A 72089-nucleotide genomic window follows, 5' to 3' on the forward strand; every position below is an offset into this window, starting at 1 on the left:
ACACCACCATTCTGTTTCATACTGATTGGTTGAGAAGATAAAAACAGGTAATTGCATTTGTCTAATAAAATGATCTCCGAGGAGATTTCAGGAAATCACCTCTCTCTGGAGAAAATCTTGAGATCTCTTTACCTGAAACGATTAAAGACTTTCATATATTCCTTGGTTGTTCCCTTCCTACTCTCATTGATTGTTTTTTTTTCTTTTCTTCCCCATCTGTTTCTCTTTATCTTTTGTTGCTTAGGATCAGTGCTTGGCTTTGTTTCTTTTGTTTCTTTGCACCTTCCCCTACTGCTTCCTCCGTTGCTCCTTCTCTTGTGGCATTCAAACAATATTTGTTTTACTGCAATATTAATTATTAAGTACTGCCAAACCATGAACGGTGTGACACAGAAAACTTGAGTGACTTTGGAATGACATATAGGGAGACCAAAGTAAAGACGATGAAATGATTTTTTATATAGGATCTTACATAGATATAAGTTAAGATTGCACGAAATGGAATTCACACACAAAAGGCACCACAAACAGGAAAATAAAGATAGAATGATGGTTATTGTTTTTGTAAAATCTACAGAGAACCAGACCATTACTTTATGTCCTCTGTGGTCTCCATTTTGTCTCCCCAAGATTTTAAAGTTTACCTTATCCCACCAAAACACATGAGATCTCAATGGAAAGGCCAAGATGTCCAGTTTTAAGACCACCAGGACTTAGTAAAGAATGCTAAATGAGTCAAAGTATGCCATCCAAAAACAAATGTCTTCTACAAAGGGACATGAACTAATGGGTGGGTTCTCAGGAGGATGTTAGTGTGTTATGAGGACTGTAAATCCTCATAATTACGCATGTGTATTGATGTGTCTTTTCCACCTTACTTTGTCACATTCACAGAAAATAATTGAACAATGTCTCTCCCTTAGATTGTGATTTTTTTCACCAAAAAAGCTAAATCTTTGTGTAAAAATCCTCTAGCAATAGAAGCAGCACATTGGTCCCCTTCACTTTTGAAAGTGTGGTATGCTTTGATTTCAAATTCCAGTATTTGCGTGTCTAAGCTGTAGAAATCGACTGTGAGGGACAGCACCTTTGTGATTGGAAAAGAACTCTGGTTTCGCAGATCGCCTCATCCTCTTCCCCGCTCATTCCATCAACCCAGGTTTTTTTATTTTAATTTTTCACGCTTGCGTTTACATTTTTCTAGCTTCACTCTTACCCTCACATACCCTCATCCTCATTCTTCACTTGCTCCCGTCATTGTCAATCCCCTTGTCTTGGCCAATGCAAATCTAGAGCATTTAACAGCATGGGCTTTTACTTCTAAAAACCAAGTAACACACACGTTAATGTTTCAAGCTGCCATGACTGTGGCAGACACACAGTATATGCACAATGTTATCATCCCCTGTCAGACATGAAACCTCTCTTTTGTGGTTCATTAGAAAGCTGTTGAGCATGTCAAGCCACTGTAGAGTGGTTCTATCATGACTCTTATTTTGCAAGCTGGTCACACACGATTGCACACGAATACTAAACATGTTTTGCATTAAAATTCTTAAAATGTAACAAAAATGTCTTCCAGATTGATCTACAAGGATCAGCATGGGCAACTTGTCATTATTCTCTGTGACAGCGTTCTCAAAAGTTAAGAGCTGTCACAGGTAATTGATATAGAGTATGTATGCATTATACATGCATAAACATGGGATGTTGTGCACGTTTTGCCATAGTTCTGATGATCCTATCCTAAACATTCTTAACAAAAGATAAAAAAAAAAAAAAAAAGCTGCTTTGTAAAAAACTGTTTTGACATTTTTTTGTAAAATCTGATTAAACACCCTATGGTGCTTTGGTTGGAAATATAGAGAGAAAGCGTGTCATTCGTGTATACAACCAATTTCTGGCTGTGAGCCCAGTCACCATATCACGCAATCTTCCCTCCATCCTGAGAGACACAGTCTGTCTCACTTTCAAAAGGGTAACATTTCAGCTACACAGTTTAAATGTCTCAACATTTCCCTGCTTTTTAATGGATTCAAATGGCATTTAAAGATAAGTCAGAGTGACTGAGCATGTTCAAATGATACAACATCAGTAAACTCTCTAGAGTGCGTTTTAGCTAAGGTGGCTGGAGCAGAATGTTCTCTTGGCACAATACAAGGGAGTACAAGCCATTTCTTAAAAAAATAGTTTACTCAGAAATTTAGTGTAGTTTCTTTTCACTTTTTACTTTTACTTCAAGATTTTTTCCTTTGAAAACATCAGTTTTCAAATCCTAAGTCAAGTTTTCAAATCACTTCCTGTTTCCATTCTTTTAGACTGGTCTTTTAACCCCCTTCATGTCGTATAGTTCCAATTCCCAACATACTGTTTAATTCAGGACTTCACTTAACTTAGCATCACCTTGGAAAAAAAAGAAAGAATATTATTGGATATAACTTCAAGCATGAATGGGGTTAATAGTTAAATTTTGATTCAATGCAGTGCTATAATGGAAATATTGAAATATTTAACACATTTAATTGCACAACAAAAACATCTGTTATACCAGCTAAAATCGAGCAAGCATCATACATTTCATGACTTAAAGTATAATTATGTACAAAACACTACAACAATCTGTGCTGCAAGCTTATTTTCAGGTTTAATGGTAGCCCAATGCCTTTGTATGTGTGTGTGTGTTTTGGTAAAGATCCAAAGCAGCTCTAGAAAATTAAACTTTGGAAAAGCCCCACAGTCAACATTGGCTTAGCTAGTGCCATTGGCAAATTGGGTCGGATGTGCAAAAGTCACCTTGACAGTTTTCGCAGCAGGTTTGTCACTGCTAGACAGCAGTTGCATCCAAATAAATAGTGGGTGTTGAGAGAGTAAAAGGATGTCACACATGGGGCGGCAAAGAGATAGATTGAATCTGAGATTTATGTAAATATTTAACAGTATTTTTCCAATTGTTGCCAGTATCTGGGCATTGATACACCACTGTAGGTGTTTAGCATGTGCTTGCAAGGTTTGAATTACACTCTAGCCATTTAGTTATCTACCAATTCAACATGCTCCATTTTTTTGTGCAATAAGCTTCAGTGATTTACCTTTATAACAACAATGCACATTTCAGACTGACAGATTTAGTGACTCCTGTTAACAGGATTTTTTATTGTAATATGCACTTTATTCTTGCCTGTGAAAGCTCCATGTCACATTATGCAAAACTGAACAGGCATAACAAACTGTGACAGTGTGCTTGATGAATGGTCTTTAAAGCGTCATCTGAACTTCCATTGTTTATAATTTCCCCAAAGCAATTTCGGGGCATAAATCATAATCTGTGTGTGTGAGCTGTGTCAAAATCAAGGGGCATAAAACTGAGGGACGGTACATGTGTAATTCCTCACTATGCAAATGGTTGGTTGTGATGGACTTGCTGACAATGAAGCTGATGAAAAACATTCAATTTAAGAACAATGTTTTCTTCCACAATCAACTTATGTTACAGTCCACCACATAAACAAATGAAAAAGATAAACTATAAAAAATTTCCATTTCACAAAAAAATATGACATTTTTTGCAATAAAAGAGATCAATCATAGAAAAAATGTTGCCAAGACATAAAAAATTGCAGACTTTATTAAATGAACAATTTTTTATTTATATATATATATATATATATATATATATATATATATATATATATATATATATATATATATATATATATATATATATATATATATATATATGATTTTTTTTTCTTAGCTTGTTTGGTAAAAATCACATTTTTAAGCTTTCAAATCCGTAGGATTTCAAATCTGTAGGATATAACACTCTAACACTGAGTCCTCAAGCAGTCCTGTTGGACTTCAGTTTGGCAGTGGAGAGCTATTGATTTCATTAAGAAGACGTGTGGAGCACATTACAGAATGATGACTGCTTCATGGGAGGTCAACAAGAAATCAATATGAAATTATATTACAGCTTCGACCAGCTTGGTAAGTCTAGATACCATGCTACCGCCAACACTGAACTGGAAAATGAGGGAAAGAGTTTTCCTGTGAGCATTTCATGAGGGAACAAAACATACTGAAGCTTATAGAAAAAGGAAAAAGACTGAGGATTAACTATGGACTTGTCTGTCAACGGCAAGCTAAAGTAGCCGAAGCGAACTTGCAGACCAAAAAGGCCAAGATTTAAAAAACTTTTTTGTTTCTATTTCTTTCTGTTTAATTTGGTCAGTGAAAAACCTAGAAAAAAATATTATTAAAATGAATCAAAGAAAAATGTCCAACTACTAATAAAATTGTCAAATATCTTGCATAAAAGAAGGTCTCATCCAAACCCCTGCAAAAAGACCCAACATCTCTCCTGAGCAAAAAGAAGGTAAATGTTTTGGTTGATCACAGATACCGTTTTTTGTCAAGAAAAAGGCCAGTCTTTTAAAAATGTAAAAACCCAATATTTGAGGAGATAAGAGATTTCTATAGATTCCCTTGCGCAACTGCACAGTGGGATGAGAAAGTTTGGGCACCCCTAATAATTTTCAAGATTTTTCTTCATAAATCATTGGTTGTTCGGATCATCAATTTCAGTTAAATATATCATAGCAGATGAACAGTGATATTTGAGAAGTGAAATGAAGTTTATTGGATTTAAAGAAACTGTGCGATAATTACTTAAACAAAAATAGGCAGGTGTGTAAATTTGAGCGCCCCAACAGAAACATGCAATCAAGATTTAGTAGATCTTCCTTTTGCAGAAATGACAGCCTCCAATCGCTTCCAATAGCTTCCAATAAGGGCCTGGTTTCTGGCCATACAGCCCCAAAGCATGATGGAAACACCACCAAATTTTACTGTGGGTAGTAAGTGTTTGTCTGGAATGCTGTGTTCTTTGTTCGCCAAGCATACCACCCCCTGTTATGTCCAAATGACTCCATTTTAGTTTCATCAGTCCGCAGCACCTTATTTCAAAATGAAGCTGGCTTATCCAAATCTGCTTTAGCATACCTCAAGCGACTCTGTTTGTGGCATGTGAAAGGCTTCTTCCGTATTACTCTTCCATACACCTTCTCCTTGTGCAAAGTGTGCTGAATGGTTGAACGATGCACAGAGACACCATCTTCAGCCTGATCACGTTGTAAGTCTTTGGTGCTGGTCTGTGGGCTGAGTTTGATTGTTCTCACCTTCCTTCGCCTCTGCCCATCTGAGATTTTTCTGGGCTGGCCACTCCGGGCCTATGCTTGAACTGTGCCTGTGTACATCTCTGACATGTTAGTGCCATATGAACCATCTCGTACTCTGAGGACCTCAGGGGCCGGTCTCCTGTTGATTCCCAGAGTCAGAACTAAACAAGGGGAATCAGCGTTTCAATATTCTGCAGCTAAAATCTGGAACAGCCTCCCTGAAGTCGTAAGACAGGCCTCTTCTGTGTTCATGTTCAAATCTAGACTTAAAACATTTCTGTTTAGCCGTGTATATGACTGAAAGGTCCTATCTGCACTTTTCTTTCCTTTCCTTCCTTTATTTTTAAATCAATTTTCAATTTTTTTTTTCTTTTCTTTTAAAGTAAATTTTGCGTTGATTATTTCTATGATGTATTGTGATTTTAATGCATTTTTCTGTTTTGTGAAGCACCTTGAATTACTTTGTGTACGAATTGTTCTATACAAATAAACTTGCCTTGCCTTGCCTTGCCTTGTCTTCCATTTTATCACCATATTCCTCACGGTGGAAATTGACATCTGATATCTCTTAGCAAGCTTTTGTATCTTTCACCTGAACTATGGTGTTGAACAATCTTTGTTTTCAGGTCATCTGACAGCTGTTTAGGTTCCCATGTTGACATTCTTCAGAGAAGATGCAAAGGAGAAAAACTTGCTCTTGGCCCCCTTGAATACATCTTCTCATGATTGGCTTCACATGTGTATGTAGGTCAAGGGTCAATGATCTTGTAAAACAAATGTTGTGTTCCAATAATTTTTGCTAAAGGTAGTCAAATCAATAAAACAACAGGGGGGCCCGCACCTGCCTATTTTGTGTTTAAGTAATTATTGCACATTTTCTTTAAATCCAATAAACTTCATTTCACTTCTCAAATATCACAGTTCATCTGCTAAATGATATATTTAACTGAAATTAATGATCCGAACAACCAATGATTTATGAAGAAAAATCTTGGAAATTGCCCCAACTTTCTCATACCATTGTAAATCAATGTCAAATTCTTTGGCTTTACAGGTCAAACACAGATGCCTCACGTACCAAAAAGAAAAGCATAGTAGCAATAGATAAAGCCCTCATACTTGCTTGCAGTCACGACGCTACATTGGATGTTTTGCCCAAAGCACATCTTTGCTTTGATGAGGTATAACCATTTAGCCACTTGCTAAGCATGCAAAGACCATCTTTTCTTACTGTCAAAACAACAAGTTATCATGGAACTACTAAATTTAATACATGCTGCAGAGATTTCCAATGTATTGAGCACTGTTGAAATTTTAGCAACCCAAACTATAAGGTGGGATTTTTTTGACCTGATAGTGCTTTGAGAAGTGAAATGGCTTTAAGTATGAAACAATCCAGCAGTAGGACACACCTACATATTTTAGGGATTAGTTTTGCCTTTGTTCAATGGCATGCACATGCAAATGATGATTTCAAAGAAGAGCCTTCCTTTAGTGCAGTATCACAAAAAAAGCACATCCACCTCTTGAACACAGCACAATATTACACCACAATTTCCGACTGTAAATACATACAAATCCTCTGCTTCTCTCACATCAATCATAGTACTTTGTCCTAATGTAGAATAACAGAAATGCTTAAACACATATTTTTTTGGGGAAAAATTATAGACATTTTCTAAATATTATATTCTGTGAGGTATAACTCACTTATGAATGCATGTTTACTAAGCTGAGGCAGCAGAAACTAAACTCAGGTTGTTGTTGTAAATGAGAAATTGTTCTCAGTCGGCCTATCTGGATAAATAAAGGTTTAACAATAACACAATGTCCTCTATCACCATCTTAGCAGTCTTATGCATCCTGCTGAAATGAATTGAAGTGGATGAAGGAGAAAAACACGGATGAAGAAAATAGATGATAAATTACTCAGTTTGTTGTTCTTACAGGTTAAAAAAACTGTAACATATAGGTCTATTTGAGTGTTAGATTTACACTTTATTGGAGTGAAGCCAAGTAGAAACTGTAGTAACAGAGATTCAGTGATTGTGGTATTTCATTGGTGGACAAGTCAACAACACAGGTGTTCTTTTTTACATCTGAGAGCCACTCAGATGAAAATAGTATTGTTGGCGTTTTTGACATGTTCTTATGGCATTTTTCTAATGATGGAGAACAAATACACTGGACCCTTTGCTGTGTTTGCAATGGGGGGGGGGGATTTACTACTGCTGCTTTATCTCAAATCAAACTTTATTTGTAAAACACTTTTCTTCCTGAAGCAGCACAAAGTGCTTACATAAAAATATTTTCCAATTAAAAACAAAAAGACGAAAAATAGAAATTGTAAAACACATGCCCCCCCCCACACACACACACACACAACACACAACACAATAAAGCCTACAATCAGACATTGATAAGATGTTAAATAGATATCTGGCTAGATACTTAAGTGGGGAACCAAGATTTTGGGGACCTGTGACCCCACCCCCTCACTCACAGAGGTCACTACCTCAGGATCCCCTAGATCAAAGCAAGGAACCACTGAGATCCCACCGCAGTGACCCTGTTCCCTGAGAAGCCAATCACTGATGTGAAGGATCACTCCGAGGAAAACACTGGAGTTAAAACAAAAACTGTTAAAGGAAAAATATACATAAAAGTAAAAAAACAGAAATACATAAATATTGGTAAACAGATATAAATCACTAAAAATGAATAAAAAGAAAATAAGTAAAAACAGAATTGAGAAAAATCATTTAAGTTCCTAAATTTCAGCTTAAAGCTTGATAAAAAAGGTAGGTCTTGAACCTTATTTTTTTTAAAAAGGTTTTGGACTCCCTAAAAGGCCTGTACCAAAGAACCTCAAGGTCTGTGAGGGCTCATACTCTAAAATCCCATCAGATAGATATGACAGCCCAAGACCATAGAAACATTAATAAATTGATAAAAGAACTACAAAATCAATCCTGAAGTGCACAGAAACTATGTCCTAGAAAACAACACAGGTTATTTATATATTTATTTATTGCAAAAATGGCATCATCCCCATTAAAAGGTACAATAGATCGAAAGATGATTGCAGTGGGACTTTAAGCCACATTTATTACATTGACAAAAACAAAGCTATTGTGTCTATGCTGATGTTGCAACTATAAAATAATTTAGTTTGTGAGAAAACATTTTTGTTCAAACCCCAAAATCCAGATTGGTTGTTAAATATTAATAAATAACTACAGTAGTGAGCAGTTACTTAAAGACTTGTAGCTGTGAAAGTGTCAATTTTAAAATTAACCTCAAATCCAAGTGGTTGAATGTAACCCATAACTACACTTTAAATCGCTCCCTGACCCTGTGGTTGTGGGAGCAAGCATCAGCCAAAACCCAATGGCAGAACATTTTATAACGATGTATGTTTACATTCGCATGTTTACATTCCACACTCTGAGTAGCTGTGGTAATTGATAGGGGCAAAGGAGGAAGCCAGGTGAAGTAATTATATTGCACCAAAATCTGTGCAGGGCAGAGGTCATTGTGGATGGATAGGCTGACAAAACACTGGACTCAGCACATAAGGCTGCTGTTCGTTTCCCGTTTCAGACGGATGGGTAAAGCTGTTTCTCTAAACCAGGGGTCGGGAACCTAGGGCTCGCGAGCCATATATGGCTCTTTTGATGGTCACATGTGGCTCGCAGACACATTTTTAATTTTTTCTTTTTCATTAGACCAGTCCTTCTCGGGCGCGATGCGATTCCAGAGGCGCGCAGTAGTAGCGGTGCTTGGAGAGAAAAATCTGCGCCAGCGCTATAAGTTTACAATTATCTATAATTTCACAGAGTTTGTACCAGCTGGAAACCTGTGAATTGACGTGCCTAAAACTGCGCGCTCCCGTCTCTGAGAAAGAGCGCGCAGTTGCGGGGACGGGATGTGTGAGGAAGAAAGCAGAGGGTGGGGTTGTGGGGACCGGCAGCAGGTGAATCGCGCAGGGATTGTAAAAACGTAAAACCCGCTTCCCGTCACTCACTGCAGCGTGTGAGAGTGTGTTTGTCTCCATGTCTGTCTCACATCTACAGAACATTCAAACTACGATCACGTTAAAGTCTCAACGCCTGCATGAAGCAGAAACTCACCACGTATCAACCAGACTAGACCATCAGCAAAACTACCACGAGAAATACTCATCATTTATTAGCAACAGCATAACAATGTTATTAAAAAGAATCCACAGACTTATTGTACTTTAAAAATGTTGAAATTACATCAAATGCACACATTCACTTGTACATTTAGTTTTAAACATATTGTCGCGGACTGAGTTGGGTGGCTGTTGGGCCGCGTTAAAAGTTCTGGAGTTCATTGAACGCGTCAAGCAGAGATCTGATTGGCTCTCAGTTCTGTCGCTCAGCCTGTTGTTAGGTAGTTTGGACCAATGGGGTTCAGCTATGGGCCGAATAAGGGAAATGGGAGGGCTGGAGCGGGAGGGGGGAATATAAAGTTGGGAGAAGCGCTCTCTCTCGTCTCTGCGGGAGAGATTCAGGAGTTGCTGAATTAATTGTACGGTGTTTGTTGTAGTCTACAGTAACCAGAATAAAGAACCCTAAAAGAGGTTAAGTCTCCGTGCCTCAGTGTGGGAAAGAGACACTACATTATTGTATGGCTCTTTCGAAATTACATTTAAAAATATGTGGCGTTTATGGCTCTCTTGGCCAAAAAGGTTCCCGACCCCTGCTCTAAACCGTGACCATACTCTCCATTAACCTTAACCATGTGTAAATTTTTCTAACCTTTCGACAAGGGTCTCTCAGTCTTAAACTAATTTTTATCGTCATTTTTTGGAAAATAAACAATCACTTCAACTTTCCAAAAAATTGTTTTTGGTGTGTCCACCCCCCCACCCGCAGGTCAAATCAGAAACAAGAAGGATTTTGAGCTTTTTTCTTTTCAGTAATCAATAACCTCTTGCACTGATCAGGAAAAGAAAAAAAAAAATCCCTTTTTTTCAATCCATACTCCTTTCTTTTATATCCTCTCGTAGCTTTTGAAATGTGAGTGCAGGGACATACCTGTGTTGGTGGGAAAACGCTGGGTACTTAAGCCATTTCACCAATAAAGCCACAAAGTCTCAGCAAGAGAGAGGGAAAAAAAGCTGAGTGACTGACAAGTTAATTGGTCAGATCTGTGGACCTCAGGGTCTGGTCCTGATGTGGAAGCCAGACGAATGGGATGGTATGCCAGTTAATCCGCCTTTGTCCTCCCCCCACAGTGGGAATGACTTTGGAGAGCAAGGACCTGTTTGAGGGAGTGGTAGTTCTTCAATGATTTGATTGTTCCAGGTCCAGTTCCTCCAAAGCGTATGTTGATTTTTGCGTGTAAACATCTTTCTGCACTCACTATGAGGTTGATCAACAAAAAGAAATCAAAGAAAACGAAGTCTTAAGTCTTAGATGTTTTTTTCCTCCTCTGATCTTCAGAGAAAAGTACATGAAATGGCAAACCGGTTCTTTTGTAGCTAAATTGCTCTTGTGTAAATTGTAAAGTTACAACATTTTGTACACCAACAGCTTTGTTTTCTAAAACAAAATAACCACATTTTAAGAATCAAAACTGAAATTACTGTCTGGTATTTCCACGAGAACAAAGGTAGATGTTCCTTTTTAATTGTTCATTATACAGTTTTAAAGAAAACAAAGAAATATACCATAATCAGTCAAACCATATGGTAGCGCTTTGTGATGCTATTTCTGCCGGAGATTTCTTTAGCTTTGTTTTGTTAGATGAAGTGTTTTTTCTCTGTAGGACTCGCATGCATGTTGACTAAAACAAAATACTCTTAAGCTATGTTCACATCAGTCATTCTTGAACACGTTTTCAGCATATGCCGTTCACACCGGACAAGCAGGGAGGGGCTTATTCTTCTTTTTCTTTTTTCAACCGTTTAGTAGTTGATAAAGCGCGCCCACCATCTACAGTTGGAAGATGCTTGGTGCAAAATGCCAAAGCGGTGCAAATCTCGCAAATCTTTCTCCAGGCTTTTTTTTTTTCTGCAGCTTTATTCTGTTAAAGATTGCAGTGGATTGTACAAAAGGCAATCATCAATTTTTCCTGGTAATATTTTAAATGGTTGGCACTTCCATGAATGAAAGGGATGTACTTCATTCGATACTACCAAAGCCGAGTCCTAGATTGGTTAAAGTTCAACCTGGTCTATCTTCGAACGGATGGCCATGTGCTTTATATGTATAGGGATCGAAAAAGGTTGTAGAAACCTGCGTAGTGACATGTGAACACAAGTGTTTTGAATGCAGAAGCACAAGTCTACATTGGACTTTTGAGTGAAAGTGGTCAATTTAACGTGTGTTCCCTAGGGCGATGCGAATGTGAATGCTTTAAATGAAATCTGTTGATCTTAAACAAATATACATATCATATTCAAACCATTATTTTCCAATGATTTGGACAAAAAATGGTCTAAAAGTAGATGTTTACTTATAGCTACACTTTTTATATTTCTCTTTACAGCATTTTGATGCAGTTTAAAGTTTCAATCTGAACTTCACAAAAAAATGAAAATTTTGAGCCTTTTTGTTCAATTTGCAGACTACAAAACATAATGTGGCCCAAGATTAGAATGCAATGTTATGCAATTAGAAATTAAAATTAAAAGCACAACAAACATGTTGTGGTATCAATCAAGTAGGACCTGATGCCATACATGCCATTTTTCATTCCATCCTGCATATAAGACATTTGATACTACAACCTTAAGAGAAGTAAAGAGAAGCAAGATTACCAAATCCTTACTGTAAACCAAAGTTGTAATGGACCAATTGATTTCAGCTTGATATACCCAAAGTTCACAGAGGCTGGGAAATTGACAAGAACATTTTCCAAAATCCTTCAGGGGTAGGAAAGATGTTTGAACCTGACCTTGGGTCATGATGGACAGACACGATTCTCTAAATCTGCCAGAAATAATTTAGTTACTTTACAATAAATGGTTACAGAGTAAATAATATAAAACATTGTATAATCTGATTACTCTCCTGTTGTAATCCTATTTTTCGACATAACGATTGTTGGTATGGAGTTACTTGGAGCATTGTTGTAGTTGTTAAGATCTGACTTTCTCTTGACCTTTCTTAAAAGTTTTTTCTACTTTGTACATGCTCTTCTACCTTTCTGGAAATTCCTTTGAACTGATGGATGATACCCAGTAGTTGATACTTTGACAAGGTTAAATCCCATGAAAAAATACATTCCAAAGGTTACTGTGTCTTCTAGCTGAGAATAATGAAGTTATAAACTTCTGTCAAACTGAAACATGGTACTTTTCTCAACTGAGTATTAGCTTTTGTAGAGAATAATAATACATACATACATTCATTTTTGCCTTCATGGAATTTAATTTAATCAGAATGCCCTGCTCCTCTTCAATAAATGAAAAAAAAATTAATTTCTCACTTGACTTGAAACAATATGCCAGGATTGGGTTAGTTAAGCATTATAGACAAGTAGGCAAGGATCTTCTGTAAGCCATATTTTTGTATTAAAGGAAAGAACATGGAACAGAAACTACTACTCTGTTAAAGAGGGACCGTTGCAGAAACCTGTGAACCATTAATCACAATTTAGCTACTTACTCCTATATTCTACACTTGGGTGCCTACCTTGCTGTAACCATCAGGTGCTCACCAATAAAAGTCAATGAAATACTCAAGAATATACTCTGACACTTGCTCCTTGCTATGGAGTTCATATTAAATTAAAAGGTGTGATATTTACCACTCTGAGACATTATGCCCATAGTTTCTCGCTGTATTCAGGAGCTAATTTGAGGAGATTTGTGGATTAATGATCAAGATAAACAGAAGTTATAGAGCTATGGCAAAAAAAAAATTCTAAAAAATAAAAAAGAGATTTGAATCATTCCTTTTTTAGATACACTTTTTGTCAGTGCAAAAATGGGTAAAGGTTAAAATATCACATTTGTGTTTCACTGAGAAGTCAGAACTACTGAAGGTTATTAAATTAGGAATACTCAGATGAGGTAGGCCTACCTTGAAATGAACAAAAAATATATGAAAGACAAACGTAAGTGAATAGATTTTAGCATTTTTTATGGATACATATTCTATCTTCCTAGTTATTTCAAAGATTTCACATTATGGTTAAATAAAAAGTTTAGGCAGTTATAAAAAATAATGTATATGTGTCAAAAATTCACTTGAAGCTGTGAGCCATATTCAGCTCACATGCTTGAAAAATGTTTGACAATGACCTGTCAATTTGTGTTTGGTTGAAGAACTGTCAGCCAAACAGGTGCAAGAGGAAATGTAAAGCAGAACTTACAGCAACTCATATTAAGCACATTAGGCAATACATTGTATTTAAACTTCTCTGAAATAAAGCTAAAACTAGTCGTCTTATCTATTAAAAACAGAAAACAAAGATCTTTTTAGTGTGCCCTGCACCCATCATCTTTCGGTTTTATGCCTTTCACCCATCATCCTTCGATAAGCCCAAAGAAAAAAAATATCTTAAACAGTTTGAGCCATGCATACAAATGTAAACACTGAATAATAATCTTAAACTGAATCGTCTTATGTTTGAAAACTGCCACTGTATCACATGATATCTCATTTATATTCACATCCCTGCCTGGATGCAAAATTCAAATGCGGTTGCACTGTAGGAGGGGGTACAGTAGGGGTGGGATATGTGTCTAAATCAAAGTGTTATGGCATTTCAAAGAGCAAGTGTTGAAAGCAAGCATGCACAGGCAGGAGTAATGGTTGCTCACAGAAATGGAACTACTGTAAATAAACAGGCTAGAAAGTTTGATGCTGATCAAGTAAATGCATATAAAAGATGAATGTAGCTACAAGGTCTCCAAAGGGAATCTAACGTAGAAAACTATCAAAGATTATTCCTTAAGCCCTGCTCAAAATGCTCCTTTAGGTCTGGAACATTATAACATTTTAGAAAAGTTGATAGATTTCTTTTAAAATCTCATCAGCTTTGCCTGCTTACTTTGTTTTTCTCCAATTATCCTGTTATTCTTGCTCCAACACACACACACACACACGTCCACACACACATGCACACTTAGATTCTGATGTGAAGCCAGTTCAGAGAAGCAGAATGCTTTGGATACATGCGGCTGAGCAGAGATGAAATGTGCTCTGTGGCCTTTGTTCAGTCATTGAGCAAAAAATAAACAAGTCTCACCGCATCCACTCACACTGGATTTCAAGGATAAATCTTAATTGAAAAGCTTGACACAGAAATTACTTTTTTTTGTGGAAAGCAAGAAAGAAAGATTTGAGCTTACATACTCTGTTCAAAGTTGTGACTTGGTTGCTTTGACTGATGGCATTCATTTGGCAGTAAATCTCAAAGCAGCATTGTAAAATAAATATAACATTTTGGCGTATTTGTAGTATCATTATCATTATTACAATTATTATTATTTGTATTATAATTGCTATAATTATTAGCTGCTGCTGAAATGCAAGGAAAACCAAAAATTTGAGGAAAAAAATGTAACCATTTTATTTTGATACCTACAATATTCTACCTACCAACTTATCACAGGACATACTCAGTAAAAAGGCAGCCGTGCCCTAATACACTCAATCTGATTCAAAAATAAAGAATCAAATTCGCTTCTGGACTCTTGTCCAAAAACATTTTCATAAACCTGACACCCCTGATGCAAATCTAGCGAGGGAGGAGCTACAGCTGACCTTTGTTTTACATGCTCATTTCTACAGTATGGAAGACATGCAAGATGTTGAGAGAGTGGCTTGACTCTATTTAGAGAAGTCTGCAAAGGCCCCAGAAAGCATATCACCTTGTCTGTGTCCATGAGATCGTTCATATTAACTCACAGTACGGTGGGAGTCACCATCTACCACAGGAGCTGCATCTGGGCAACAGCTGCTTTCAGTGGTACTTCTGTCTGTCTGTGGCCCATAGAACTTGCTGTTTGTCGGCAGAAGGGGAAAAAATAAAATAAAAGTAGGAGACCCTTTGATTTCGTGTCTCAAAACAAACATGAAAAGTTTGGGACTTTGGGGTAGGCATCCACTCACTAGTCACTTTATTGACAAAATTACTTGTGGCAAAGATGAGTTCTTAATTGCTTTACGCAAATTTTCAGCAAAGTTCAGATATCACTAATCCTGGTTGAATTCAATATTATAAAAAAATTTAAAAAATGCAAAGGCTTGGTCACACAAACAACCTCTGTCAGTGTTTATCTAAACTCTTCTTGTTGGGGAGGTGACAGTGTAAGTCCTGACCCTCATACCATTGTGCAGCCACTCAAACTATCCATTCACCATACTTTTTAAGTTTTAATTGTTGCGTTTTAAGGGTTTTGTATTAATTAGATCAGGACATTTCCTGTACAGACTAAACTTAGTCTGAGCAACGGGAGAAGCAACTGCATGATTTCTTGCTGTTGGTCGAGTGTTGACGTGACACAGAGCTGAGAGGGCTCAAGGGAAAAAGCAGCACTTTGCTATTTCCATCCACTTGATAAGATGACGATAAGTCTCTTCAACATTCCTCTACCATAGATCGTTTGGAGCCCTCTCGGACACAGTTTTCTTTCATGTAGAAGTGTTATTTAAGTGTTACCTACATTTAAAAAAGTGGTAGACACCTCCATATTGTAATTGCCAATTCTGAGCACCAAGCACCCTGTACACAATGTTCCCTGTTAACCTTTGAGACTAACAGTGTCTCAGGGATGGCTCCTAAAATGGATTAAACCGCAATCAGTGAGACAAAGAGCTCAACAGACTGCCAAGCTCCCTAAGGCTGGGGGCATGCAGAGTAGCACATCTTATCCAAAGCATTTTCAAGCTTAGATCTTTATCCCCCCCTAAACCATGTCATCGGCTACACACACAAAGTTACTTTCTCACATTGTTTTTTTGCTGTTAGAATTGCCTAAGCAAAATGTAGAGTTTTCTTTAAAAAAAAAAAAAAAAGTTTTATATGGGCCTACAGTATGTATCTCAAATTAGTGTTGTGGTTGAACACACTACACTCTTAATGTTGTTTATGATTTAGGTCAAATTGGAATATCACAGTTGAAATGCATTGCATGGGTGCAGGTGACATAGCATGTGGTGTTCGCTATCATAAAACTGAAGTGATGCAGTCTGTTGCGCAGTTTGTGCATTGCAGCCCATTGAAATGCATTTAAAAGATTAACTGCTGTTTGACATAAAAAAACCCGGCATAATTTCACACCAGAGTTTTCTGGATCCCTAAGAGAACAATTGGAAGCAGTTGTGTCTGATGCATCTTGGATCAGCTGCAGGGTCACCAGCTGGAAGCAACCCATCACAGATGTTTCATTTGTTTAATCCTGGTACATCTAAGGGTGGTGGAGCAGCAGTAGGGATGTCTCCCTATAGCTCCCATAGTCAGCTCAAGGGTCCCCCCTTTCCCCCCCACATTTTACTTGTTCTAATTCAAGAAACTCCTCTTTTCTGCTTCCCCAGGCACATTTCTGGCAGCACTGCTCTGCCTTGAGCATCTTTTGAGAAGAGCTAGATGGAAGCTCACATTGGACAGTCAACTTGGCCATAAAAACACTCTTGTTGAAAAAAAGGCATCACCAAGGTGAAGTAAGACTGTTAAGACCTCTTCAGGTAACCTGGTCTAGTACAAATCAGCTGTGAGGAGCCAATCACCTTTAGGCAACATCAGGAACCAAATCTTTGCAGTCATGGTCGTACCTGTTCCTTCCTTCCTTCAGTCAGTGCTGCCTTATGCAAGTTGTGTTGGTGTCTGGAAGCTTCTGGAATCTGGCAGCCTTCTTTGCAGCATACTGAAGCCGCAGGTTTCTGGGATTTGGCAAGCTGAAAAAGTAGTCCTGATCAAGAGGCTAAGCAGTCCTTGCATAATCTTCCACCATGTAAACCCAGGTAATCTTCCTGTTCACCACAGTGTCCCAGGTTGTCTATGGTGTTTCCAGAGATACACTTTGATCTAAAATTTTCCGTCCTCATTTCAACAGTCACAATTATTTTTCAGCAGTTGCTTTTAAAAAATTAAAGGAGCCAATGTTTGTGTTGTTCTAATTTTCACTGATCACCTTTTCACTTTCCTGCCACAAATGCCAAACATTCAAGTACTTTTATTTTTTAATTTTTATTTGGAAAGAAACTTTTATGACAATAAATCCTCTAGTCTTAAAATCTGGCTTCAAGTTTTCAGAAATATAACCTAATTTATTTACTGCCATCAAAACGGCTATGAACTACATACAAGTCTTTGACTGTATTGAAATTTATTGCTAGCGACGTACTCAATTATTTTCCACCGACTACATCCAAGGAGCAGTTTGTCCAGGTGGTTTCTAAGGAATGTTTTTTTCCAGAGAGCAGATTTACAGGTTTCTTCAGAGCATAAGGAAAATGTGGAAATGATGTCAGGCTTTTAGCTCTTTATTGCATTACCTAAGCACAGCACATGATAACAGCATAAACTATATGCACTAATGAATAAAGTGCATTTTTACATTGGATCTCCTTTATTGTCCCTCAATTGAGCTCAGCGATAAAATTATAGTTTTATGGATTTGTTTTTTTTTTTCTTTTGTTCACAGAATTGTTTGATACACTAAAAAAATGTTTTGTGTTTAGATCATCTTTAGCTTTCTAAGCCATGGTTGGTCTATATCTATACTTCAGGCTCCAACAAAGGATTGGGATGATATAGAAGAATCCTGAACGATTTGCCCCCCCCTAAAAAAAAAGAAAAAAGGAAATATTAGCCTGTATGTATTTTGCTATAATATAAATTTTACACATTTGGCTGTTAACAGTGCTCATTCGGTTCATCCTCACCATTGATTGCAGGCATTCCATGTAGATCAATTTAATCTTTGAAGCTCCAAGTCAGAACAAAGGGTGGAGTAAGTTTTATGTATTTTTTAATCATAATAATGTGAGCATTTTAACATAACATAACATTTTAAAGAAGAAAAAAATGAGATCATGGTAATCATTTCTGAAGTTGCTGCACAGGCATATAGTTGATCAAAGATTACACCTACACAAAAGAAAATGAAAAAAAAAAAAGTTTTGAGATAGCACCTAACCTTTTGTTGTTGAGAAATGAACTTTGAGACAATTTAACCTGTTTTCCTCCGCTTAAGCTGCACTGCTCCCTGTTCCTATAGAAACCAAAGTCACAGAGGGAACTGTTTTTTGGATATTGTCGCTCCAAATGAAGCACATAATCAATCAAAGTAGAGTAATAATGTCCAGGTCTGCAAACAATGTCTCACTGTGACTGAAGGTATAGCGTGCCTGCATATTTGGGTTTTCGAAGGCTGTGAGACTAAAGGTAACACAATCCCTAGAAAAGCAGAGAGCAAGTAGGAGGTTATGGAGGTCTAAACAGACAAAAGGACCAAGATGGAATTAAAAAGAGAATATGAAGGAAATGGTAGGTTGAGAGCACATGCCATCCAAAGACACTTCAGCAGCGGTATCAGCCAGTTGTCTCTGAAGAGGTGAGATACGAGTACTTTCCTGTCTTAGGGATAAGAGTGGATTAACATTCCTAGGATGCTACAGTATTTAAAGTTATTACAATAGAATTATTTGCAAATATTATAAAGTACACTTTGATGTATTGTGAATGCATAAAATACAGTGCAGTCTCATAGTAGCCACACAGATTGCAGCATCTCTAAATTAATATCTGCCAATCTGCTGAATACAAGGGGATGGCTTGTTTGAAACTGTTTCACCAAGTTAAAATGTTAAAGTGGATGAGCAATGTAAAAAAAAGAAAACCATTAACAATACAATAATTGACTTTTTAGTGTATCATAAAACAGAAAAAAGACAAAAGAAAAGAAAAAGAGGACATTCAATTCCAAATGGCTTCACATTTATTGTAAGGACTGTCATATTAACCCAAAAATAAACAAACGAACAAGTAACTCAGACTATAGTTACAAAAAATGACAAAATATGAAATCACAGAGTTATTTCCTATGTTACAAAAAAAAATAGTTTGCTTTAGGAATCTACCATTTAGATCAATTTACAATCTAGATCATACAATCTACATTGACAGTCAAGTCTAAACTAAGATTAAAGTTTTTCTTTTGCATTTCCAAACAGTCTTAAAAAAACTAAGCTTACAGATACAGGATGGTCTGTGCTGTCGGTTTGCCATTGAGAGTTTTATTGAACTGGCCTGTTCCTACACAACATAACCTCCTTTGGCTGTCAATCAACAACAGTGCTTTCTCCACACAGTTTGTGTGGGAACTGGGGGCGGGTGTAAAATTTATGACTTGATCATTTTAGGGATTGTAAACATCCATCATATAGGGTATTAGGTTTGTTTTCAAATTTTTTATTGTACAGTTCTTTTTTTTCCTAGACTTTTAGTTTAGACTTGTTGTGCAAAATATTTAGGAATTTTTCTTTTTCCAGATCTTCAAAATCACATAGGGCACGTGCTGTTTTATGAACTATGCATCCTTTTATAAACAGAACTTATGTTCAGCCAAAGAAGTTTTAAAAAAACTGCAGATTCACTATATTACCAACAGTATTCGCTCACCTGCCCTGACTCACAAATGAACTAAAGTCAGTCGGTCGTGGTGCAGCGGTAGGGCGGTCGACCCACGATCGTAAGGTTGCAGGTTCGATTCCCGCCTTGAATGCCCATGAGTCAAAGTGTCCTTGGGCAAGACACTGAACCCTACCTTGCCTGTGGTGGTAGGCGGGCACCTGTGTTTGGCAGCGGAGCGGCCACCAGTGTCTGAATGTGTGTGCGACTAGGTGAATGGGTCTGTGACTGTAAAGCTCTTTGTCCTTGTAGATAGAAAAGCGCTATACAAGTATACGCCATTTACCATTCCTAACCAATATGTCCGTCCACCTTTTGTGGCTATCACAGCTTCAACTCTTCTGGGAAGACTCCCCACAAGGTTGAGGAGTGTTCATAGGAATTTTTGACCATTATTTCAAAAGCGCACTGGTGGGGTCACACAGGTTGGTTAAGAAGGCCTCCTCTCGAATTCATCCAAAAGGTGTTCTATCAGGTTGAGGTCAGGACTCTGTGCAGGCCAGTCAAATTCATCCACACCAGAGTCTGTCATCCATGTCTTTATGTCTTTGTGCACTGGTAGCAGTCATGTTGGAAGAGGAAGGGTCTGCTCCAAACTGTTCCCACAAGGTTAGGAGCATGAAATTGTCTACAATGTTTTGGTATCCTAAAGCATTCAAAGTTCCTTTTACTGGAACTGAGGGTCCAAGCCCAAGTCCTAAAAAACAACAACCCCAGACCATCATTCCTCCACCAAATTTCCCACTCTGCACAATGCAGTCCAAAATGTATATTTATCCTGGCAACCTCTACACCCAGACTCGTCCATCAGATTGCCAGATGGAAAAATGTGATTCATCACTCTAGAGAACACGTTTCCACTGCTCTTAGAGTCCAGTTGTGGCGTGCTTTACACCACTGCATCCAACTCTCCAACACGGTGATGTGTGCCTTGGATGTAGCTGCTCAACCATGGAAACCCATTCCGTGAAGCTCTCTGCATACTGTTCTTGGTCAATCTAAAGGTCACATGAAGTCTGGAGCTCTGTAGCAATTGAATCGGTTAGTTCAAAAGGGTCCCAAGTCCACAATCTTTCAAAATAGAGACATTATTCTATGGTCTTCAAGGGAAAAGCTAGCTTATTATGTGCAAAAAAGTCCCAAGTCCGTTGTAATGTATTGACTTTGCTTGACATTTAAAATCCATTAATGCAAATTCCTGGACTTGGGCCTCTCTTGTATGGGTTTTGCTTTATCCCATATATGGCAGCACTAGTTATGCAATATGGCAGCGACCCTGTTTAATTCAAGAAGGGCCCAAATCCAGAGACTTTAGTTTGCTTGTCCTCTGAAATAATAAAAGGGAGGTGCTTCATTTTATAGCATTTGTAAGCTATGAATAGGGATGGGTATCGTTAAGGTTTTAACGGTACTACTAGTCTTATCGATACTGCTTATCGATCCGGTATTTTAACGGTACTCTTATCTATACTTTTTGAGGACGAATAATAAATAAATAAATAACAAATGAAGAACATAAAGTATTTTATTTCCTCATTATGCAACAAAACTGTTTTTTATTTAACAAAAAATTTTACTTTATACATGAGAATGTTCCAGACAGGATATTCATTTAATTGTTTAATCTAATTATTTTTATTCTTTATGAGCGTGATGTTTCCTTTGATCTTTTGTCCATTTTCCACAACCTTGAATAGACTTTTCTGTCTGTCAAACACCAGAGTTAAGATAAGTGAGATGATGGAAACAAATTCACTTTGATGCAGCCTCCTTTCTATTTATTTATTTTTGTTTAAATCCAGTAACCCCAATAAATTATGTTATTTTATGGATGACAACTATCATTAGTCATTAATTATTATTAAGTGTTAGGAAGCAGCTGATAGTGTGTCACGGGTCTGGAATCATAAGCGGTCAATCTAAGCCCCGCCTCTCTAGCTGTTTGTTTTGTGTAGAACACGCCGCTACAGCGTGTTCTACACAAACAGCGCAACATACGGTCAATGTAGCAGCAAGGTGACAGGATAGTAGGGGCTCCTTGACGCAAACTTAATTAATTTTACGCAGAAACAGGTGTTCTTAGTCTAGGGCGCTCACGTGTCCCCTACGAGACTGTGTGTGCGCTGCCTTGTCTTGTGTGTGTGCGCGAGCGGCGCGTGCTGTCTGAACAACAGCCCCGCCCCCTTGCACACAAATAGACAGACAGAGCTCTCCGCTTCAACGAGAATACCGAAATTAATATCATCTTTAATTAACGGAAAATTGACTGACTTGGTGAGTTAAATATGGCAGATAACGCTTGTTGGACTCAAAAAAGAAAACGAAAAAGTAACTTCTCCAGTACCGAAAGCAGAACCGTTCAGGTCAGATCTTAACGATACTGCGGTCTTGAAGAATGTGGCGCCGGGGCTGGTTCAATACCGGGGCACAGTACCCATCCCTAGCTATGAACTGGGGCTAAATCTGGGTAAAGTATTAATCATTTGGTGTAGCCTCCCTTTAAGCTATGCAATAAAAATCATTTCATGGAAAAACAAACGTCTTGGACTTGGGCCCCTTTTGAACTAACCAATTCAATTGTCTGTGCAGAAAGTCGGTTACCTCTCCTTATGCACTTCATTATCCCTCTCTATCAATTTACGTGGCCTACCACTTCATGGCAGAGTTGCTGTTGTTCCCTAACTCTTCCATTTTGTTATGATAGAGCTGAAAGTTGACTTTGGAATATTTAGGAGTGAGGACATTTCCCGACTGGATTTGTTGCACAGGTGGCATCCTTTTGACAGTTCCGAACTGGAATTCACTGAGCCCCTGAGAGCGGCCCATTCTTTCACAAATGTTTGTAGAAACAGTCTGGATGCCTAAGTGCTTGATTTTATACATCTGTGGCCTGGCCAAGTGATTAGGACACATGATTCTGATCATTTGGAAGGGCGAGTGAATACTTTTGGTAGTATAGTGTATGTTAAAAGTATTTCTCAGCATTTCTGATGATATGGATATGGTAAAAGGAGTATAGTTGTATAGCGCTTTTCTACCTTCTTTAAGGGCCAAATTGCTTTAGTCAGTGCCATTCACCCATTTACACACTGATGTTTATGATATGAAATTAAAACATAATAATAACAATAACAATAAAATACACGTTTATCACATCTGTATAATGTTAGCTGACTTTTATGTCCAAATTTAAGTTGCAAAGTTTCACCTCAATTCTGGATAAGATACATTCGAAGTCCAGCCCAAAGGCACAATGACAACGCCTTTTTAAAGAAAAAAAAAAGCAAATGAATGTCTCATTTATTTGATCCCTAAAAGGGACAATAATGCTTTAAGCTCAAGAAATATTGAGCTTAATATATAATATATATAGAATTTATAAATAATGAGTGAGTTTTCTGGTTCCCTGATACTTGATTGTCAAACCTAAAGAGTTTGACAACAATGTCTTATGGCAGCTTCCAATGAAGTTAGAACACGTCAGGTCTATTTGTCTTTTCTTTTATAACAACTTGTTCCAATTTATTCAGTTGGTTTTCTGAGTATAAATATTAGACTTGAACCCGTGGAGGCTGAGATTCTCAATATTACTAAAAAGAGGGAGTGCCAGTCACAAATATTTGGGCCCATGTAGGAACTGTATTTTTATAGTTGAAAGCTTGTCTCATTTGCCAACTTCTGTCTTTCACCAAGTGTTACCAGAAACAAAGAAAAGAACAAAAAAAGAAGAAAAGTAGACATTTACACTCTACTTTTTCTGGGTAGCCAAGTTCTTTACAGAAAACTGATCTTAAATTCTTGTAATATTTATGTAATTATGCTAATATAATGCATAACAGACATTATTTATTAGTACAGTTTTATTGTTCTAAGTTTTATTATCATCTTCTACAATACATCATGATGTATTTATGATATTCAGCAATTCTAGATGGATTCAATCAAATCCGATGCACAGGTCTGTTTCCTTGAAACAAGCAAAAAAAAAAGTTAGAAGTGAAAGTCTCTTTTGATTAAATGTTCTGCTCACTGCATTCCTAGAAGCATGACATTGACTGGGTTTTTGAACCAGCATCTGAACTCATCTGGGTGAACCCATCTGTAAAAGGAAATGACAGCAACACATGATTTTTCCCAATGTCATGCAATAGTGATTAAACAGAACTACAAACACAAGAGGTCAAAGTAAACTTTCTCTAAAGATTGGGTAACCTCAAGGATGAAAGCAGAGTAAGAGGCTCATAGATCTCTGATCGAACTGTTCCTGCAGTTCGATTCTTGATAAACATCACAGAAGCAATTGATAGTTCAGACACGCTTTTTGCAGCTTAGTTGGTTGACATGGTTCTGAATTTAGAATTCAGCAAACTTGGAATAAGAATAGACAACAATGAAACTCAAGTCAATCCAACATTTTTGGAGCAAATAATTTTGCCCATTGTTTTTGAGTCCCCCCCCTAAAAACTACACGCAACTCTGATTGATAAGTTTAAAAATGGTAGAGTGGATGTTCCTACTCATTATTTTTGTCAAACATGGCAAGCTTAGTCCCTTCGCTGGTGTGATCTCTCTTTGTGGATTTAGAGTGTCCTCTATGCATACAACTTTCATTTCCAAACAGTAAAATGCACATGTTTATGTAAATAAACCAAAATAACCAGACTTGGAAATTAAACCAATTTTGTATTTGCATGTGCTCAACCATTTCTGTGTGTGTGTGTGTGTGTGTGTTCCAGTGTGTCTGAGCTTCAGTGTGTGGGTGTGGAAGTGACACTGGCTGTCAGACAGTAAAGTGCTGTGAGGAGTCAAGGGGAGGTATGGCCCTGCTCTCAGACGCTGTGTTCTGTGACCTCGGACCATCATAAATCTCCAAGTTCCCTCATTCTAGTGTCAAATTGAGCGGTGCTCGCCGGCAATTAGAAATTTTGTGTTGCATGAGCAAATAATGTTGCACCCCCACACCACAGGAATAGGCCATCTATAGAGTTACAATAATTCAACAAGGGGGAATGCTGGCACAACAATAAAAAAATAAACAAAAAAATCTAAAGCTTAAAAAAAATTAATAATAATAATTTGAATGATACTTTCTTTTTATTGATTAATTTATATTTCCTGTTTGAATCATGTTTGCAAATTTTGTACATTTCATACTTTTTAGCAAAAAAAAATGGATTAAGCTCTTTTGTTTGGTTTTTCTGTTGCTTCCTTGGTTCTTGTCATGGTTTCTTTTCAGTACTTGTGATTTTTCTTCTGGCACAATTACATCAGGTGTAAGTTTCATAGTTTCAAGTTTCTAATTATCCACATCTGTTTTTTTTTGGGTAATTATCTTCAGTGTAGTAATGTGTCTGGTTTTTAGTTTTTGATTTTTTTCTGTTAGGTCGTCTGTTTTGTCATGTTTCTCCTTAATTTTGCATCCTTCTCCGTACTGATATGTTGTGCAGTTTTTCATCTAATTATCTGTTGTAGAGGTTCCCACCTTTTTTTGTTGTTTTTTTTTGTTATTTGTTTGTGCCACAGCTCATTTTCCTGTCAGACATACAGATTCATAGCAATAAATAACTAGAATCTTAAGAAATTGCAGCACATGCTCCAATCAATAATCCAGATGTGTAAAGATATAGCGTTTCTAATGACAGTTTTCAACTTGAAAATACTTGACAGGGTTAACTGGTTGAATAACTTCTCTGCAATTAAGCTTTTTAAATTGCATCTTCACATCAAAACTAATTGACAGATTTAAAATCAATGAAATGTGAGGATTGGATTAATATGGAATGAACAAACTTAAAGAGAGTGTCACTTTATTGAGTCTGACATCCCAAAGATCATGTTTCCTAAAGATTTTCTGCTTTAATAAAAACTCAGCTGATTCTGTTGTAAGCAGACTAACACTTGTAGCATGTGGTATTAATATTGTAACTTCAAATCCATATACCTGCTAACAGTAATCACTGTCACGGCCTCATGCATGCTTTATTTGGTCTAGGTTTTGATCAGAAGTGCTCTGCTCTGTGGCCTTATGAGACTTTGGCAGCAAAGAAACCAACTCCTTTGCATGCTTCTGCTGCATTTATTAGCCCATTTCATAAGGACCTGCATAGAGATTTACTGCTAAGTTCATCTTGAAAGCTTTTTTATTGTTGTAATTTTAACCCCAAAAGAATGTAGTTAGTACCAACGGAGGCATATATAACACACAGGAGCCTTGCCAAACTGTGGTTTTTAATACACATGCACTCAACGTTGGACAGCAGAGAAGGATCATTTAAGGCAAAAATACACACATATTCCCACACATCCCAGCCGCCCTTGAGGCAAAACACTACAGCTTCCTCAGGTCTGCAGGATTAAAATGCAGGATTACTAAATGTGTCGCTTTGTAGTTTGAGGATTAACTGTCTTTTTCCTTCCATTAACGGCACACACATCTCACACACACATGCATGGCATGTAATGCCAATTCAAGCTCAGTCAATTACACATAAACAAGCCAACACCAAAAACGGGGTCATTGCAAATATTTCTGTTGACTTCCAAAGAATCATTTCTCCCAAGCTTCAGAGAATTCATTACTATAGTGCTGCTGAACGCATTGCTCAGAGAAATGAACATGAGATCCAGTGAGTAATTGACTGAACCAAAACAAAAAAAGCGGATCCATCTTTTGGTTTCTACAAAATATGTCCAGTGTTGACAGTTTTCTTCTTGGGGCCTAACACCACGCACGTATCCGCCACACCAGGACTTCCAAGAGAGACATCCTTCTGTTGAAAGGGCTCACAGGTTTAGTTTGTTTGACAAAGGAGTTCATACTGTGGAATTTAAAGAGGTTCACTCTGTGGAATTTAAAGTCCCAGGGTATTGGAGTGGGGTGGAGCAGAGCAGCATAAATGGAGCGAGCCCTTCGAGGCGGCTGACTCTCCGAAGTGATCCCACCAAGTTTAATCCTTGACATCACAAGAGGAAAATCCCAGTGCTGCCAACACTGTCTCCTAGACAGCCTATGGATGTAGGGCAGCTCAACATTGTTTCCTGAATTGAAAATGGGCCATTGTATGGGGTGGATCAGAACAGACTATAGGTGTCACTGAAACTTGTAGTTTTGTTGAAACTGAAATATTTCCTGTTTTGGACCCCAAAAAATAGTGATAGATCGTTAGACTAAAATTTTCCTGAATAAACAACAAACGAAACTTTTGTTTATTTTGTAGAGACTTTTGAAGCCTACTCCAATCATATTTTGATCTTTTGCAATAATGTTCCCAGTGGTCTTTGAAAATATGAATGTGCTGTTTTAACAATAAAAAAAAACTGTAGTTTCTGCAGAGTGGCAGGACTCCTTCAGAAATTCGCGTCTGACTTGTGGCCGGGACTGTTGGCATGGGGTAACCCTGCTCTTGCTTCCCTACACCTTTCTGTTTCACACTCTCCCGCTAGCTTAGAGCCCCTCACAACCCCAACCTAACAATGCTGGTGCAACAAAAATGACAAGCAGTTTTGGTGCTATCCAGCTTTACAGTGTTGAGACAGATTCCTGCTCAGATGAGGAAAACAAAAACATATGTGGAGATAATTGTCTGCAAGTGGATGCATCAGAATGCTGCAGAGCAGGGAGCTTGTGGCCTGCCCACCTTCCTTGAACCTACAAGCTTTTTCCAACAGCATTTTTTCGTCTGCTCTTATTCACAACAATTTCAATAGAGAAATACTCAGAAATGATATGCATAATTTTCTTTATTACATATGTCATCCTTAATGAGAAAAATGTCACAAGAACATCTTAAAAACACCACAAACACCATTTTCATTGTGGATTTTTTGAGCAGGGTCTGAAATGTCTCTTTACAGATCTTGGTTTTGCTTCATTGCATTTTTTAGTTCTTGTAAACTGTATCGCTTCCTGTGCACCAGAATGGCCAGAGATCCCCGGGCAAAAGCTTTCTCCCAGTAAAAAACAATAACCTTTTATCTACAAATATTTCCCTATTTGCTCCTCGAGCGATTTGCCCTTAAACCAGCATTGCATGCAAGGCCAACCATCAAAGCAGCAAAGCAGTTAATAGGTAAACGTGGACAAACAGTGGCCTGTTTCACTGCTTCATGCCCACACAGGTGCATTCACTTATGCTCCAGGTGCACTGATCTCATCTGCCCCAGCCAGTGTAACGCAGCAAATCCAGATTATGCTTGGCCCTTTACATGTCAAAACATCTGTCAATGTTTGGCAATCCTGCAGACTTCTCCCTCACAAGAACTCCCCATCTGCCTAAAAATGAACTTGGTAAGAAAGGATTTGGTTGGAAATGTCCTTGTGTTTGTTAGATGCTTTCATCTAAATGTGGTTTACAATTCTAAACATGAAAGACTTAAAGTTATAAGAAATCTACCATTTTTTTTTTTATGGAACCCGAAGAAAATCAAACAAAGTGATGCATAATTTAATTGTTGACTGAATTTTCTTGTGTGTGCTGTAAAAAAAATGATACTTTGTTTGAAATTATTTTATTTTGTTTTTCAAGACAATCCTAATTGATTTCTCAAGTTTTCAAGTCACATATAGTGAAAACAAAACCTGTCATTTTATAACTGCACAGGTTTGTAGAATATCCCTCTACGCTCTTTTTTTTAAAAATTACTTTTGTTCTTTTTGCATTTAGGAAAACTTGTCAACCATTTCCATTTGCATAATGTTTGATTACTTTCATTTTCTCTATTGCTCTTTTTTTATATTGACAGGTTAGTTGTCAAAGAGTTATAGGGATCTGGTGGTTTCCTTTAGTTTACTTGTTTTTCTTTGCCAGAAGGATTTTTTTTCTTTTGCTCTGAGGTTTGCTGGATTTATAAAGGTTGGGTTTGAGTTGCCAAATTACTTGCTTTTTCATTACTTTTATTTTGAGTTTGGTTTCTACTTTTTCTTGGTCAAATACTCTTTTCTTTACCCTGTTGCTTCACCTTTCCAGTTTATGGAGTTGCTATTTATTTTCTTAGTTTCACATTGACTTCCTGCTTAGAATGCATGTGTCCTGCAATTCAGTACTACAACACAAGAAAACGTAAAGGATCTTTTGCATTTATGGTTCATGCTGCTCTTTGACTGTAGGATTATGGTACATGTTCTCACGAACAGATGACAGGATTCAGTCGTTAATCGCCACCATCCTACAGGGCTACAATGTGTCGAACTGAGATGCTAAAAGACAATTTATAATTCACCTTGAAATAAATGCAATGACAGAAGGCTAGTGCTGCACTTTAGTGATATTAGTGTCCATTGTCACATATGGCCTTATAGCTACTCCAAGAGGATATTGACCCAAGCAAGGCACGCCTCCCTGCCTTTATGAATCTTATCGGAATGTATGAAACTGTGGATTCCAGTGAGAGTGATATTTGAGCCAACTATCCTGAGTCATTTATCATCAATGTAGGAAGTGAGATACAGATATCCATTAAGAGAAGGTAGATTCACAGTTCTCTTGAGACCATTTATGTGAGCAAGAATGTCCAGAGGAGGTCATCTCTTTTGAAACAGCCTTGAACCTACCTTGATATGTCAAAGCTTGCATTTTAGATAATCTACTAAAGAATTTTGACAGAAACCAAATAGGCTCTCTTTATAAAAGATATCTGACATAAAGATTCAATGCTTTTAGCTTTAAATATAGAGGCAAACTTTACTAATGAATTGATTATTTGACACATTAAGAACATTTACTTAAATTTTAAATGAAAGTACTTTTCATTTTGAAAATATTGAAATATTGAGTGAAATAAAGAAAAAAGTTTGAAGCTGTAAGACCAAAATCTTAAAACAAAAGCTATATTCAGTGATCTTAGCTAATTACCTCAGTTAATGGTTTGAAATGGTATCCCCTTATAAACTGAGATATCCTAATCAGAATATGCACTTGGTTTATTTACATCTAGAAATAAATTACTTTTTTTAGACTGGCTGAAGTAAGCATCCGTGTTTGTAATGTAGAGATACAGTGGTCAATCACTGATCGGAAGGTTGTTGGTTCAGTTTCTGCCCACCCATGTGTCAAGGAATCCTTGGGCAAGACACTTACACTTGCATAGCTCCTGGTGGTTATAGGTTGGTGCCAGTGTTCGGCAGTGGAGCCACCATCAGTGTGTGTATGAGTGACTGTAAAGCACTTTAGGCCTTATTAGAATCTAGATAAGTATATGACATTTTCAAACCTGTTTTAACATGAATTTTTTTAATTCACACAAAACATTTTCCATTTATCTTCAAACAATTATAAATAGGAATGTACAATTTGACAAACCTGCTTTTGTTATGATCGATCAACACAGAGCTCCACGTATTGCTCGTAAACAAAAAAGACTGTCCTATCATAAAATCTTCCAAAGGGGAAAAAAAAACTCACTGATAATGATAATTTTTTGTCAGACAGGAGGTTGTTAGAGAATAACCTGATTAGAGACAGAGTTTTAAGCACAATGCTTTGGCACATCCAGGGTGATGTATACATTTGACTTTGATGTTAGCATCTTTTGGAATGCAAAGAGATGGATTTAGGTCACTATGAGTGAGTTAGGTGCTTAGGAAACCTGTGTGCTCTATTTCTGTCTTAATGTGTGGTGTTCATGAGGAAAAGTACTTTTGGATTCTAAAGGACTGCCTGTATAGCCTAAATCCATAGCTTCTGTTTATGCTTTAAGCTTTTGATAGAGTTCTAAAAATTCTCTTTGATTTTTCACCTCACCGTTTTCAGTCCACTGACCTTTTGGAAAAACTTGGCATCTGCATTTGCCAGCTTGCTTGTCTGTGTTTTTGACAGCTTGTTTATGAAAAAAAAGCTTCCTTGCCTCTGATTCTTTGTTGGCATGGTAAACAAGCAGAGGGAAACCTTCAATTCAATTTGCCATAGTTTATCTCCACTTGCCCCTGTGAAACAGGCACACAATAACACACAGGCACACACAAACCCTGTTATCCAGTTTCTGAAGTGTGCCAAAACTGGCTTCCATTAAAAAAAGTGAAAAAAAAAGTTTTTGTTTACTTGTTTTTGTCATTCTCAATTCACATTGGAAGTGTTAAAATCAAAAAATTTGAAACATAACTGAAAGAATAAAATAAAAAATAAATGCCAAAGATGGCTCTGCTTTCTTCAACAGTGAATACTGGGTGTTCTAGAAGGATGAAAGATTGAAGAAGGATCCATGCAATATTGTGATTTTTAGATGATTAATCGCATTTCAAGTAGGAAAATCAGCCTCTGGTGTTAATTACTGTACTACCAGTTACTGATTATTTTTGGTACTTAAAAGTTCTTCAAATTTGGTCTTTTATTGGTATTTTCTTTTCTTTTGATGTGTCCATCTGTTCGACGGGTAATTTAGTCCGTTTTTGTTCAAAGCAGACACCACTGCTGCCACTTGTCAGGTTTCTCCAAGTTGTCTTGACGGCATACTGAGCTGAAATAGAAGTTCCCCATCTTCTTTGAAGCTCTCAAAAGTTTTAATGAGGGATCATCGATTGTTTCATGCTCTGTTTGACCTCCTCACCCCAATGTAATCTTTACTGAAAAAGGCAAATATTTTTTTGATAACTTGTTTAAGATCACTATCATTTCTGTTCTGGTTACAAGAAGTCCCTGGCCCTTTAGGTTGTGGTGAATGTGTTTTTTTTTCGTTTCATTATTATTATTTTTTTCTCTACGATCTAAACATCTTAAAGACTTCTTTCCTTACAGAGAAGCAATGACAGTGGCATGAGTGCCTGTATGTGCCTAGAGCCCCTCTGACCATCACTAAGTTACGACGGAGTTTTTGGGCCACAAAAAAAAAAGTATAATTACGAGATTTTATCTTGTAAATTTAGGAGATAAAAACTCGTAAATTTAGGAGATAAAAACTCGTAAATTTAGGAGAAAAAATCTCCTAAATTTACGAGATTAAAGTGGAAGTGAGCATGCAGAGCAGCAGGTGAAAGCCGCGCAGCCGCAGAGCAGACCGACTAAACTTTGTTGAACAGGTGAGCTGAATGTTTATTGATAATGTTCCAAATGTCTGGAAGCTCATTTGTTTGATTTAGGATTCATTAATGTTTTATTTATTGATGGTTGGTTTGCAGGATCTCTGCAGCCCGATGAAGCCGTCGTCGGTGTCCCTGCAGCTGTCCGCTTGAATTCTTTCTTCCTCCACCAAAGACAAGACTCTACGTCTGTGTGACGCTACCATCACACAAAAGGAGGAGCACTTTTTTGGCATTTTCAACGTTCTAATGCTAATATAAAAGCCTATTTTCATTCCTCTTTATTGTTTTATGTAGAAACGGGTCGCTTCATCTGCAGGAGGGGGCGTATGTAACACTGTTTACTTCCGCATTGGTGTTCGGATGACAGCTTCATGACGTAATGAGACAAATGAACTTCAGGTTATGTGAATGAAAAGGAAAATAAAGGCTGCAATGGTCCACTACACCCAAACATGTCTCTGAGCTCCTTATTTTACAGATGAAACTCCGCTTTACTGACACTGAACCCCGGAAAGACGGCTCCACGTGCAATAATCTGATTTTGAGTCGCCAAAAGGTTCCGAATCTCTTTGTTTTAAACCTATAATCCGGAAATAAAGCTTCACAAAAGGCTCCACATAATTCATCTTCAAGCTAGGCTCAGATAAACGGACAACTTCGGTGTTTTCTCCTTAATCTACGACTTTTCTCGTAAATTTAGGAGATAAAAACTCGTAATTTTAGTTTTTTTGGTGGCCCTAAAACTCCGTCGTACTAAGTACCAAAGTGTCAATACAATTTTTTTTTTTGACAGTTGTTGTAGGTATTGACTTCAACAACTGAACAAAGGTAAGTTAGGAAAAAAAAAAAAACCTTCTATTGTAATATATTTATTTATGCAATAGGACTAGCACAGTTCTGTTTCCATATGAAATGTGAAAGAGCGGGCGGAATAGTAATGACCTATATTGCTTTTTATGAGAATTTACAACAAGAGACCGGCTCAGTGCTGATGCCTTTCTGTTTTCAACAGCCTAATGTACCTTTTACAGATTTCTTGTCACTTTTAGAAATACACTTTATGAGTTTTGAGCTCGTTTTAACCTAAGAAAATTGCACAAACTCGTACATGCAGGGTGGGAACTGAGCCTTTATCTTGCAGGAGGTTCTGACGGGTTTTACCTGAATAATACCTAGCAGGCAGGGTAAACAATGATGTGACCCTGGGTAGAATCCGGTTTAAACATGAGTTTGTGTATTTTTGGACATATGTAAAAAGAGGGATTTGGCTCCACTTTTTCCACACCTTAAATTTGATTGTTACGAAGAGTTTCATTACCGTTCTAAGCTTGTTATCCTTTGTGCATCCAGTTCTATTGCAGGTTAGGTGTCGCTATGTTAACAATGTAATTTGCACCATATGGTGAAACCACTTCACACATGCATATGATTGAGAAAACTAGTGTGGCTTGAATAAAAAAAAAAAAAAGTGAGCAGTATGACAGAGCTGTGAGAAGAGTGTGGCTTTTATGTTCGACTTACGAAAAATAAAAATACTTTACAGATAAACCAAATAAAAGCTTTCTAATTGAGGGGAAAATTATTTTGTGTAAACATGTTTGTGTGTAATAGAGGTACAAGGTAAAAGCATTGCATATTTACTGGTTGTCACCTTTTTGTTATTCATCTTCATCTTTAGTCTCTCCCACAAACCCTTCCACTTGCCTAAAATTCAGCAGCTGGGATGACTAAGGACCCCCCCCCCCCCCCATCTATTTACAAACCCCACCTGTCTTTTACAAACTCTACAGGCTACCAAAATCCAGAATTGAATTAATTCTCCTTCCAGACCTTTATCGTATTTCCAGGATTCAGGGGTTGTCTTAAAAGTTTTATCTCACAGTTCCCTAAGTCCATGTCAGCAATACTGATTCATATTTGTGGAAAAAATCAAGAGTCTTTAAATCTAAACTATGAGGAATAAATTTATAATTTCTTTAATTTTAAATTTAAATCTTCAAGATAATATAAAAGAATCCTCAAATTCCCATATTTAAGAGACCATTCAAAATGTATACAGCTATTCTGTATTTATTCAAAAATAAAGATTTCTTTGGGTATTTTTTTGTATTGTATTAAACACTGCAACATCGATACAAATGGATTTTGTAAGTCTAAACTTAATAAAGTTTGAAAATTAACATGTTTATGCATTTTTGCTGGTGGCAGGAAAACAAACCGTAAAGTGGAGTGATCTGTTAACTACCTTCCTGTTTACTTTTTTGAAATGCAATTGTTTGTAACATTTTTTTTCGTACAAATGTCTGTTTTTTTTCCACTACTCTTCCCTTGAAATCCCCAAAGAGGTTCTTTAAAAAACGAAAAAAACAAAAGGAAACCGGTATCCAATCTTCTCCGTCAGATTTGTATGTTTTATTTTTTCCAAGCACAGTAATACTCGTACGGAAAATTACTTATATTTATGTGCATATTATAGCTGCAGACTAACGAGTGCATTCGCGTCTTGTTTGCACTGGAAGCATTGAAATGAAACGTGTAGCATTGATGTGAGGATACAGACTTTGATAACATTAATTCAAAGTTGTTTATTTAATGTCATGCCCTTTTCATCTAAACAGTAACAACCTATATATTCCACAACTCAGAGTTTAAATAATGACACATAAGTATGATATGATCAACCCTCTAGCTCTGAATGTAATTGTGTTTTTGATGCTTGTAGCCTTTTGAGCCTGATGACAGTAATTAAAAAGAAAGCAAGGACCTCATTAACTAAATTATCTTATTGCTGGGAAGCCACTGGGTTAAAAGCCTTCCCTGAATGAGCTGATATTCTTCATCATGATGTTCTGTAGTTTACTGGAACCACTGTAAGAATCCTCTGAATCCTTCTTTTTACATTGTATTTTTTTTGTTTTTAGTTATTGGCTCTAAATATTTACACAGTAAGCTGGTTCATTGTTAATTTAAGGTAATGTGTGTTTCATGCTTTTTGTCGATGTTATTTTTTCTTTCAAGTTTACTGATAAAAAGACACTTAAACTGGCCATAAATCTATCCCAGCCCCCCATGATCTGGATTCATTTTGATGATGGATGAGAGTAGAAAAGACTCGGGAGGGAAGTTGGAAGTTGAATCTGTCTATTATTTGGATCTCTGTGTCGTGGCTGGTTTCTGGCATGGTCAGTTGTTACTCCCGTCTACAGCAAGAGCCGAGCCAGAATCCTGGAATGGGGAGTAAGAGTGTTGACATGACAGCTTGATGCCATCTGGGCACTTGGATTGACAAAATGATGGAGATAACTCTCTGTGCAGTTCAGATGGACAGAAAAATGTCCCCAGCTCCTGCTGTGGTGGCGGCACCAAACCCCAGAATTGGAGATGCATGGGTCCAAGCTCAATTTTCAGAAAAATGTTTTTTTTTATTTTTTTGTTTTTATTTCTTTTTTGAAAGAGGATTCTAGTGATTGGATTCACATTCACAGAGTATACTGGCTTTTGGCCATAAACTCATTCTGGTATAAATTAGCTTTTGCTTCCTGCCATCCAGGTCCAGTAGAACCACCTGCCAAGTGTCAAATGCTGGGGGGGGAAAAGTAAATGTTGACTAAAAAAACTATATTCTTGATAAAGGCCTGAGATCATGATTGTGAGGGAAAATGAATGCTTGAATGTATCTGATTGATCTTATTATTTATTATATATTTCTATCAAGAGCTATGTATCTCCAAGGTAATGTTTCTACATTTGGAATGCATGCACTATTTTTTTTAAGTTGTTTAAAAGAAAACAATAAAAAAAAAACGTTTATTACTGTTAATTGCAGTGTCATTTTTTTCCAATATTTAAAGTTTTTACACTGGTAATTTAAAAAAAATTGAGGATACATGCAGAGAACATTCAAACACCACAGACAAAAGGCCCCTGCAGGAATTTGAACCGAGGATTTCTTGTTTTGAGTAAGTGCAAATGACTGCAACGCCATGCAGCACCATGAGGGGATATTAATCTGACAAATTCCCAGTGCCTAATTGGCTTTTTTTTCAAATGAAAGTATATAAAAATATTATTGAAGGTGCATCTATTCTTAAAAATCAAACAAAATATTTTTCTTTTTTTCCAAAAAATATGGATTAAAATAGGATGCTAACAGGCCTTATGACTCAACTTTGTCCCTTTCCCATCACCATTGTCAAGCACTTAGATTAACTTAATTGTTCACTGTGTTTGATGTGGAAAAAAAAGTACTTGTTGAGATCTAAACAAGAGTGTTTGCAACACTTTAAGATATTATTCAGATTATTAAACCAGTAAAGACTTTGATCTACAAATAAAATGTTTTCATACCAGTAATGTTATAGTGTAACTAAACAGTGAATACATCTGTAAATACTATTAAAAATATTGGTCTCATCCTGGTTGGTCTATTCATTGTTCAGTAACTTTCTAGGTTGTTTTGATAATTATGTTGACCGTTTATTTTTTTAAATAGTCTGAAGTCTAATAATTTTTTTATTAGGCAGTTTTTAAGACTACATGTAAAAGGATTTTTCACAAGTATCTAAGAGGCACTTTTTTTTTTAAGCTTGGAAAAGAAATTCTTGTCGTAATCCATTAAGATGGCTAGTTGTCTTAGTTTTTAATTACTTTTTTGATCAAATGCAGATGATTTTAAGCTATCCATAATGTAAAGAGAAATACGCATTTACTCTTAATGTTTGTCTGGTGCTTAAAAAGAGGAAAAATGCAGCACAGCATTTTAAACAAAGATGAGGTAATAAGAACATAAAGCCACAGCTTGGTTTTAGCTTTGAAAAATATTCCATTATTAGGTTTTTTCTACCTTCCTTTAAAAACGTGTCTAATCTTTTAGTCTTCACCCTAGGCCTAGATCATGGCCATTTTTATTATGAGAACAAAGCAGAGCACTTTATATTATGGCATAACCTAAGAAGCAAATCTATTGGCCTCAGGTGAAATAAAGGCATCTGGAATGTGTGCTATCAGATCAGGTAGTTCCCTTTCAGCCCCGCAAGGCAAAAAAATGAATAAATAAATAAAACTCTCCCAATCTAAATACAATCCCTTTACCCACTCAACAGACTTCTATTGAAAAGTCACAGATTAGATCTCTGTACATACTAGTTACAATTAGATGTGTGTTACTGATTAACCAGCAATAAGTGGAAAAGGTATCGGATGCTGGATCCTTGATGGACTGCTTACACCCCCCCCAGGCCAGTCAACATTTGCTATTAGAAGTAAGAATTCCTTTAGAAATGTTACTGAACTATCTTCATTTTATCTTCAGGCAAATAAGCAATATTGGTTATAATAGGGCATTATACATCACAATTCCAAACACATCACAGCAAAATTATGACATAAGTAAATAGTCAAATTATTGTTTTAGACGCTACGATGAAGTAAACAGAAAATTTTACTTTATTAAAAAAAATGTTTTACTTTGCACCCAAATTAAAGTAACACAGATGTTTTGGGCATCAGTGAGGTCCAATTGTTGTATTTTGAACAATGCATAAAAAAAGCCCATATAATTGTGTGAAATTTTCCAATGATGCAACATTAGTTAAAAAAATTGAAAAAATTAAAATTAGTTTAGAATTAAAATTGATGTTTAAAAATGTTTTAAAGTAAAAAAAAAAAAGGAAAAAAAAAGCTCTTGTGTCCTGGTACTTTTCAGGTATGACTATCAGCTTTTCCGCTGATTGACATGAATCAGCTCACAATGACAGATTAATTGGGATTTGCTCTTCTTTCCAAAAATACTCTGAGATTCTCTTGCTTGGGCATACTTTCAAATGATTCCCAAAACATAATGTGTTAAAAAGCTAACCAATTAAATATCTACCACAATAATGGCAAAAGAATGGCAATTACTATTTTGACTTGGACAGTATTTACGTCAATAACATCAATGAGAATAGACAACATTAACAAACATTGCTGTGGGAAAATATTTTAAAGCTTTTGCTCTCTCCAAAGACTTATGTTCTTCAAATTTTAAAGCTAGATCTGGATTGGTATTAGCAAAAGCATCAAGCTCAGTAAAAAGAGGTAGCATCCAGAAAATGAAGACCAAAAAATTTATGAATATGGTAGCGGACAAATTCGATAGTACATTAGCTTTTTTTTTTTTCTTCAACAGGCCCATGAGGGAAAAATATGCCCAAATGAAAGCCACAGAAAATACTACTTCTCCTATGACAACTGCTCAATAAATTAGAAAAACCAAACCAATTCAATTTGAATTTTATTTATATAGCCCAATATTATAGTTGTCAACGGGCTTCACACTGGTGATTATACAAAACATAAAAACAATAGATGATTGCTAAACTAATCAGATAATGCTAAACTGGGCATCCCTGCCTTTAGCCCCTCCATCTCAGTAAGATAAAAAAGAACAAACCTCAGGGATGAAGGAGGGATCCTCTCCCAGGACCGACAGGTGATCTACCAGAACTCTGAAAGAAGAATTGGTTTATCTAACTCTACAACTACATGTTTGACTAGTGTAGCAGGAAGGCTTCATCCAGATGGAACTGAGTGTGCGAGACAAGCCTATGAGTTAATGAACTCAAATATATAAATGTATGATTATCATTATTAACAGCAACACTGACTAAAACTGAAGTTATATTCCACTAATCACTATTTTTGCATTTCTTATTCAAATATACAGTGCAAAACAGTGGGGTATTGGTCAGTATGTCCTCATGCTGTTTCCTGGAAAGACTACAAACACTTTTGGTGAGGGTAACAGATTTCTGGCCCTACTGAGTGCCATAAACATAGAAACTTTGGGGGGGGGGGCACTGGGTGTGAGAACGCCTGGTGTGGAACACTTAAAATGAATCATATGGGCCAAAATCTGTAATCCAATGACCTGGCAAACATTCTTTTGTAAACAAAATTAATGGATGCAAATAAGATAAAGCATGATGACAATAGCATAAACTCAAAAAAAAAATATTTATTTCAATCATTACTTCTTATTTTACAAATTGAAATTAAGGGATTTTTTTAATGTAAGTTTATTTGCTAATAGAAGCATCTTTATTTCATTAGAGAACATCTAACGACAAGATCTGTTTGATAATAAAGAACTTACCATTTTGTCCTGCAAACTCTGTATCATTCCTTAGTCAAAACAGACACCTTTTTATTTTTTTTACAGGCCCAGCAATTTTTCAGTATTATAAATTCTTTTGAGATCAAATTCTCCTGGAACAGTCATAAATAAACTGCAGTATAGTACAATCTGCATCTGCTTTTTAAATCATAATGCGTAATACAGACAAGTACCCCATTTTAAAGTCTGTGTGACCAAGACTGTTTCTTGGTCATGATTGTAAAATGTAAAAAAACTTGAATGTAGCTCTGTAATTTAAAGGTTTTACAGTCTTCTTAGTGTTTTAATGAAGTTTGGGAGGTGGTCAAAAAAAATGAATGTGCTGAAGTTTTTTAATTAGTACAGCTCTTAAATAAAACAAAAAGAGGAGTTTGATTCTTGGTCCAAGTATGAAAGATGATTTTTTTTTCTGCACAACACAAAGAAATCCTCTAAACCTTGGATAAAAAGGAAAACTATGGTAATAAAAAGGTTTTAAATAAATCCACTAACATACATTTAAATAATGTCCAGACAGATTACCAACTGTACTTTCTCTGAAATATGAGATTTACAGAAAAAGAGTAATATATATTAGAGAAAATTCTCTGCTTCTTTTACAGAAAAAATAGGAAAAAATTGAGAAGAGAAACATTCTTTTGTTTTAACTTTCATGCAATGTCACAATTCAGTTGTAGTTTATTTATTTAATTTTAATCATTAAACCCCCAAGATATCCAATACCCTAAAGAATTTTTGCCATTTACTTTTGATTTTGTTTCCCCAAAAATTTATTGTTCAGAAAAATACATTTTATACAAACTAGAAACCCACTGATAAACTGACTTTCCAGACTAGATTAGGTTTTTCGTATCCGTTTTCTGTCTGCTCCTGTTTCATTTTTTTCAGTCATTGCCACTTTTTTTTTTTACTTGCGATACCGTAATTTTATTTTGACATAAAACTGGATAGCAGGTGTTGTCTTATCTTGACAAAAATCCCGGCAGATACAAAGACACAGTCTGGTCTACCTTCACACAGCTTTTCATCATCTCTTAATTGGCCCATCTGCAGTCGAAAAACACTGGATTCACTTGAACGACTTGGCTCTTTGAGTGGAGAAAGACTCATGGTGACCTCTGCAGTCTTCCAGTGACCCTTGTGTCTGGCAGAATTCTTTTTTTCAATTTTTTTTTTTTTTTCATTTTTCTCACCATAGTCTTTTTTTTTAGAGCCAAATGCTTTGTTTGAGTGTGTCAATGCCAAACTCACACAAAAGAATCTACAACACATTTTGTGTGCCTGTTTGCATTTGATGATTTTAGTTGTTGTTTTTTTTATTCTTTTGAGGGAGGGGTGCATGTTAAAGGCTAGACAAAAAAGAACTCAGAAATGTAATACATGTGAGACAAAATTGCTCCTTGCATTTATCTTTTTTTTGGAAATTGACCCAAATAAAAAATTAACTAACTTTCCAAGATAACCTTCTCAACAATGTTGTTTGATCAGGTAGATAAATAATTCTCATTTACATCCCTGGTAAAGTTTAAAATTATTCTCTAATAATGTAATATCCATAACTTTAGATTCAATTCACATTTCTATCACTTTTTAATGTATATCTTGTTACACAGTAGGACTCATTTAAAAGTTTCAACTGTGCTCAACCCATATGTAGTTGGAAATGAATCTTCTTAGTTTAAACTTTAAAGCATTAATGTGAGCTCCAACATCATTGATTTTTTTTAACATATTCTTATGTGATGTGGAGACTTTTTTTCTTAGAGGTTACTCTCAGATGAACTTCTTTGACTTATTTTTTTTTTTTACTTTCTTTTTATACTTTTATGAAGCCCTTTAGAAAGTGGCCTTGTAGGAAGAGCAAAGACCTAGGGGACATGCTCTGATATAAAAATCTTGCCATATTGTACCTTTTCAATGTACACTAATGAGACTACGTTGACTGTAGTTGGAACTGTTTCCACTGTTCCAACTGTTTTCACATATTCAATAGTCTGGGTTTTAAGGAGCGTACTAATTTATTTGTGTCAATACCAATGGTGGTTTTCTTGTGATGCATGGGGGTTAAATGTATAAATTGAGATGCAAGGAATGATTTCACTTCAGTTGATTGTCTTTGTCTTGCTCCTCTCTTCATTGCAGAATAAAGCTGAAACTGATCCCCATCCCATAAGTCTTAAAAACTGCCTCTATTGGGGAAAAAAAGAGCTATTGAGCTTTTAAAGCGGATTCTTGACCATTCAATTTTTAGACAGAGTTTAATGGAAAAATTAATCAATGTCATTGTGTCTGCATCTCCCTACTTTTTTTTTAATAGAGTATCAAGTTAAAATATAAAATACTATTACCTTAGTGAATGGTCAAATATTTCTGCAGTGTGGGATCATTTCAGTCATCCTTACAAATCATGTTTTTTTTTTTAGGTATGGGAATCTAGCAGGCCATAAAGATCAAGTGATAAATGACATGACATTTTTTGCCTTACGCATGACACAGAAGACTATGGTAAGGTATAGTGCAGTGAAAACGTTTTAAAGGCTTGATTGATTGCTTGTGCAAGGTTCAATCGCATCACTGCATGCTTTATCCTTGGTAAATGCCTTTAAAACCTGACTCTAGCATGAATTCGACAATGTCTACAGGCAAGGAAGCTGGGATAAAGATCAGAGGGGCCAGAGGGATCCACAAAGTGCCAGCATGACCAGAATTTGATACTGAATCTTGAGCTACTGCACAATAGAGGAAATATAGGGGGCTTAGGGACCTGACAGAGACATAATTCAATATAGCCGGAGGAAAAGATGGAAGGTAAAAATGCACACGTGAAGACACAAAGAACATCTGCACACCCCTTTAAGCAACCACTACTACTTAACAAGACTTAAAAGTATTCACAACTGGTTTGAAGGGTCAAGTTGAACACAGTAGGATTTAAATTGTTACAGTCAATAGAAAGCTTTCCTGCGGCAGAACACTGCTCTTCCTACAGTGACAATAATCCACATGTTAAAGGACATGACTGATTGTTTTTTATAGTCAGCTCTGAGGTTACTCCGGCAATAAAGGGAGTGATGAGCGAAGATCCTCTTTGTTTTCAGAGCTGTTGCTCCCACAGAGTATACCCACAACAGTTCCTCCCATTTCCGAAAACCAGATGGATCTGCAGTGGAGGAAAATCTGGAGCGCTGGTGATGAAGGAAAACTAAGTGGCTTTTCTGGCAGGTTTTATCAACAGTCTGTGTGGATAATAGCAAAATGCCCAAGAGATGAAATGTGCATTGCTTGCATGGAAAGGTGCCCGCTGATGCAAATGCATCAACTTATCACATTTTCTGAAAACTTTACCAAAGTTTAAAAGTTGTGAAGGTGATTGACTTTTCTAGGAAATAGAAAAAGGCATGATGGCATGATTGGACTTACTTTCCATCCATGCATTATCTCTGCCAGCCTTGTTTTCATTTAAAGTGTCGTAAGAGACCAACAAAGACTTCTGTGTGGTTCCCCTGATGAGAGGGATCAAAAAAAAGAATGGGGCACCGGTCAATCTTTCCCTAAATGGTACATTAAACTCTTTCAAAGTTTAGAGGCTCCTAAAGTACAGCCATGACTTTTCAGCTGTGCTCTAATTACATTCATGTCCTGGGGTCACAAAACAACCCGTCATCTTTTGTGCACTCACCACTGGGATATTGTCCCAGCCGCCTGTCACCTGTGATCTTGGCTGCCCCATTTGATCCCCTCCTATTGATACCCCTGTTTAGCAATGCCACGCTTCTTTCTGTTGAGGCATCTGACTTCTTTCACATGTCATCTGTGTTGGCTGAACTCTCCTCCTTTACCTTACTGGGTGGGTGTCAGCAAAGAATGTTGAATGAGTTGAGTGGTGATCAGCAGCCAACCTCATGTCTGGCCCCATCATCTCAGCGTGGGCATCTATGAAGGCAGCCGGTGTCTCTCATGGCCAGTAGGGTTTGGAAAATCTGGGCTTGGACATTTGCCCAGCCAAAGGCTTCCTGCCCCTGAAACATTTCAAGTTACCCCCTTTTTTAATCTAAAAGCCCATATGAGGTAGTAATGTAAATGCCGGAAACTTCCAAAGAATGAATTTGTGCAGTAAAGTTGACTAGAACGCAAATAAACTACACTTTAAGTTAGATTTTTTGTCACATGGTCAGGAAAAATACTTTCCATTATCATCCATTTGCTTTCAATGCAGTTTTTCCGCACCATTATTACTCAAAATACTAGCAAAGTCATAGTTCATGTCACAGAGAGTTATGCTTTTAATTAGAAACATCCCACAAAGTCAGTGGTAAATCCCAGTTTTATCTGACGATGTTGCTCTTAACAGAAAGCTCTTTCTACGATTCTTTTCATCTCAGAACTCTAGAATTCATGAAGCTGACAGAAATTTGACAATATAAGGAAGAAGCCATCACTGTTAGTGTTTGGTGAAAAGGTCCAAGAAAAAAAAAACTTGTTTCTTAACCTTTTAACAAATTAATAAAGATTAGATGGTTTGCACACATCATAGTAACCCAAAAGATTTCAATAAAGGAGAGAAATAAGAAAAATTTGAAAGAGTGAAGCTCAATAAAATGCTTCACATTTGTTTTTTTAAAATATGTTCAAATGTTGTCTTAAATCTATAAGTTAAATATTTGTACGAAAAGTGCATTTCAAGTATTTTAAAGACCCACCGTGCATCATGTTTTCTCTTCATAATTGGTTTAGATATCCTTTCAGTGCCACACAAAGTATTAAACACAACAGGAATCTGCTGTTGGCTCTCAACAATAGAAATTTAATACATGATAACCGCAGGATGTCTGTCTCTGTTTTGTGTTACATCCCTGTGGTTTCTTTTGACAGAGGACATCACATTTTGGATGTGAAATATGACTCCACTTGGAGGCTGCAATATTCTTTTGAAATGCATTTTAATAGTACCCTGCCACTGTCAGACAGCCTCTCTCTGGCTGAGTAAAAAGGGAAAATCTGATCAGTTTAGGAGGCTGGCCTAAGAGGAGACCAAGCCCATTGAATCGGACAAAGGAAATGTCTGATCAGCTGCTGTGGCAGTTGAATGCTGTAATGGGTAATTATTGAGGGCCTAACATTCTAATCTAAGCCTCAAAGTTCATTATTTTTTATGGGTGAAGAATAAAGAACACACTACACCACAGGCTCAACTGATACATAGACACAGCAGTATAACCTTTTTAAAGCTATTTATCTAAGAAAAAAAATAAGTGTGTTTGTGTGTAGTTACAGCATCTGTGCTTTCAAGAGCTTAGTGGAGCCTTAGTTAATTGGAAGAGAAGTCTGTTAATTAAGGCCCCTTTATGAAAATGCAATGCATATTAATAGAAAGAAGAAGCAATTTAAGTATGTGTAACTCTGAATTTCTTCCTAGCCACACTCCCATAGTAAATTGGTCCCGTTCATTATATTATTTTCCCTATTAGGAGTTTCCATGGGGGAATCTCAACACATTGTTGTGGGAAAACTGAAAATAGAGTGTTGCTTAATTAATCAGAGACCACTTAATTACTTGACTTAAAAGGCTTCCAACGAAACCTGGTAAACACAAGGGAAACATCAAAATCTACTTACTTGAAGCTCTCACACTGAAGGAATTGTATCTTAATCTCACCCATCATTAAAATGTCACCATGTATCAAAGACTTCGGTTGAATGTTTATGTGCATAAACAGACTAATAAACAACAAAGAAAATTTCAAACTTATTGTGAGGAACCATGTCAAGAAACTTACTAAGTAGAATTTATAGATAATTAAGATGTACTCATAAATTACTCATCATGCAGTCAAATCCTTCAATGTCCTGAAAAAAACGTAACCGAACGGTACACCCCCATATTCTGCTGCTTCAAAACCTGTTTGTCACATTCCTCTGTGCACCCCAAGGTGGGTAGGAAAGTTGAAAGGGTCACCTGAGAGAGGTGCTGAAAGAAGAACAGGAGGGTAGTGAATGGAGCACATTATCAGGACACATCATCAGGCTGAGATATGAGGCTCGTTCACAGCCAAACCAGCTGGCAGGATATTAGTACAAGTAAGTTTTCAACACTGATGCATCCCAGCACAAAGTTTAGTGGTCTTTTAGTTCTGTGAATCATTTGGTGAATTGTGTGTTGGCAACAATTACTACTGTAAGTATTGACAATTTGACAATTTCGTGCTAGAAAATATTGCCATTACCCAATGCAATTAGACATTTGAAAACAAGAAAAACAAAAATTTGCAATGTTTGTAAATGGCAGGCCAAATTTTACTTTTACTCATGTATTCACCCTGCTTACATCTCTGCAGTGCTAGGGGATACAATTGCTTTCAAGTAAGCAAGTCATTGAATTGTTTTCTGAAAAAAAAGACCTGCATTCAAGTCAAATAATTATTGAAAATACCGAGACCCAATTCAAACTTATTTATGCTATCTACAGTAGAGCACAAAAGTTTGGACACATCTTCCCATTACTTTGAATGGGAAGATGTGTCCAAACCTTTGGTCTGTACTGTATATGCTGTGAAAAAATGCAATACCACCAAAAATCCTTATCAACTTTTAAGCCTTTCTGTCACTGCGTGTATATTCAATGTGTTTCTGGTCTATCAGTGCTGCTGCTGTAAACCAGCAGCCAATGCAGGATCTGTGGGTGAAGGGTGCAGTAGGGGACTTGGAACACCTGCTCTGTAACTCGCTTGAGTTCGGTCTTGGCTCTGCTCCATGTTGGGGTCAGCTTGTCTGCTAATCTGCTAATATGGCGGATATAATTGCAATTGAATGGTCGCCTGCGTAGTGTGTCTGGAGGAATCAGTTTCTGTCTTCTATTGCAAATGTTGTGATACTCAATCAGAGTTAGTCACCGTCATTCTCAGTGTGTGTACCCAAGCTTGTGTATTTAGTTCATAAATTTTCATTACTCTGATATACAATTGCTTATGTCACATGAACATTTGCAGTCATAACAGTTACTACCTAATGCCAAAGGAGCTTTTTCCCGTTACAGTAAAGTAAATAAGTTGTTTGAGCTTCTTTGTTTTAATTTGTCTTCCAAATAAAATTTGATTTAATCATTGTAAAGTAATAAAAACTAATGCAAAGATTTATTTTCATTCTTTTTGTTAAGTGTAGTAAGTGGAAAATCAAGTCAAAAGTAAAAAGACGGTGCCGTTCATTAAACAAAATCACATTAGTATCTTTAAACGCAAATAAATATGTTATTAAATGTTAATTAATAAAGTTTAATAAAGAGTCTGAGATGACAACTTAATCTTAGCAAAGCAAAAGAATAGCTGTGTGGAAAAAATTAATTTATAATTAAGAAATTTATGATAAATCAGGACAACACAACGTCATAGAGTTCCATGGAGTTCCATCTACATACATTCACAATAAAGTGTGAGATGACATATAACAACACTAGAATGTTGAATATTCAGTTTCTTTGAGTTTTTGTTGAATCTCATCTTAAAGGATGTCTTTAGAGTCAACCTACTATAAATAGTACGTGCAAGACAATCATTTTTTCAAATCTAAACAGTTTATAATTGATGTTACCAGTTTTCATTCTCTTAGAACACTGCAGTTTTCCTTCATACCTTTCCATCAGCCCATCATTTAACTTTCTGGCTGTATTTCTCTCATGCACAAGGGAATGACAAATAAATGACTTGACCAAAGCCCTTAAGAAAAAAAACTACCATGTGAAGACTTTTAATGTTTCAATTTCTGAGGTTTTGAACATTATATGGTGTTAGATTTTGATTCCTGGTTGGCCGTTTGTGTTAACTCAAAATTGTTTGAATCTGAGAACCTTTTAGTCTGAAGAATATGCTGAAATATACTTTAACATGAAAAGCTAAATATCTTAGATATTTGTCTTTGTTGTTTTGTTTGCATGACAAACCGATACTTGAGTATACTAATATTTATGTAAATTCATACACGATATTGTATTTTTATTTGTTTCTGCATTTGTTCATGTACAGCATATTTACTGGGTATGAATGAATAAAGTTGAAGTTTGATCCATAGCAGAGATGACTAAAGTAGGATAAAGAGCAACCACATTCTGACTTGACTGGAGCATGTGTTTCTTTTGGAATGTAAACCACAAAAAGAGAAAACAGAAGAGGCAGTACCTACCTCTTTCAGCTCCTGTCATTTTTTAAACACCGCAGTGCCATTCTTCTTTCTCTGCTTGTTCCCTAGTATGTATTTGCTTTGTCCTCGTCTCTGCCTTCTATATTGCTTTTCACAGTCCCGTCTTATGCAGCCCACTCTACTTCTCAACAGTAGTTGCATACTGTTCCTCTCTTCTTTTGCTCTTTTGTCTGTGCAGCACAGCGTGGAATTGCTGGCACAGAAGAGATGGCAGACAGCCCCCAGTGAAGGCGATGACAGTTTTGAGATTTCAATGGGTTCCATTAGGTTCTTCAGGAAAGCGTTTTTAAATCAAGCTAAACGTCTATTTCTGAAGTAGCTTGGGCATTTTATGCAAAGTGGAATCAACTGCATCCTTAGTAATTGACTGCTTTAATGACTGTATACATTAAACTTTGAATAAATCTTATTTCTGAAAAACTAATGAATAATTTTGTCGCATTGTTATTTTGTGTCTAAGCTTAACCAATGACAAAATAATAAAACATTCTAAAGATTCAAAACAATTCAGCTGGGTAACAGCAAAGTTGCGTGTTTTGTGAGCCATTGTGTAAACGTTTCAATGATGCAAGAACTGGTCTGCATTTTAAATTATTCATAGGTGACTGATGGTAAGCTAGTTACAGCACAGGCAACATGTGGGTGGACCTGAGGCTGAGACCTCATACCTGCTGCATGCTGTCCAGGGGGGTATTCCAGAAGGCCTGTTTAAACTACCTTGACTTTAACCCTGAACTCTGGCTGAAATCTGCCTGAACTTGTTTACTCTGGGTATGTCGGTTCTAAAAGACAGGACATGAGTTAGCATAATTACCCTTGACTTGGTAACCCTGGGTTAATGCGGGTGCACAGCAAGTACATAAAGGCTTTCTTAATGGATCGCCGATATCCCAAGTCACCATGGGAACACGTGGAGAACAAAAGTGAGATGGAGTCTGAAATTTTAATGACGACATATGAAGATTATACGCTCATCAAAAAAGTAAGTACGGCTGCATCAGCAGAAAGAGTTTCTGCTCTGTGAATAATAACGGACAGAGTTAACGCACGTGTTTCTGATCTTATTTCCAATTATATTGTGATTTATATATATATACAACTTATAAAACTTAAATGAATTAATTCAATTGGTTACAAGTAATTGAGTTAAATTTATTCAACCTTATTTCTTATGTCTATTCAACTCAATAGTTGTTTACACAACTCAAATGTACATATTTATCAAACTAAATGTCATATTACTCCAATTCAATTAAATGTTTTTCCATATTAATTTATTGTAGTACTTGAACTCTCATATGTCTAAGTTAGAGGCTGCAGATTTTCTCATTTTTATAAAATTAAAATAAATGATAGTGTGGATTTACAATATAAACCATGATTTGAATTATCATGACTCTGTCTGTAACTTTAGTTCTTATACCACAAAGTTGTACCAGGGTTACATGGTGCAGAAAAAAAAAAAAATTACACATTTTTTTTCAAAATACAGAAATAACTAATGAGGTTCACACCAAAAACAAAAGCAAACAACTGTTCAGGAATAAAAAAATAAAAAAATAAATAAAAAAAATTAAAATTGAAAAACAACAACTACAACAAAAGAAAATAAATAAAGGAGTGAATGAAAAAAAAAAAAAAAAACACCCTGGGACCGTGGAGTGTCACTTTGACACGGTGTTGTACAGTCTGATGGCTGTGGGGAGGAATGACCTGCGGTAGCGCTCCTTCTTACACTGAGGGTGCAACAATCTTGTGCTGAAGGAGCTGGTGAGCGCCTCTCTACAGTTTGGTGCAGGGGGTGGGAGGGGTTATCCATGATGGATGTCAGCTTCGCTAACATCCTCCTGTCCGCCACCTCCTCGATGGAGGAAAAATGTTTAGGGCAAGGGTTGGGGGAATAAAAAGACACATAATTTCCTAAGATATATTAATCTTTTTTTAAAGCTTTTTCTATTCACAGGTTCTTTTAAAAATTCAACCGTGGAACCAGCACCAGTTCAGCAAATCCATACTAAGGTCGTCAAGGTTTCTGACTGTTTATCCCTGTTTTAAATTCCCCCTAAAACGACACTAGCCAGTATCAGGGTGCGAGTTAGGTATAAACAAAAGGTATGTGGATTTCAAAGCAATTCTCTTTAGGGTTGGTCTTCCTATTGTGCCAATACTAGTTTTTTTGGATCTTTTGCATCTTAGTTTTTCTCTGAATCTAAAATCCCAATACCAAACTGAGATATATATATATCGATCTGTCTCCCACAAGTAGCTAGATAAATGCACAATTTCAAACATTAAAGTGTGTAAATGGAGGTCTGCATTCTTTGGCACAACAGACAACATAAAAGAATGGAAAAATGCCAAATCTAAACACTGCCGGGAACTCAGATGTGAGCACATATTTCATGCATTTACACGATCTCAGCACATACTCGGCTTTATTCACAGAGTTGTCAGCCAAAATGAGTATCTCCAGATGTGAGCGCAACCCTGACAAATACTCACAAATGTTAAACAAGTCCACTACCTTTGAAGTCTTGCTAAACAAGCTCCCACACTTCACAAAATACACTCTGTCCCACACAGACCCATCCTGGAGATTTTCTTCATACAATATGAACATGTGTATACAAACATAAGATCGCTCACAAAAAACAGATATGTTAACATTTCTCAATATAAACAAGTCAGATTTAAAGAAAGTCAGCTGTATTTCTTTATGATGCCGCTTTTATGAGTCAATTTCTTGTCATCAAAAACATTGTGTCTCAAACAAAGAGAGGCAAAGGGATGGTAAGAACATGAAGCTAAAAAGGCATTTGTCCTTTTCTTTTTGTTGTTACACTGTCTTTTGGCTATTTCTCACTGAATTTGAATATATTTTCTACAAAATACTTTTTCACACTTTTTATTGCTGATTTATGTTAATGTCTCCTGCCTATTTATCCTATGGCAGTAACAGTGGCAACGGCAACAATTTTAGTTTTTTTTTTTCCATTATGCAACACGGAATCATTGTGTAGATTCAGAACATTTAAAAAAAATGTATTTCAGAAAACAACTGTAATTTACAGAAAACCAAATGAAATGTTAGCCACAAAAATGCAGACCTCACCGTTTGTGATGTCTGTAGAGCAATCAGCCTTTAATTTCCATTTCACAATGACTGGCGTTGTATTTGCTTCTTTCTTTGTCAAAATTAATACAGAATAAATGAGCTTAGTTATTTGCTAGTTATGAAAAAAAAAAATTACATATTCGGTCATCCAATACACAGATAAGAGAGACATATTTGGCATAGGAGAAGTAGCCAACTCTCTGAATTCTCTGTCCCAAGTCGTCTGCACATGAGACATCTTTTCACACCCATAACCCTCTTGTCACATGTGGAGAACTTGAAGAATAATTACCTTCATTGTTATAATGCACAACTTTTCTCCTCCCTCCTCCCTTTTTCTTTTTCCTTTCCAGCCATAATGAAATCCAAACATTCATTTCCATCTTCATTTCATCCAAGCCCAGGAGAAAACACCTGTCCTGATTTGAGCTGTTGCAAGTTCTTTCAATGGGCTTCTATTCCTCGGCCTTGCTCCCCCTGATATTTCTCTCAGTTTACAGGTAATTACATTTTAACGCCTAACTTGATAGGCTGTGAAGATGGTTGCATGGTAATGGAAAAAAGTGGCCAGGTGGAAAACAGTCAATTCCTTTGTATTTTGGGTGTGCATTTCTTTAGTAAGGTCACTTTCAAAGTCAAGAGTGCACAGCCCCAACTAAACAAAATGTGAACCTGCATGTGTCTATAGAACTCTTGTGTGTTCTGTGTGCTGTGAAGGCAGAACATCATTTAAAGTTCTACTCCAATTATCTTTGGATCTATTTAGAAAAATGATGCCATTTTTGGCCAAAGTTAAAAAATAAAAAAATAAATAAATTGTTTACGAGAGTTCCTGCAAATTAGTTCATTGGAAATTTGTATCAGAGTTGAGGGCTAAACCATTCGCGCGGAGTAAGCCCTTTTCCATTTCCCATCATCTATCTGTTTACAAGCTCTCCTGCTTGCTTACAGCAGCTCACAACCCCAACCCAACATTACCGGTGCAACAAAAAGTGCAAAAAAATTTTGGAGCCATTCAGCCGTACAGTTTTGAGCCGGATGCTAACTCGGATTAGGAAAATGAAACATACATGGATTCATATGTCTCCAAGTGGATGCATCACAATGGAGTGGAGCAAGGAGCTATTGGCCCGCCGATGCTAGCACCGACGTCAATACGACAGGTTTCTTCCATCCGCATTATATTGTCTGCTCCTGATTAACAGCAATTTGAACAAAGAAATACTCAAACACAATTTTAAGCTTAATTTGTTTTATGTATGCATTCCATCATGACAGAAACGCCACAAAACACATTCGAAACACCAAAAACCCAATTTTTCTGGAGCCTGTCTTAAAGAAACAGATTCAAAATTCTCACAAGCTAAGGTTTAAGTTATCCATAATGCAGTTTAATTCATTTAACTGCTTCCCATACAATCTTTTTACTTTTATTTTTTTTTGTCCTGTCCAACAGCTGGGCAGGCAGATGAGAACTGAGGGCCTCTTGTGTTGGATATATTTTACTTTAACAACAGGGGTTGTTAATCTTCAGACAAACCAGAGGTCATATTTCAATCATGTTCAATCATGTTTGAAAATATTTGGTGTTGGACCGGACGGAAAAGGAAAGAAGAGAAGAAGAGAGGGATGTTCGAGAGGGGGGGGGGGGGGGGGGGTAGGAGGGTGATAATAGGAGGGGCGGGGGGATAAGACCATGAAGCAGCATAGAGCAGCATGTTTACTGGTTGTTAATCATTACGGTAAGGTTCAAATGTGGTACAAAAAGGGCGGGGCCTGTCCACACACTCAAATGTTTTCAACACACCTGCTAGCTGCAAAAATGTCCACATGTCAACATGTACACAAAACAGATAGTGTTCACACACGCATACTTATGCCTCTAAACCAACTAGTGTGAAATATTTCATTCATTCAATCATGCAGGGTGTTTGTTTATCATGCAATCATGCTCAGGTGAGTGTTTATGTTCTTCTAAAATGGATGGTGGAATGTGAAAAGAAGGAAGGAGAGTGCACAGCCATCCCCACACCAAGACCCCCGCCACAGCAGCAGCGGCAGCCGGAACCCCCCAACGCCACACGGCAGCAGGCAGGGAACAACCGCCCCCCGGGCGACCAAATCCGCCACCTAGGCCAGGGCCAGCAGGACCGCCGCGAGGCCCCCAGAGCCAGAGAGCAGGGAGGCATGGGGGGAAAGAGAGCGCCGCCCCAGCGCAACCAGGAAACAGCCCCCCCGCCGCGCCAGAAGAGCCCAACGCAGGGCCCCACCCGAGATTGGGCACCCACAGCCCCAGACGAGCACCCCATCACAACCCAGGAGTTCTGGGCATCCCCCCGCCCCAACCCCAGGTACGAGCCAGGACCCCTCAAGGGAGACCCGCTCCGCACTCCAGTCAGCCACCCACCCGGCCCACGGTTGGTCCAGAGAGGAGCAAGGCAGGGGCCAGCCGCCCCCGCCCAGGAGGGGAGCACCCCGGGGAAAAAAGGGGGCCCACAAGGGGTGTTGTAAACATGGCCCGACCAGGCTCGGCCACAGTTGGAAATTTGGCGGGGCCCAGCGCTCAGGGGCAAGGACCAGAACCCACCCCCCAGGGACACGGACACCACCGGCTCAGGTGTAATGTGAAACACACACACACACACCCCCGCGGAGAGAGCACCGCTGGGCTCAGGAAACCGGCACCCAGGGGACACGGCCGCCGTTACCAAGGGCCCCGTACCCCCCACCGGGGAAGGGGTAGGGGACAGATGGTCCTAGGTCCCACCTTCCTTGCAAAATGTGTGCACAATTTGTGCTTCCCATATAATCTTTGATTGCTCCCTTTCCTTTGCTTCAAACTTCCACTCATATCTTCTTTATTCAAAATATTTAGTATTTAATAATGCAATTCATAGGTGGGGTTAACAGCTCATTTTATTGCGGATAAACACTGATAAACATCCAGGTCCATCCTTTAAAATTCCAGTGGGATAATGGAAGACATTCCCTTTTGTTGTTTAGCAGCTAAAAGCTTCTAGCAGGGGACGAGAGTAAATCTTTTTAGATAAAATAACCTGTTCTCTGGAAAAATGTTCAAACTGTGAAAATAAAGCCTTAAAAGTTAAGTGTCCGGGAGTGTTGTTTGTCTGTCTGCTCTGATCCCCAGTACTTTAAATTTTATATTAGGCTACTTGATGTTCCAGTTAGTGACAAAACAAAAATGTTAGCTGTTTTGCTCATATTACATATCACATTACAGTCCTATCATATTTATAAAATCAGATGTTGTTTTAGTTTCAATTTTACATTTCCATCCAACAACAAATTTCCCATCACCAAGAATGTTATGTTCAAACATGAAAAATTTAAATTATACATAATGATTTTAACAGGAATGTGAAGGTGTCACACATCCTGGGTGCAACATAAATTAAAATTACTAGTGATAAACAAACTGAGTGACATTTGTTGAACCAGAACATTATTATCTCCAAAGAGTGCAGAGTAAAGAATGTAATTAAACTAGGGAATCTGTGTTATATTAAAGTCTTTCAACCCCTTAAAAGTCTGGTACACTTTGTTTTAGATCACTTTGATCACACTTAAGTGAACTAGCTATGGCTGGCTTGAAAAGTATAGCCAAGACCTGGTTAGGTTGGAGTCCTTGTGATCATTTAATGTGCTGGGTTCATCTAAAACTATTATATATATTCTCTTCTGATTTGCTTTCCAGCTCGCTTAAAGTAGTTTGGCATTAATGAAACTTAGAAAGAAATATAGCATGTGATGGGTTACTTTTTTTTTTGTTTTTGTTTTTTAAATTAGGTTATAGGCTGGTGACACAAGGACCAACACATTCTTAATGTTTTGTTTACTGGTGAATTTGTCAGCACTTACGTATTAGTGTGTGTAAAATATTGGGGCAGATTGTTGAGCCTTTGTTTATTATTAGAAAATCGACATGCTTTGGTGGTGCGCATCACTGTTACATTTCTAGGCCTCAGTATGGGATTCCTGTTCTGATGACAGACAAAAGGGTAAGTTAAGTCTCCCACAGCCTGTGAAGGACAAGAGCCAGTCATAATAAGTCAAGGCTGATCCTTGGGCCCCAGCATAAAGGAAGACAAAGCGCTGAGCGCTCTTTACAAATGCAAGTTATTACAGCCAAGACCCTCACATTGTTAGTAAGTCACTTAAACTTTGGCCTGACAGAGAAGCAGAGCTGGACTATTTTTCTTCATTTAGTTTGAGGAAATCAATGACTTTTTTCCCTTATTCACTTTTTCCAACCTCCTGCTCAAGTATGCTCTTTTACTTTCCTTTTTTTTCTTAATTTTCTCATTACTTCCACTTGCTCCTAACTCTCCCGTTACAGGGCAGTCTTTCATCTCATGCTAAGGAATGGAGTGATAGGATCAGGAGGAAGAGTGAAGAAAGGGGCTTTGTGGATCCCCCTCCCACTCTCCCCCTGAAACTCCACCCTGTTCTTCTAATAACCCTTGGGCAACTTGTGTCCAAGATTATAACTTACCTATGTTATTCCTTTTAGACACGACGGACAATGTAAAGAACACGAACATACAGCTGTGATGTATAACATTGTGTCAGGACCTGACTTTCATCTGCCGGCAACATCTGCCACTTTTGTGAAATTTACTGGATATGAGACAAACCGTTGCCCATTGTTTTGCAAATTTTAAAGCAAAATAAACACCAGCATTTATCATTGTTAACTTGCCTTGAGAATCCAAAGCATTGTTGCACCAGGGGATTAGCAAGTCCAAATCATTGAGTTGTATGGTGTATTTCAAAGGCCAAGTTTTTGGCTGGCATCATAATGCCTTTTTGGGTTTTATGGAAAACCCAAAAAGCCACAGATTAGTTAAGACTTGTGGAGCAGCAGGACTAACAGACTCTGTTAGTCCTGCTGCTCCACAAGTCTTAACTAATCTGTGGCTTTTTTGGCGATGCTTTCAGATGAGTCTAGACTAAGATAAGTTTACTACCTTCTTCCAAATAAAGTATTTTTTTTACACAAGATAAAGTCTTCACAAACAAACTTATGACATAACTGTTAAGGACCTGGACAGAGCTATGGGTGCATGGAAACAATAAGATGTATCACCTCTATGGCAATGATGTTTACCCTGATGTGACTTTCTGCTTTTGTTGGCAACAGCAAGTAAATTCAAGTTTACTGCTTTCTCCCCAGAGCTTGGGCTTTTCCAAAAGCACAGTGCCCCTTAGGGTTAGGGTAATTAGGTCAGGTGAATAGGCCAGCAGCCTGCTTACAGTAGAGCCTTGTTCTCCACCGTGGCATGGTTCATTGTCTGTGGACTGGGATAGAGGAAAGATTTCATTCAGGAAAAGGATCAGGGGATGCCACTTTAATTAGAGTCCCCATAATTGGGTATAATACTGCCATAATTGAAGATTCTCTAAAAGGAAGGATTGGAGCTTGGGTCCGACACAATGTATTGAAAACACGGCGGGAGGGAGAATCTAAGTTACCTTGGAAAAACTGTCAGTCCTTTACAGAATAATAAACAACTGTTTTGATATCTCACTAGGTAATTTGCAGGGCTAAATAAAAGTGAAATGAGACAAAATAAAGATTTACTGCATGACACATTTGATCAAAATAAATAAATAAATTAAAAAAAACTGAAGTTGTCCAAAGAGCTAAACATAAATCTGTTCTCTATTACTAGCTATGCCCATCGTTGTCTTCTCCCTCCTACTGCCTCCTGGTCGGCAGATTTGCTCTATTCCAGCCTGTTTTTCTCTGGTGCATGGAGCTGCTACAGGCAAGATAAGACTGGTCTCCCCGAGTTACAGCTTAGCATAATCCCTCTTCCTTCCTCAGAAAAAAAAAGTCTCGAGCTCATCAACACACAGTTGCAGAAGAGTAGAGGAAGTGATGGGGAAAGGAGGCAGGAACAGAGGGGTGTCGAAAGAGGACAAAAGGGAGGGAGGGAGGGAGAATTCAGAGGGAGTGGAACTGGGAATATGGTAAGACTGCTGCCATGTATTAGCAACATTTCACCATGCATGAAAGATGCACAAAGCAATGTATGCAGTGGCAGTGACATTGGAGAAAAGAGAAGGAACAGTTCTGCATTCTCGATGATCAGAGTGTGAGCTAATCCTTTGACAAGAGGGTCTGGGGAAACCCAATCCCAATGCCCAAAGGCCTGAAATGCCTAAAGCTGGCATCCCAACTCCAGCGGCTGATTTTAGACAATGTGTCTGTGAGCTGATGCCATTTACTGCGCTGAAATCTGGCATGGGCACAGCAGTGCAAAGATGTCATATGGTTAGATATGTTCTCCACCAAAATAAAAAAAGGGGTGTAGCATTTTAAATAAATACAGGAGACTTAAATGTGTTGAGAAAAATCAAAAGTATGTGGCATGAACTGAAGAACAAATGTTCTGGTACATAATTTAGAGTTAGCCGGATAATATAGGACAGAAACACAACTCTTCATGAGTTATTCTCGCATTTGCAAGAGGAATGAATTGTTTTTTTTTGTTTTGTTTTTGGTGCTGAGAAAAAGTTTGACAGGTTTAAAATGAACCAAGCAAATGAAAGTGACAGTAGTCTTTTTCTTCTTCTATTCTTTGTGATTTGTTTTGACCCTCAGCCCATTTTAGTTTCAAATACTATAAAAGCTCTCTGGATGTTGTGGGGCCTTTGCAACATCGCGTGGTGGTCAAGGGCAACATCTCTAAACTGGGGGTGGTGGTCCCTCTTTTCAAAAAGGGTGTGCTCCAACAACAAGGAGATCACACTGCTCACCCTACTGAGGGTCTATGGGAATTCAGTCATCCAGTCAACATGTGTCTTATGGATTTTGAAAGTTGTTGAACTTGAGCTTCGCCTTGTCTTTGATATGCTCTGGGAACATGGGGTCCAGAACCCTCTACTTAGGTTCACATGGTCTCTACATAGTAGAAAGCAGTTGAACTTTTTTTTTTCAGTCCATCTTGAACTTTGCTAGGGATGCACAATGTCACTGCATCTGTTTGGAATTTTTATGGACCAAATGTCTAGGAGCCATCAAGGGCCGGTGTAGGCCAGGTTTGAGGACCACAGAATTTTGTCTGTTTCACAGATGATCTTGTAGTGTTGAATTAATCAAACCACTGGAGGTAGTTTGCGGTAGAGTGAGAAGCAGCTGCAATGAGAATTACTGTCTCAAATATGGAGGCAATGATTCTAAACTGGAAAAAGGTGGTTTGCCCTCTCTGAGTAGGTGGAGAGCTCAAGTCCCAAGTAGAGCATTTTAAGTATTTTGGGTCTTTATCACAAGTGAGAATAATGGAACCTGAGGAAGGGGGAGAGACTGCTGTCTTGAGCTACTGAAGACAAGGAGATGAACCAAAAGGCAAAGCACTGGATCTACTGGTTTACCCTCACCTAGTTATGAGCTTTTGTTTATGACCAAAAGTATAGTATCATGAATATAAGCAACTGAAAAGTGTTCTAAGTGGAAAGGCTGGATCCCTTCTTAGAAATAGGGTGAGGAGCTGGATAACTGGAAGAACTCTGAGTAGAGCAGGTCCTCCTTCACATCGAGAGACAGCAGTTGAGGTGGCCTGGCAATCTTTTATGAATGGCTCTTGGTTGTCTCCCTAGAGCCATATTCCAGTCATGTCTCACTGGGAGGAGAAAAATACCATGGCATTCTGGAAGGATTGTGTCTCTCGAGTGGCCTGGGAGCCCCTTGAAGTTGGAGGATGTTTCTGTGGATAGGGTGGTCTTTGAATCTCTCCTGAGACTGCCAGCCCTAGAACCCAGCTCTTAATAAGTGCCAGACGATAGCTAAACTGATTAAAAACACCAACTTGCAATTATTTGATCTTGAAAAATGGGGACAGTTTATTTTATTGTCTTTTACTACTTAGTTATTATGATATACTGTATAAGTGTAAATTAATTTGCAGACATGAGATGTCATTGCAAGTGGCTAAATAGTGAAACTGGTCGATCACTTTATTATTTTTTAAGTAAAAACAGCACAATTTTCAGGTGTCACTCATGAAAAATATACATCAAGGGCCTTTCATTTTAATTTGAGGTTAGTATTGAATTTAAATTACAAAAATATGCACGTTAGTATAATCTCTGTGTTACTGACCTGATAATGTTGTGATGACAGCCAGCTATTTGGGATTTTTGACATTTTTAGCGTCTCTTTCCCTATTGCCTTTGAGACTCAATGGGTTCTTTGTTGTGTACCTTACCACAGACAAGCGCAGAACTGTGGTTTGATAACAAGTTAGGAAGTAAGCAAGATCCTATCGTCTGTGGTTTTGGCATTTCAAAGACTTGCATGCTTTTTGTGTGTGTGTGTGTTGTTTTTTTCCTGATGGCACTAAATGCCATTGTCAAGAATGAACACATTTGAAAAATGCTGTGTTTTGATTGAAAAAATTGTCTATTTTACCAAAGTCTAAACAAAATGAGAAGGGGGAAAAAATGGATTAAAATCAAACTTTAGGGGTGTTGTAGTGTTAATTATCATTTAGGGAATAGAACCAGAGAATAAAACAAGATAGTAGTAAGGTTTTAATCAGTAAATAATGTGAGTTTACATCACTGATATTATTTCATTAGTATGAGAAATTCACACCTCCCTACACGGATTTTCATCTGTGTCAAACCATGCCACATGACTCTGCATTTGCTGTTAATTACCAAGCCTTGTTATGCAGCAATCAATCATGTCAGTGTGTTAGTTTTAATCGTCAGCTGAAGTGTTTGGTGTGGGTATAAAAAGCATCTGTGGCTGTCTTTGGCTGTGTGAGTGCATATACAAGTGACAGCTTGAATGGGTGTGTGGGATTAAAAGCTTGCAGATAGAAAAAAACTGTCTCATCCAGTGCTCAGGAAAAATAAAAACGAGAAGAGTAAAGTCTGACTGGGTAAATCATAAATGATGGTTTACGTTTCTCTTTAAAGGTGGGTTCTTAAGTCTTGATCATTGTTTAAGAGGATTCTTGCTAACTTTTCTTCATTGCATCCAATTCTGTGTGTTGTGTTTTCAAAGATTATTATTGATTATTATAATAAATTTAGCAGAAGCCAATAATAACAACATTATAAAGTGGGATATTAAAAGTTTTAAAAAATTGCTCCAAAAAAAAAAAATGTTGTGTACATATGTTCCACAAAGCACTCAATGAGCAATATTTATTAGTATTCATTACTTTAGCTGTGGTAATTTAATTAAAGTTGACATTTTCTATGTGATTTATAAAAACAAAACACTGAGCATTTAGAAATAGTTCCTAAAAAATGACCCATTCCAAAAAATATTGTAAACTTTTACCACCCAGAAAAATATTTAAGGTCCCACTCAAACTATATTTTTTCTATAGTAAAATTGTTCCCAGTGACCTTTTAATAGTAATTTTGCAGTTTTTAGCCTAAATCAAAAAGCCTTTTTTCATTTTTTTAAGACATATTTTATGCCTTAAAGTGCCCAAGGAGTCTCAAAGCAGGCTTAAAGCCTCAAGCTAACATTAGGGTTGCAAAAATAACTGAGTAATACTGGATGAGCCAGACTAAGCCAGAATTGCAATTTGCAACAGCATGTGTTGAACGCTCATCATGTCTCGCACACCTAGTGGTCCAGGGTGTGCGCCGGGGGAGAGGAGACTTTGGCTCACCCATTTCAGTAACTGCATCACTGGTCTGAGCATTTTCAAGTAACCGGTTTTCATCTGCTCCTAAATCAAGAAATACTCAGAAATGCAGTTTTAATCGTAAACTCTTTTAAATAGGTCCTCTATTATGAAAACAAGAAAAGCAATAAGAATCTGTTTAAAACACAAAGACAATTTTCCTCGGAATGGATCTTTAAACAAATTTTTGACACTTTTTTTCCCCCTTCATTTTCATGACAATATTTAGTCACACAACAAGGCTAATGAGAAAGCATAGACTGAACCTCTGGGAAAATGCTTCTTCTGAGAAAAAATAAAAACTTTATATTTTAAAATATAAAGATTTTGAAGCATTTTTAGATAGACTTTTATGACAGGTGAAAACAATTTTAAGCCCTTTACATACTCATCAAGAAGAAATAAAAAGCTGACCGTGGAAAAATGTTGTTTTTATTTAGTTCCTGCTACCCTGGGTTCTCGTTTTCAACACATGACCTTGGCATAATGCTTCTCTTCTTTTTTTCCCTCTTTGTGCAGTTGTTTAGAAATTGGAAGTTGGCTTGGCTAAAGCTGGGAGTTAGACCACTGACGGAAAGACTGAAAGACCCAGACTAGGTCAATGTTTGCCTCTTTTTTCTATACTGTTTCAGATTTCCTAGGAAACAACAAATCTTCCTATTTTTTCCTTCAGTGTGATTCTCTTCTGCCTCCTCCATTAACTCAGATACTGCTGTAGTCTCCTAGTTTGATGAATTGTTGTTACAATCGCAAACGTTTGAGTAGCCAAACTGAATTTCCAAGAGGTTCTCTACTTGAGATTCATCTGAAGTCAGAAACATCCTAGGCAGAGATCAAACTTGTTCTTCACCATGAATGCATATAGACTCATTGCAGACTTTTCCTATCTGTATCTATGTACGGTACCTTCTGTCCTATTTGTAAATGTTTACTGTTCCAAAATAAGGTGAACTGAGCCTCTTACAGTAAAGTAATGATCTAACATGAAATTATCCCAAAGTGGGACTTTTTCTTCAGTCTGGCAGCATCCCTTACTACCACTGGATTCTTAAATTGCTGCCCTGGCAGGCACCTGAGACCTCAAGACCACAAGATCCAGCAATAACATAGACAGTTAACGAGAAAAAAACTTATACAGTTGAACTCATCATGGTTAACATCCCCTGGTGATGGCTCATTTAGATGTTAAAGTTGAAAACCCTTCTGGTGGGCTCAGCTTGACATTCTAACAGACTCTCATAACATGTTTGGGCCTGTTGAGTCTGCATGGCCTCCTCCTCTGCCAGCAAATCCATGTCAAATGACACAACTGCAAAGTTGGTAATTGACCTCCTGCCTGGGGTGTCGTGGTGCCACGTGCACTGATTGAACCCTTGTGCTCAAAGATCCAGGGACAAAACACTGTTCTAGTTCAAAACAGAGAGGACATTCCTTCCTTCCTTCTGAACCAACCCCCTTTTAGGGATCACTGTCATTGCGATTACCAGGCAATTTCCATCCCATAGTTCTCAGCCTTCCTCACAAGCTAAGGCTTTTTCCTATACATTGATGTGACATTCCATGTCTCAAATGCTAGTGTCTATTTCCATTGATTGAGCCATTGAGTCACGCATAGCCTAGATTACAGAGTACTAGCCCCCTGTGGTCTTTCCTGTGAATAGTGGTCCTTGTGGTAAGGCGATCCGACGTACTCTTTTTGGGGTGACCCGGAATGGGTCAGTGGTCTGTGGTGGGCCCTTAGGTGCTCACCTACAAGCCTCAACTGTGGACTGGCTCCAGGGTGCGACTCAAGTGAGATTAGACCTTGCTTTTAATTTTTAACTTAAGCGGCATTTGAACTGCTCCGTGTCTGAATCCTTGCCTAGGACCTGTCTTCTTTAGAAATCAACCCTACTATGGTATTTGGTCTGTACATCTTGAACCCCCACAAGCCCAATAAGGAGGCGGTCGGAGGAATATTGATAACATAAATTAAGTTAAATAACTTTTATTTAGTAACTTACATTTTAAAAGCACATTTTAAGGTTGGAAGCATTTTAGATTTTAACATTGAGGAAGCCTATTACAATCGGTCACATCAATAACATCTTAGAGCCTGTATTGTGACACCTCAGCGGCTTTGAGCCGTGAATAACCGTTGCTTTCTCACCTTAAGGGCTGAGAATGGGCTCAGTGAGCTGTTGGGAATCTGGGCTACAGGGTAAAAAAGTCAGATGTGAATTCTAATTTCTTGGACAGTTCTCAAAAAGTAGTCCTCATCACATAAATGACATTGACAGCTTCCTAGTTTGAAGCATTCAAATATTTCAGAAGATTTTAATCCTCGCTTGTGGCAGGTTTTGATGAGCCACGCAGGTACTGGGCCGTTTGTTTTGTAGGCTCCAGATCCCATCATGATTATGCAATTATCTTTTGAGTCAATTTTTGGGTAAAGAAATCCTAGGCAACATTCAACCATACAGGAGATAAGATGCATTTACACAGAATCGTAAATTATTTTTTTTAAACTTATCTACCTGTCTTTTGCCAAAAAAAGTGTTCTTAGAAAAAGGTCAAAATAAGTTTCACACATTTATAAATAAGAAAACTATAAACTTACCATGGCATTGGTTAAGTTTTAGTGTTCTTTATTTGAAGATACTTTTTTTAAAGTGAGCTTCAATTGAGTTTAAGGCAAAAAAAAGTCAACACATCATGAGATAAGTGCTGCAGAAAAGTGTTTCAGATGCTTTGTTTGTTTTGTTAAACTACAATCTAAGGGATTCTCAAAAACAAGGATTTGTACAAGAGGTATGTTTGTTATATTTGGGTGTGTCTATGGATAGGCCCCGCCATTTTGACAAACATTAACACCTGATAGTAAAGATGATACATGTAAGGACTGTCGGTTTGGATGTGGAATGGAAAAAAGGTAATATTAGATTATTGCTGTAATGAAAGAATGATCTGGGTGAGAGCACACATGATATTACCAGAGATTTCTTCATTAACAATAATGAAGAAGAAAACAGATAAACGGCCTGTTAACTGCGTGATTAAAAACTCCTAAAAGATATAAAAAGTTCTAAAAGTCAAGAAAGGAGTTAAAACGCAATAAAAGCTCTGAAAGTCCGGGGAAAAGTTAAAACAGGAGGTAACAGCCTGAATTGGGGGAGGTCACAAGTCCAGAACCTAGGGGCATCTCTCAACAAGACTTTGTCCCCAGAACTGGCTCTTCTGGTCGATGATCAGGGATCCTCCTGGTCACACGCAGGACCTATGAGCAAAAGCACCTGCCAGTACCAGAAGCAACCACTGCTGCCCTAGGCTATTCTGAGAAGTGTGGCTACGCTTCCCTATAATCACACCGCAGGCAGAGTTCCCCTCTACTTCTGCGTGTATTCAGCGTCACACACACCTGGACCTGTGAGACTCCTGCGTGGAAACACAAGTGGCAGCACCAAAGGCACTCCAAAATGCAGGCTACCATCAGCCTTCTTGCGTATTCCAACCAGTCTGTAGAGTTACTTTGGTTACTCACGCCACAGGCAGGGTCCCTGCTCTGCTCCTGAGTGTTGATTGAGTAACAGAACTGGCGGTCCCAGCGGTCCATTTGCTCCCGGTGCGTGTGTCCTGATCGCATCAGATCGCGTGGTGAGTCTGGCGGTGCAATCACAACCCCCGCGCGTCTAGGCCCAATGGTTCTCGGGGCGTGCGCCCTGCCACCGGGGCGTGAAACCTGCTCTCAGCTTTTTTCCTTTGCTTTTATATTCCCCTTTCAATAAAGAGCAGGTGCTGCTAATCAAGGGGGCGTGTCCACATGCGGCATGCACAAAATTAGTAAAAGAAAACAGCAAAGCATGCAAAAACCCCTCAAAATCATGCAGTTTTACAGGCTCTGCCACACATGCACACATAAACCTCCAGCAAGTTTGTGCTTCTTCTTGTGCTTTGTGATTCTACCCCTCCTACTTCCTAAAACCCCTTTTCTACCCTTTCTTTTGTATCCGTATCTCCAACATACCACTCCCTCCAACTCCCTTGTTTACCATCTAATCAAAAAATAATGTATACAAACATAATTAGTGAAAAGTTTAGCCTCAAATACAAAAGAGGTTTATGCATATATACACATCATGTGTCAGAAGATTCATAACCCCCTATTGTAACAGTAAAAACTGTCCAACGCAAGAGGCCTTGAGCTCTTATCAGCTCAGCTGCTGGACAGGACAAATTAAAGAACAATTTATTCAAAATATGTAGATGATTAAATAATTGAAAAAGCAAAAGGCAAACTATTTAACTTAATGCAATATTGTGGGGTAAGTCTCTTGCTCGAAATGTCTATGGCAAGCCAAATCAATTATTTTTACATATACATATTCCTTGTGGTAAATTTGTGACACAGCTAGAATGCACAAATGGACACCTTTTTTGTACCTCTACATTTTTTTTGTTAAACCCAGATTTTGTGATCATGGTGACATTTAGCGATCACAGATGAGTCCTGATCCCATAGGGTTATTGTAACTTCTCCCCAACTTCTTCCTGCTCACAGACAGTTGCTGGTTGAAACCTGCTGGGTTCATGTCTCTGTGTGATAAATTGAACACATCTGGCTTTTAACCCAGGCCCAATGGACACATTTTCCATGCAAAAACAATTCTGCTGAATTTGCTAAATATTTCACTGGTTTCTACTTTTTTTTTTAGCTTGAGAAAAGAAATGGTAGATCTTAGGCCAGTCTTGCAGAGAGGAGGAGATCTGTCGTCACGATTCTCTATGGCTGCCACATGCCCAAACCACCATTTTTCTTCTGGTGAAACAACAAATGAAAAGCCAACTCGTTGTGACAGCAGCTATTCCTTGCTTGAACCTCAGGGGCTGAAGGAAAGCTCTGGGTTGGGGAAGGAAACAAGGCGGCTGTTGCTGTGATGGGCAGTGTCAAAGCCCTGAATCTAGACCTGGGTGAGTAATTTTCCCTTTGGGCTGCAAGTGGCCATGAAAGTCTGTATTTATCAGCAGGTTCTTTGTTGGTTGTCAGCCAACATCATTCTAATTCTTTTTCCAAATTTGTGGTTTTTATTTTGTTTCAGTAATGCGACATAGAAAGTGCTGAATAACAGGATTTAACTGGTATAAGTGAAAGCAAATGTTTAATTTTAGGTTTCTCACCTTCTTTTCCCCACCTGTTTTTGTGTTCTCCTTTTTAAGGAATCTTGGAAGAGAATATTCTCCTGACATGCTTCATCATGCCCTAACTACACTGTAAATTATGCATCTGGTCCGCTGTGCACTAATTCTTTTTTTTCTTTTGGTAGGATTGAAATGACACTGTTCCAAGTCTGTAGGTTCCAGCATTTTGTCTTTTGTATTGCTTTTTCTGCCCTGTCTTTTCTCCCTAAAATTCACAAATAAACATCATTACAGCCCTACAATGCACATATAATAATTCTGGAGCATTAATAAAACATCAATTGTCTGAAGACAATGGCAAAATGATGAATTTTTATGAAAAAAAAGTATCTGAATATATAAAATTTAATCAAAATGATTTTTTTTTTTGCCGGAAGGCTTTATAGAAGTGAAATTATTCAAACATATATGAGGTCTAAATTTGAGGTGCATGTTTAATTCCCACCCAGTAAGCAACAAGTCTGTCTTTAAAGTTATGAGAACTTCAAAACTTTCTTTAAAAAAAGTTATTTACTCATTAATGTGTGAATTATTTGCAGTGTTGGGCCAAATATAATAAGGATGTTGTGTTTTTGTGTGGATAAATTCAGAGAGAAGTGTGACTTTTATTTTTAAAGGACTTGCAGTCTTTTCCTTTTGTTGAGCTGTTTCACTCAGTAATCCATCACTGTCAATCCCACCTTTTTTATACCTCAATGTCCCTGCAGCCTGAAGTCCAACAGAGACATAAAATAATCTGCATGCAGCACCATGATCCACTACCTGCTATCAAGCTATATTCTGACTTCAATGTTTTGAAACTTCATCACATTCAAAGGTAAATAAAGCAAGTGGCATACAGGTTCCCTTCTACTGTTTTGAAAGTATAAGTAAAATTCCTTAACTCTTTAAAGATGCATGATAAACAACGACAGTGTTCCCTCGCTATATTCCGATTCAACTTTTGCATACTCGCTATGATGCAGTTTTTATGCAGTGCAATTTTGCCTGTTTTTTTGTTTTTTTAAACGGCACACTGTGTTCAGTGTCCTGACTGGCTGTTTACCTTGTCAGTCAATCTAATTTATGCCATGTTTGCCACATTTGCATAAATCTTAGCAGACCCTTTTTTCCCCCATTCTATAATACTGGACGTTTTTTTTCTTCGAAGGTTTGAACATTGAGGGTGTTTAAAAAAAGTAGAAAAGTGTGAAAATGTTCATGTTTGTATAAGAAAAGGGTATAAAGTGTGTAGTGAGGGGTCTTACAGCCTTCAAACATCTGTAAGCTTACTTCGCGGAATTAACTTATGGTGGGTTATTTTTAGGATGTCATCCAAATGAGGCAACACTGTACATGTTTGTAAAAACAAAGAAATCAGCGTTTTTTTATCCAAAAAACTAAAGCTTGTCCATTATTCACAAAAAAGCTATGGTCAAGCTGTAGACGTGATGGTCAACTGCTAGTTGGATGTGGTTTCGGTCTCACGCCAAGTGTGGATGTGTGGTGTTGGGAAAACCCTGTACCCAGAACAGAGCTTGTTGTGTCAAAAGATTACACATTTTATTTTAAAAGGCAAAAACCGTACTTGCTGAAACTTACTTTTAGAAACTGAAAGGAAGTAGAGAAAACTGGCAGTGAAATGATAAAATAAAATATACATGTTTTTTTGAATCTTTCTGTTTAATACATTTATAGTGTTGACCGTGAAACAATTGTATTATAGAATGCTCTCTTTGGACACATTCAGCACCTCTGTGTTGTCTTTTAACTGTTTCATCTCTTCTACTTTTCTTTTGATGTCTATAACACACATATTGTTAAACTCCACTTCATCCCTCACAGTGAATAGCAATTCATCTTCTTCCTGTGTCCAGTCAGAGGTTTGCTGTAATGTGCTTTACTTTCAGCTCATTCTGGGGCTCAGAGGCCAAACATGGTTCCATTACTACTGGAGCCGATTCTCACTCTGGTTACTTGTGTATGCTACTGGCTTTTAGTCAATATTATTAATGACCCCCCCCATCTCAAACCTTGTTTACGTTGACCAAATTGTATAGCATGCACGTGTGCACCATCTGCTGTGATTGACACATCCTGGCAATAAAACAGACATTGCATTAAAAAGAATTAGGTGTATGTAGTACATTTAACTCTATCTGCTGCATCACTGGCCACATCTATTGATTTTCCCTTCATGATATGGAGATTCATTCACACACAACAGCCCATCTTATCTCTGATAACTTTTTAACCTTGAGAAAAATGCATGTGAAGGCAGTCCAGAGAGTTTGTTGGGTGCTGGACGCGAGTGATAAACTGGCATGTATTTGCATAGTTTCAGTTTTCCTTGGGGGATCACAAATAGCCTGGAGCCATTTGCCTTTCCATAGAGCATTTTCCAGTCTTTTTTGCTATGAGCTGCTCCATATGCAGATACACACTGGTCTGTGTCTTCAGTCCCACTTGTACAGGTGTGTGGATGCATGTCAGTCTGTCAGGAGCACTTGGTGAGGATATGCCAAGGTGAAGAAGAGTCTGACCCTGGCCACCTGTCCCTGACATCCACCTCACAGCCGCGTCTATCTCACACTCATCGTCTTTCATGCAGGTATACCCACGGGTGATTGATTAATCCAGAAAGCTTACAGCTGCAGGGTGAAGAAGAGGATGAAGGAAGTGAGGATAAGTAGGTAGGAGCGTGGATAAATTATGGTATGGATGAGTCCTGTCCAAGTTTGTCAAGTCTAACAGGAACAAGTAGATGCCTGTATCCTCTTGTGGTGCCAACTGTCTTTACTGTCACAGTGAGAAGTGCAAACCATCACCTTTACAATAGAATGGTGCTGCAAGATTTCATTTTGTACAGAATTACTCAGTGTATGCTTTGATTCAGCAGCAGATTTTATGAGCAAGCAGATACAAGTATGTAAAAAATAATATAAAAAACTTTTTTTTATATATTAAAAAGCTACAGCACCATTGTTTTTCCAATATATACATGAGTCCTGTTGTTCTTTTCTAGTTTCTGCAAAAAGGGCCTAGGTGAAATCAAATAGGTGAATCTTTTTTGGTAAAAAAAAAAAATAAATAAATACTTTGTAAAATTATGAAACAGGGCTGGTGTTGCTTTCTCAATTCTGCACACTTGGCTGGAAAATGGTTTCTCCCACACTCAACCCTCTGTGTTTATGCTTCTCCGAAACTTGTGAAAATAAACATTTTTCTTGGCAGCCACAGCCCAGACTTCTCACTAACATGTAATGATTAAGCACCTTTTTTTGTCTAAATCCCAAAGAAGTCAGTTTTGTATCATCTTAAAAAACCCTGTTAATGCATATATGTGTATTTTGTTTTGTGGTATGTTCTTTTTCTGAAACTCACATTCTATCTTTACTTTCCAATAAAGCTGCACATTACAACTGTGCACAGATCTGACAAAAAATGCATACTAGACATTATCCTCAAAAGACATCTAATTCAAGCTTGTTCTAAACTAATTTCCCAAGGATAGAAAGCATTGCCTTCTGCAGCCTGATCATTTAGTCTTCATTTGATCATGTAATCCAATAAAATGCCATGATGCACTAGAAGAAATTGACGTCCCACCTCTATGATAAATAGATTTTACTTAGCAAGCTACATCATGGCAGTGTGCAAATGTAAATTTATAGCTCTAAATTCAATCCAACAAATTTAGTTTTTTTTTTTTTTTTTTTCAGAAATATAGCTTTAGGACAGGTAATTATTCAGGGAGGAATCAGGTAAATGTCAGTTACAAATGACCATGTTTGTTGTGCTGAGAGTCATTTTTCGGCACAGTATGGAAAACACAGATGTTCACAGAAGAAGGATGTTGAACTGAAAGCAGATGTTAGTCAGAACTTTTTGATATCAGTTCTTTGCATTCCTTTTTTTTATATACCTCTTGTTGTATTAATAGAATATAAAAAAGAGGAAAAACCAAAGAACCAACAACAATTGTTGAAAGATTATCAACATATCATCGAATTTGCATAGAAGAAGAATGCCTCAAGTTTTTATATTTATACATTTTCATATAATTAACTCTTTATATTTAAAATAAAGTAACTATATTTAAATGTTTAGAATATGCTACTTATTTTTTTTTATTTTTATTTTTTTTTTTACAATAAGGCAAGATTTGTTGGGCCATTTCATTTATTTATCTAGGCTAACAGCTTTGTCTACAGAGAGTCAGTGATCTTCCCTCCATTGAGATACACTCATTCGTTTACCTAAAAAAAGCTCCTCGTTGATCTTGAAAGCACCATCTTTATGAAGGAATGAGAAAATGCCATTTTATCAAAAACATTTGCTGGCTCTTGAGGGATTCCACTCAATCTGTACTTGACTCTGAAAGGCTGCCCCAGTTACGCCTTTCCACTTTTCCACAGCCAAGAGGCTATAGCTATATGTAGAAGAGGGCAATAGGAGTTGTAGAAAGCCACATTTTAAGAGGTTTCTTCAATAAATGCTATTATCGCTACTAATACTCACTGACTCCCTAGTGAGAGGACAATGCTAAATGGACAAGTTTCATGGCCTTTTAGGATTATGCTCCACAGAGACTCACTGTTTTAGAACAACCACAGTCCTCAGAGTCCAGAAATATAAGTTTATACATTTCAACTGGTCGGTCTAAGACCTCTTACAGTGTATATTGTAAACATGAATTGAATGTCTTTTCAATTAAACGTGATCTAAACAAGTGTAGGCGTAAATCACTCTTTCATGCTTTATAAGAAAAATGAAAAAAAAAAAATTCAAATAAAAGGTAACAACTGCGTCCATTACAGTAAATTATCTATAATGATTAAAAAAAAATACCTATACTAAATTATTCATAAAATAATGTGATTTGCCGATTTTTTTTTATATGTCTCTCACAGTGGACATGCATTTAAGAGGAAAATGTCAAACCCCTCCATGATTTCTAAGTGTGACAACTTGCCAAATCATAAGGTGTTCAAATACTTATTTGTCTAGCTGTACAAGTAAGTAACTTCAAAACCTGCTATAACAATTTTGGTTAATTAGAAAATGGTAAGGTTCTTCCTAACTCTTAACTGCTGAAAATCTGACAGCTGGTAAGTGTACTTATTTTGACTTTTGAAATCATGGAAATTGAAAGAAAGACAATGCGTGAAATGATGCAGTACTTATTTAGTACTTGCTTTTCTATCTGCACTGGCTCAGGGCTGTTAGTTTGTGGACAGTCTTGGATAGGGTTCCACCAGCCACAACTATAAATACCCTCAAGAGAGGGGAATGGGGCGCCAATGATCTTCTGATGAGCTGGAGGCTTCTGTGGTAAGCTGCTCCGAACAGTCGCTCTGCAGAGGGTTTGCTAGAAGGAACTGGTTTCCAGTCAGTAGGTCCTTTAAATCAAAATGATTGGTTTAATCCAAGCTAGGTACACCCTTTTTAGAATGACTTTTGGGGATTATGGTTTGATTAGGTGAAATCTATAAAGAGTATTCTGATGTGTAAGTCTTTAGAGTTAGGTTGATTTATGCTGATTTCCAAAGGAATATGTCTCCTGCAGGTATCCTACACAAATTCAAGAAAGAGTACAGGTTCTGGTACACAAATCACAACGTCGATTTACAAAGAAAGAACATAATATCAAAAAATTATAAGATGTTCATTATTTGGTTTAATTAATCCGTCCTGTACAACAAATAATAAAAAAAAGAGGTTTACCAACATAATCATTATTAATAAGGTTTAGCCTCACATACAAAAGATTTTTATGCAACTATACACCTTGTGTGTCAGAAGATTTGTATATCTGTTTGCTCAGCTGTTGGACAGGACAAGTAAAAAAAAAAAAAAAAATTAATTAACATTTATTTATTTAAACCTATGTTTTTTTTTTCCTTTACAGAAATTTCAACGTAGTTTTAGGCATATACCGTCAATAAATACATAGATAAAAAAACGTTTTGTTTTTGTTTTTTTATTAATAGAAATAATATACCTATCAATAAAGTTCTAAGTCTTTTAAGTTTCTATCTTTAATTGTAGGAAATGTATTTTCTCATTTTACATTTTACTGTAATATCAAATCAAACTTGTAAATCAAAATCATACCAAATATAATTTATTGTCTTATTTCCTGTTCATTAAAAACAACGTTTTAGTGTATTTTCTAATCAAAGATCAATTTGGGGCATCATTGGGGGCATATCTGTTTGATTGGTATGTGATTGGTTCCAGTGGTGAACTTAAACCTATTCCTTCACTCCTTCCAACCCAGTCGTCTTAGTCAGAATGCTGCTGAGGGAGCGGAAGTAAACTCCAATCAATAAGCCATAATCTCTATTTGTAAAGTCATGTAGGGAATGTCAGAAATTGTCAGTGCAGAAAAATAGGTGGTTCTGATACGAGAACATGATGCTGTCACAAGTACACAGGTTGAGTTAAGGCCTTAACGCTACATATACACAGCTTATTTGTGTTGTCCCATTCATTCCAGGACTGGGCTCAATTTGGCATCACCATGCACAGAAAAAAAAACACTGAAAAATATATTTACATATTATAAAATACATTTAGGCATGAAAGAGTTGGATGCAACAAATGAGTTTCTTTATGAATGATTATTGGGAGAAAGTAACAATGTATGAATACTGTTCTACAGTGTGACTTCAACATACACTGTAACCTAAATACCCCCATGACCAAAGAAAATAAAAATTCTCTTAAAATCTAGAAATCTAGATGTTGACCGATTGTAACATTCCTTAATTACAATGGGGTAGACCTATTGAATTTGATTGCAATCTGCTGAAACCCCTCATAATCATCATTAAATAGTTCTAGTGTCTGTGCTGACAGTATTGCCTCTATATTATAGCAAAATCTCATTTAGGGTAAGTTTAGATTAGGTTTTCACAATTCATTTTGTAAAATAACTCCTTCTAAAGGTTAATATGTGTGTCTGAAACACATTTCATTATCCAGC

The 72089-nt window shown here is 37.3% G+C and overlaps 2 long non-coding RNA genes across 5 annotated transcripts; both read left to right on the forward strand.

Moving 5' to 3' along the window:
- Window positions 1-27861: 27861 nt before the first annotated feature.
- Window positions 27862-48387, forward strand: LOC110014935 (uncharacterized). 4 transcript variants are annotated; one of them, XR_013655755.1, is made up of 5 exons: window positions 35231-35768; window positions 41389-41470; window positions 41608-41773; window positions 42064-42153; window positions 47334-48387. It is a non-coding gene; the product is annotated as an uncharacterized LOC110014935 (long non-coding RNA). The 4 variants fall into 4 exon arrangements; XR_013655753.1 differs by having other exon boundaries at window positions 42064-42187; window positions 47334-48386; XR_013655754.1 differs by lacking the exons at window positions 35231-35768; window positions 47334-48387 and adding an exon at window positions 27862-28083 and having other exon boundaries at window positions 42064-42928.
- A 14431-nt stretch (window positions 48388-62818) lies between these two features.
- LOC144992027 (uncharacterized) lies at window positions 62819-67228 on the forward strand. The gene is made up of 2 exons (XR_013655756.1): window positions 62819-64891; window positions 65827-67228. It is a non-coding gene; the product is annotated as an uncharacterized LOC144992027 (long non-coding RNA).
- The last annotated feature ends 4861 nt before the right edge of the window (window positions 67229-72089 follow it).

The sequence above is a fragment of the Oryzias latipes genome, chromosome 4 (assembly GCF_053564925.1).
Source record: "Oryzias latipes strain Hd-rR chromosome 4, Olatipes_Hd-rR_3.1".
In the NCBI taxonomy this organism is placed as follows: domain Eukaryota; kingdom Metazoa; phylum Chordata; class Actinopteri; order Beloniformes; family Adrianichthyidae; genus Oryzias; species Oryzias latipes.